The following is a 72,089-nucleotide window of genomic DNA, read 5'->3' as shown; positions in this document are numbered from 1 at the left end:
TCAAAAGACGTTGCATTCGAGTCGTTGAGTTCATCAAGATTATTATTAAGTCAATTATAGTTGGATATATTATGAAATGGTATGCATGCCGTCAACTTTCGATGTAATGAAAGTTTATCTTTTAAAAACGAATGCAATGTTTGTAAAATGTATCATATAGATGTCAAGTACCTTGCAATGAAATCAACTATTGTGAATCGTTTATAATCGGTATGATTTTTATAACACACAACTATGTTCCTAAACCTAGAGGTCATTTCAATATCGGCAGTCATTATGATTTTTATAACACACAACTATGTTCCTAAACCTAGCGCTAGTTAATTGATTAACGAAGCATATTAACCAAGGTCAAGTTTAGAACCATCATTGTGCATTTTTAAAACCATTTGGACTAGACCCTTTTCGTTCTCTTCCCAAACGTAAATCAACCCCTTTTAACTTTAAATCACAAGCCAACATCTAGCTATTAAGATATAGTTATACCATAATCGTTCTATGTCACTATTCTATCACTAAAACTTCAACTTTTAGACAAAACATGTACATACTTTAAATACAATTATAATTTTCAACTCTGACCTACACAATCATCATCATATATGTCGAATGGAAAAATCAGACGAAAGTAGGGCTCATTCCCCTTAATATTTCGTCAAAAATCAAAATCACAAATATCAACCAAATCAATTCACAATTGCTACCTGCCGTCCGTTCACCATTACGTCTCTGTTGTCTGCACTATCTTCATCTTCTAAATTTTAACTAAATCCGCTTTAACAAGCCCATATTTAACACCATTATTAGCGATGATGTGTAAATACTTCAATAAGGTTTTTAACATTGGGATGAATTTGGGAGGTATTTATACTGCTTACGACTTGTATGTATAAGTTCGTTGATGATTGTGTAAATCTGAGTTTAAAAACTAGTTGCAAATCAAAGAGTTTTTAATAACCTTTATCGGGGAATTTACATAGGCATGATAATTTAGGATTTTGTAATAGTGTTTTCGTGAAATATGTGGGTCAACATATTGATGAAATCATCAATCATCAATAATAATAATGGGTGGATATTGTACTAGAAATATATTTGGCGGGATATTAATTTTAAAGTTAATTACATCCATTGATCCCCGTAGTTTACAGTTTTTCTAAAATTATATCGATAGTTTTTTTTTTGTTTTATTTATTTATTTATTTATTTATTTATTTTTTTAAAACTGCGTTGACAATCTTCTTAAAATGGATAGTGGTGGTCACAAACCTAACGCTAATTACTTGATTAACCGAACAAGTTAACTGGCGTTAGGTTTAACACCAACACTATGAATTTTAAAAACTATAGGAACTATCCGTATAATTTTATATAAGAAAAGAAATACCAATGTATTTTTAGATAAAACAAAGGGACCAACAATTTAATCTTAATAAAAATAAAATATAACGAGCCAATATTCAACATCCGTGTGCGGTTTTAGCGGTTGTTGCAAGTAGGAAAAGTCGAAGAAATAATCATAATCAAATAAAAAATAAATAATTACGACTAATTATCGAATTAAATCTGGTCAGCTAGCAGTAGTAGGTGTTCTAAATTCTGATTACTCAGAGACTTTTTTTCATCTCCAGTGAGAACGAGCTTCAGGTATTTTGATTGGATTTCCCCTCAAATTGTGAGTTTAATTTCAGTTAAATTTCATCAGTTTGATTATATAATTTATTATTATTATATCTCGTAAATCGTAACTTTGGGGCGCCTATTGCTAAATCAAGTTTGTTGCGGTTGAATACATTTAGTGTTTATAATTTTTTGTTGATTTTGGTTCTGATTAACTAGTCAAAACTAAGAAATCGCTTCTCTGTTAGAATATTAGGTATGATATAGTGTTTAAGCTTGTATATATAGCTTAATTAATCATTAAATTAGCTTATCTTATGAATACATGATCAAATATATTGCTAGATAGAAAATGATACTTAAATTAGCTTATGTTTTGATACTTCATAACCAATATAGTTTGACAGTGTATCGATTTGCATATGTTAGTATCATGATTTATAGTGAAACATGTGTTTATTAAACTCCTATAGAACAAGAGAGTAACAATAGAGTTTTTTTAGCTGGTTGAGGTTTGAAATATGATAATATATTTGTTTGCAGGGTTTGAGAGCTGAAATTTGGGGATGTTATGAAGGAGCATAGTGTAATGCTATATATGATATTATAAGATTTTAATAATTTATAAAGCGTTTATGTTAAAATGTACTTTAGGGCTTGGAACACTGCTTTAGGTGATATGGGATATGCTTTGAGTAGATTGGAGATAGACCCCGATTATTCCGATAGTGAATCATCTCCTGTTGGAGATGATAACGATAGTCCTCGACCTTCATCACAGAACGAACTCGATCATGAAGTTGCTAAGCTTACAAAACTTGGATCGACTCCACATGATAAGTTAAAACGGGTTCTTCCACGGAGGAACGAGTTTATCGTTTCGCCAGTTAAGATGTTGGCGGGTCGAGAAGGGAATTATTCGGGTAAAGGGAGGTTTTCTGCAGCCGACCGTTGTCATATTTTGAACAAATATTTGCCCGTTAAAGGTCCTACTGTTGTAGATCAATTAACTACCCGTGCTTACGTTTCACAGTTTTCAAATGATGGTGCCCTCTTTGTTGCCGCATTCCAGGTACTTGTTTTTTGCCCTATCATTTAATTTAGGATAATCTAAAAATGTAAATGCAAATTTTAGTGATTTTCGTTTCTACAATCTTACCTCATAATAATTTATTGATGTACATCCTTTTCGGGTTAACAATTATCCTGGCCATAGCAAATAGTAGCTTTTAGTTTTTTCCCTACGTCCAAAAGCTTTAAGCTCCTTCAACCAAACGAAGCTTTTTACTACGTATTAGATACCAACTTTTTTATACAAGCTAGAAGCTCCTAAACACTCCAAAAAGCTCTCATCCAAACATACCCAAAGTATATTCTAGTTTAAGGGCATTATGGTCTTCACAATTAGGATTGTTGTATATTATTTCACCTAACAAGTGTAAATTATCTTGTGTAACAGGGAAGCCACATCAAAATCTATAATGCTGAATTGGGGTGGAAACTTCAGAAGAATATTGTTGCCAGAAGCTTGCGTTGGACGGTTACCGACACCTCTCTTTCACCCGATAAACGTTTCCTAGTGAGTAACGCTTTAGATTCTTGTTTTCTTTTTCTCCCGATCCTCAAAAACTACTCGAAATAGATTGAGTGATTACATTCCTTTACAACATTTATGCATGCAGGTTTATGCGACTATGTCTCCTGTAGTCAACATTGTGAATATTGGATCTGCTGCTACAGAGTCTCATGCTAATGTCACGGTATGAAACTATGAACTATCTTTATCTTGTGAGTTAGTAGTCCTATGTGTGCCTTGAACTTATGACAGTATTATCAACTTTTTCATGCTTTCTTTAAATCAAGATCTTTATGTTTTCAGGAGATTCATGAAGGTCTAGAGTTTGCTGGTGATGATTTAGGGGGATATTCATTTGGAATTTTTTCGGTGAAATTTTCGAATGATGGTAAAGAACTTGTAGCTGGAAGTAGTGATGATTCAATCTATGTTTATGATATTGAAGCAAACAAACTTTCTCTTCGGATTCAAGCACATACGGTAATGCCACTGTTACTAGCCTTATATAGCCTTCATTCTACATATAGGTTCATGTTTTTGGATGCTTATAATTTTAGTTAGTTATGTGAATGTTCCTTTCCTTATAAACATCTATACATGTTCTACTCGATCCATTTTGACAAAATGCGTCAGGGTGACTCTCGTAGAAATTTTTGACCACAAGTTTTAATTTCTCTTACATATATTAGAATTAATCTTTCAAATCTAATTACTATTACTATAATTATACTAATATATATTATTCGATATAGATATAACATAACCTATATTAACCTCGTGTTTTAGCTCATGTGGACTGTGGTAGTGGCTTGCCTCTCTTAGCGAGAGGTCAGGAGTTCGACTTCCATAGGGTGCAGCATTGCACACAAGGTTGCCCCTTAACCCTTGAATTCCACCCAAGGGTGCCTTCCGCACATCGCGTTGCGGGGCAGTGGGGGAGGGGGTTTAACCGCCCATGCCTTCGGATTGGGCCAGGTTTCCTCCTGGGCAGCAGTTGGGGGCGGGTTATGCAACTGCAGGAGATGAACACGTAGGTGGTTTAGTCCCCCTGGGTGATCCCGAACTGCTGTTAAAAAAAAACATAACCTATATTGACTCATTAAGTTAATTGGTTCTAATGGAAGTCCATTTCTATTCACAACTAATTATGATTCTTTACTAGGTTGCTATCAGTTAAGCTACTTATTTAGTATGTTGTTAATTAATGCAGTCAGACGTTAACACTGTGTGCTTTGCTGATGAAGCGAGTCATCTAATTTATTCTGGGAGTGATGATAATCTCTGTAAGGTAATAAGTCCTTATATGAAAACTAACATTGACTTCTGTTATCTAATTCGTATGTCAACTTCACGATAACGGCATCATTTTTTTCATTTAGAAACCCGTCACTCAGATTTGTCATTTTGAATACCAAATGGCATCAGGATCTTTAGGCATATGTATCATTAATCATTTCTCAATTTATTTCTTTTCCATTTTTTTGTTTTTTTTGTTTTTCTTTTGATGTTTTAGGTTTGGGACAGACGCTGCTTCGGATCAAAAGGAAAGCCAGCTGGAGTCCTAATGGGGCATCTAGAAGGAATTACATTTATAGACAGCCGTAATGATGGTCGTTATTTCATTTCGAATGGAAAAGATCAGACAATTAAGCTTTGGGATATCCGAAAAATGTCCTCTAATGTCACTCGGTATTTTGATCTTTCCATTTCGGAACACATAGATACCAATGTCGATCATCATTACAATCAATGATTTATTTATGTTGTATCGTAATCGCATTATATATCTTCTTTAAAGTTTAAAGGGCTACAAAAAATAAATTTATGTAAACAGAAAATTTAATATTCAAAGACCAACAATGGTTTATTTAAGTTACCTTTTTTGACAGAAAATAAATTAACTCTACTATTCTTAATTAACAGTGGTTAATATTTAATGACTAACAAAATTTGATTTTTAATTTTCAGGACTCCTGGGTTTAGGAACTATGAATGGGATTATAGATGGATGGATTACCCACTTCGGGCCCGAGGTGTAAAACATCCAAATGATCAATCTGTTTCTACTTATAAAGGTCATTCAGTATTGCGCACACTCATACGATGCTACTTTTCACCTGAATTTAGGCAAGTACAGATGTCACGTTAATCACGATCTTACCATTTGTTTGCGTTTGTTTGTTTGTTGTGTTTTGCAATATTGATTGATGATGAAGGATAACTGATTCCTTGTTTATGATGTTGCAGCACTGGGCAGAGGTATATTTATACTGGATCTCATGATTCATGTGTTTACATATATGATTTGGTACGCATCACATCATACATTACCTTGCGGTTATTATAAATCTCACATCAACATGACATGGTTGATTTTTAAATAAATTTATTATAACGATTTCAGGTGACTGGAGCGATAGTTGCAAGACTTGCTCACCATAAGTCAACGGTACGTGATTGTAGTTGGCACCCTCATTATCCAATGCTCGTTAGTTCGTCATTTGATGGAGATATCGCGAAATGGGAATTCCCTGGTAACGAAGGGACCCGCATTCCCGTTAATACGGCTAGGCCCCGAAGATAAGGTAAAGATAAACAAATTAAATACAAAAATAACTTTTTGTTGTTGTGCAGTAGTATACATTATACACCCAACCCCTGTTATTTGTCATTGTAATTCCACATAAATAGATTTGTATATTAAATTAAATTTATTACTATATGAAAATTCTTTTCATAGGCATATTTGAATATTTTTATACGTATGTGCACCAAATATGCTCTAAATGCATGTATGGTGTGTGACTTGCAACATTTTTTTGGTAAGCAAGGAAACCCTCCTATGAACGAACACATTGGCTCCCCATAGAAGGTAAAAACCTCGGGTAATCAAGCCTCCCGAGCACGAGACCTGGTACCGGGTGATTTGCGCATTATGCGAACCCTCTAGTCACACTCCCTTTTTGAAAAATTTGGCATAACCAAGGATTGAACCCGGGTGACGTGCTTCATTGGTCAACTCGGTGGCCACGTGGTTGACTTGCAACATATGTAATATGTATACATACGATGTATGTATTTGTGAGTATACGTATGTGTATGCGTATGGCAGGTCTGCATGTTTAGGAAATGTATAAAGTATTTAACTTATTCACTTACCTTATGTTGACAATAGTTCACTAGATTGATCATTAGTATAAAAGTATAAATGGCCATGTAACCTGTTTAGGGTTAATAAATATACATATCCAGTAGCTGAAAAAATACGTAATGTTTTTTCACATCAATCGCATTTATATTGTATTTGGTTTAAAGTAGATGCAAGTAGATGGAATGCAAATAAATATGAACAATTGTATACTATGAGTAGATTATCAACCAAACAAAATGTACCAATGTTAATTACATACATATGGATAACGTAACAGTGAATAATAATGGATTGACCAAAAAGGTTAATGAAGAATAAACAAATTAATAGACCATTTAATACTTACTCTAAAAATAGAAATAATGGTAACAGAAACAAACAAAATGTACCAAAACAAAATAAAAACAACAAAAACAAACGTCAGAGACTGAACCAACCTCCTGCCTCATGCCACCAACTCTCCGGGCAAACCCCACACATGGTTTTATTTTAGGTAGCTACACTTTGAGTTGGTACCACATTTATTCCATTGCTACATTGTTACATCTATAACAAGTAATTACCTTATAATTACATGTTAAAAAGTGTTTGTTATGTGGATAATCTGTTCACTCAGATTGATTACTTTTGTTGCGAGATTCGGGACCGATTGTTGCAAGATTCGTGATTGAGTACTTTTTTTTTAGGATATTAGATGATGTTGTTTTTGCTGGATAAAACTTTCATCAAGAGTTGCACATCTATTCTAATATAGTTACGTACATTTTCAAAAACATTGTGATTTGTTATGTATAAAACAAACTTTGTTATGTAAATATTATCTTCCTTAGTTGCTATGGTTCCTATAAGTTTTAAGTTTTTTACAACTCTACCTAACAATCAAACATATAATTCCAATTCTGATCACTACCAATACGTCGTGACGTTTACAAGGAGTTGAAAACCGAATTCCGAATCAAAATATTTATGTAGTATGTATTTATTAATGATAAGCAAATGGCCAACCAAAATGCTATTGCAAGATATTGGGAATGAAGAAAACAACAACATTGATACATTGGACAATAAACAAAATGTTTCAAAACCATCATTTTATTTATTTTTTATTATTACAAAACCATAATATGTGATTCTATGAAATACCAAACGAATTTTAACTGTATAACACACACTACAACAGAAAATGCATATTCTCCTATACATCTTCTAAAAAATAAAAGTGTGGTGATTCAAGTATACCATTAAAATATTTACGTAAGTTACTAAACTTGTTTTAAAGTGTTAACTATGTATAACATCATAAAACATACTGGTAACTCACTCCAGTTTTAAAAATTTTGTTATTCAACATTTTTTTTATCAAATGTCTACTGACACTTTTTTTTTTTAAAAAAGTGTTCAAAAAAAAAATATCACATTACTCATAAATACACCATTACTAAAGTACTAAACTCATGTTTCAAAGATCACAACCATACGTCACTTTTTACACAAAAAATAAATTAAATTTTTAAAGAATTAATTAAACAAAAAAGATGGTAGTAAATTTCCTGTTTTACCCTTTCCATTGCATACACTGTGTAGTGGGTCGGGTCTTCTGGGTACCAGCTTCAATCGGGCACGGAGTCTGAACCGGTGGGACCATACAATTGTATTGCAAACACAACGAACTGCTCACTGGAATCTCAGCCGTTGGATTAATCTCCACCCCCGTCAAATAGTTATGTTGTAAATACAACAATTGCACATTTCCATCCATCAGCCGGTCTACCAAAGTATTCGGAACTGAACCAGTGAACCGGTTATTATTTAGATACAGATTTTGTACGGTCGAGAACAATGGAGATACTTGACCGTACAACATGTTGTGACTAAGATCAACTGTCGGGATTGCAACTTCATTAAACGGCTGAACCGGACCTGAAAATAAGTTTCTTTCGAGCTGGAGGTTAGTTATTGGGAATGTGAAAATGCAACTCGGGATTGGACCAGTGAACCGGTTTAGGCTAAGATCAAGATAATTTAACTGGTTTAGTTGAGGTAGTAGATAATCAACCGGACCAGTAAACTGGTTCCATGACAATGAAAGGTACTGTAACGAAGAAGGAAGTGAACCGGGTGAGATTGAGCCGGATAAGTTGTTGTGTTTCACATCGAGCCGGGTCAAGGTTTGGGAACTGAATACCGGTAGTGAACCGGATAAATGGTTGTGACATAAAACGACGTTAGTTAACGCCGGTAGACTTCCGATCACCGGAGATAAATTTCCGGTGAGTTGATTGTAACTGAGATCAAGTGTTCGTAATCCTGTGAGTTCACCTAACGTTGCCGGAATCTCACCGGAGATAAAATTTCTGCTGATCCCGAGAAACCGGAGATTTTTGAGTTCCGACAAAGTCGCCGGAAGTTTGCCCATGACACGGCCGGGGACGATGGTCAGCTCCGCGAGTTCGGTTAATTTTCCAATGGCGGGATCAAGGCGCCCGGCGAGACCAGGTGCGCCGGCGCGTGGATCACCGAGGTTTAATGCGATAACTTTTTCGCCGGAGCAAAAAACTCCGGCGAAGTTGCATGGGTCGGATGTGAAATCCCATGATGAAAAGTAATTTGATCCGGGCATGTCTTCAAGTGATTTTTTTATTGACTGTAATGCTAAAAAATCTATAGGATCCAATATTGCAAAAGAAAATTTCATTTGATGAATAAAAATAAATATATTTATTGTAACTAATACCAACATTTTTTTCATCATTACTACAAATCACCTTTGAATAAACAGATATATAAATAACAGTAAAAAAAAGTAACAACTATAGATAATAGATAAATTTATTTAAATCACAAAACATACAATTTTATTTTATCAGCTATTCAAACAGGGTAAAAAGCACAAACTTTTTTCAACTAATTTAACAAAAATAAACTTATCAGCTATAACTCCTATAAGTAAACAAAGTACAAAATTTTTTCTTAACTATCAGTTATTTTTTCTTAAATAACAGGAAAAAATAATAATTACAAGCTTAAAAATCAAGTCAAATGGATAAGTAAGGAAACACTTTTTAGAATCTTAAAAGGGGAGAATAAAAGAATATACAATAAATAAGAAATATATAAAATAAAAATGGATTTGTAAAAAAGGATGATGATGTTTGAAGTGTATTGTGGGAGTTGAAGGATTTAGAAAGAAGAAGAAGATGATGATAGTGATGAAGTAAAGTACTTGTTATGTAACATCTAATGTAAATGAACTCACAAAGCTGGTTTGTTGGGTATAGGCGTATGTATTTGTTCGATGGTGAAATTAATTATTATTATTACTGTATTTTTTTGTTTTTTGTTTTTTGTTTTTGTGTAGGTTCGGATAAATCCAACGGTTGTCCAAGCCTACGTGGGTGGTTCGGGTGGCAGGTCAGATTCAGTAGATGTTTTTTTACAACGTCAGATTTTATTTTATTTATTTTATTTATTACTATTACGGAGTGTTATTGTACCTAAACGGTATATATTTCGATGTATTGTTTTCTAGTATAATTTAAGTATTTGTTACATAATTTAATTATATATTACGGAGTATATATTTTAATTTTCAATATTATATTCATATTCTGTATTTATATTTTAAAGTTAGAAGTTGAAAAGTTACGATATTGATGTAAAAGTAGAAAAGATAAAGCACTCGGAGTGGTGACTGAGGTCACTTGGCATGTCAGGCGTGATTTGCTGAGTCAGAAAAAGTGGGGAGTGGTGACCTATGTCAGTTAGTGTGTTAAAATAATATTTTATTATATTTAATAATGTATTCCTTTGAAAAAAAAAGCAAAAAAAAAAAAAAAAAAAAAAAGTGGTAACATCCGTCGCCTGGGGGACTGACCGAAGTGAAACTGGCTTCTGCAAGGAGGGTGGGGAGTGGGTGACTGAGTCACCTTGAGTGCAACGAGGTAGAGACGGGGTACCACTCCCCTTGCTCTAATACTCCGTATAATTAAAAACTAGGTAAAGGTTATTATGAGAAAGAACATTTTTATAATACTTGCATAGGTGCATTGACTGAACAGGAGCCAGTAAGTATGAAGTAATTAATGTTATTTTTTATTCAACAAAAATTAAAAATAATATTAAGACATGAATCTTTTTTGGTCGCTACCTTTTTAGCAGTTCAGTCAACTAACACATGGATACCCTTTAAAGAATGGACCAATAGTTTAGTGGTGAATGATTCACTCTCCCGTAGGGGAGGTGAAGGTTCGATTCCCACTAGGTGAGGATTTTTCAAATAATTGGATCAAAAACCATTCTTACCGGGCCCAAATGATCCCTTAGTCCCACGCATGCGAAGATTGAAACAATGACAATGCATGTTCATTTATCGGGCCTGACATGCTGTGGGTAAATGGGTGATGGTGTTTCGCCAGGCTCCAGTGGGCTGCCGATACACATGTTTTGAAACAACATGGATACCCTTTGTTTTTATTTATATTTATATATTTAAATTTAATATAAATTTAAAAGTTACGAAGAAAATGAATGATTTAATAGTGAATTGTTGATAATCCAAATGATTCATAATCTCTAAATAAATTTGATTCCGAATAAAAATAAGTTGTTTGATAATAATCATTTGAATTAATGATATGAATTTGAGAAAACTACTTTATTAACAAGGGCGGATCTATATGGGATCCAGTGGTAGCACGAGCTACCACTGGAATACGCGATGTAGTGAAAATTTTTCAGGGTTTTTAACTAATGATACCACTGGATTGTAACATCCCGCGTTTTTCCGTTAAATTTATTTTTAACACCGTCTTTTTCTTTTAAATAATACCTTTCGTTATTTAAATTCGTAGTTTCCGTTGACTAACGTTCATAATAATTCCGTCATTTAATTATAACATCTCTCGTTAACTTGCGTTTTAAAAATATTCGATCGGTTAAATCCCGCACCCGCTTTGAAACTCGAGGGACCGGAGTTGCCAAATGGGCAAACTAGTTGACTAGGTCAACTAGTCAACCCATTTCATCCATTCCATCATCTCCCTCATCCCTTTTCTCTCCATCTCAAGAACACACACACAAACCCATTCCATTCATTCATCATCTAAATTCAATCTTGGAAGCTCACAACAAATCCGATTACATATTTGGAATCCTCTCTTCATCCTCTACAATTTGATACCAACTTCATCTCGTTTGGGTAACATTTCTAAAACTCTAGATTTCTCTAAATTCGTGTTTTTGATTTGAAATGGTGTTAGTTAGTGTCTATGGCTCGAGTCTAACATGAATATATGTTTGGTTTGCTCGATTTGTTGTTTTTGGAGTAACTAGCATGAACTTGAAATGGGTGTGCTTAATCCTTGATTTTGGATGAGTTAATGTTGTTAGATTGTTAAAGTGCATGTTTTAATTGTGTTACTAGTATCACTAGCTTCGTTTTGATGCGTAGGTTGATTAAGAAAACTTCAAAAACATGAATATTGATTTTGTGATGTTTGACTAGGGTTTGATAGTTCTTGACATGAACTTTTGATGCTTGAATGCCATGAAATGTTATTAGTAAGTGTTTAGTTGTAATGTATGCTTCATTACCTTCAAAACGGCATATCGTATGTGTAAATTGGATTCCCGAATCATAAAATACGTTTTACGAACTTGAAACTTTGAAAATAAACCTTTCTTGATCAATTGACGAGTCTTCGGTTATTGTAAATGATGTTTTTGATTAATGATATGTGGTTAGTTGTATTCCTTGTCGAAATAGCTTTCCGATGATATAAAATACATGTTCTAATTGTTTGCGGATCATAAAATGTGAATGTTTGTGTTTTGGTTCGTGCATACTTTGAAAACTGACCAGAATTCTCTGGCCAGGTAGTGGCGCGGCGCGCCACATCCCCGCGCGGCGCGCAGAATCGCCTGGCCAGATTCTGCTCACTTTGGCGCATTTCACGCGAAATGTTTGACTAGCTATCGACCTCCGATTCACATGAAACTTGTTCTAATATGCTTATATATGAATAAAAACCTCAGAAAAATAGTTCGGGACCGAACCCGAACGTGTTGACTTTTTCGTTGACTTTGACCAAGTTTGACTTTTAGTCAAACTTAACCAAACTTTTATACAATCATTCTAACATGCTTTTATACTTGTTTCTTGTATGAAACTTGACAACGTGATTCACATGCTATACTTAATCGAGTCGTAACGAGCCATAGGACTAATTGAACACATTTCACCCGACCTTGTGTCGTAACCGGTTAATTGATACAACTTATTTGTTTAGGTTAAGGCTAAGCAACATTCATGCACACGTTTACTTTGTGAAGTACATTTATACTCGTGCAATCAAAGGTGAGATCATAGTCCCACTTTTACTCTTTTTGAACTTATATTTGGGATGAGAAAACATAAACGATTCTTTTGAACTAAGTGAACACAAGAACGGGAAAACAAACATTCTACATACGAGTTTAGAACAAAAATCCTCAATTCGATTATCATTAGTTACACTTGCCGGGTGTAAGCGAGAACTTATGTTATATGGCCATATGGGTTGACAACCCTCATCTTTGACGGTTCGCTACCGTCTACGGATGAAATATATTTTCGAGAATCAGTGTTTGTTCTAGCACTAAGTGATGGGGTATACAATGGAAGGAATGTTAAGCTTTGATAATTGGGTGCTCGTGAAACAAACTTTTGGAATGTATTACTATTATTTCATTGATGCAAATCTTGTGGTTCACTTGTACTTACTTACTTAAACCTATGATTTCACCAACGTTTTCGTTGACAGATTTCTATGTTTTTCTCAGGTCTTGCACGATATGTGAAACATGCTTCCGCTTACTATTTGATACTTGCATCCGATGTCGAGTATACATGCATTTCATGGAGCGTCTTTTGACTTTACTTTAAACCGTGTCGCCTAGATTTCAATCGTACTTATAACGTTGTAACTTAACTTTTGGTTGAACAATTCTTGTAAACTTTGAACAATCTTTATTTTGAAATGAAGGCGACATATTTTGGTCAAACGTCATCTTAAAGACTTATAATCAGGTAATGGGACCCACGTAGCCGACGCCGTCACTTGACGATTTGTCGGGGTCGCTACAGGTGGTATCAGAGCCTTGGTTGTAGGGATTTAGAGTTCATTTGTGTTCACCCCGAGTCATAGGGTACATAGGTGAATCTAGACTACAACCGGCATATAGACTGAAGTAGGAATTATTTGACTAATTGTGCATTTATACTCGAACTCTTCTATCATATCTAACTCGTATTCGATCTTGATCTTACGTTGATAAATTTTGTTGGTGCGCCACCTTGACTTTATGAAGTAATGTTAAATGCACATGAGAATCAGGGTAATATAATTTCCGGGATTATATTACGGTGATTCACATGGACATTCCGACATTATGACATAGAGAATTTAAGGCGAGTCAAGGAAAAATTTTCTCTCTATCCTTATTCCATGCCACGGTTAGTATTGTTGAAAATACTAACCAACGATATTCTTGTCTCATGAAGGAACAATGGCTCACCAAGGTCAACACAATACTCCTCTCGAAACTCTAGAACAAGCTCTTCAACGAATGATAACCACCGCCGTGGGTACGGCCGTGGCCGATCACTTTTCTAACAACAACAATCATGGAGCCGGTAATTCAATCGAAAGTTGCTCCTACAAGAACTTCATGAAGTACAATCCTCCCACTTTCGATGGAACCGGGGGACCGGTTACTCTCACCCGATGGTTTGAACAAATGGAGACCGTTTTTAACACAAGCGGTTGTCGAGACCAAGATAAGGTCAAGTTTTCCACCCTCACTTTCACCGGTATTGCTCTCTCATGGTGGAACACGTATGTACAATTAGTGGGAAGCGATGAAGCCCACACACTCTCTTGGACCGAATTAAGAGAAAGAATGATCACCGAATACTTCCCGCGCGACGAGACTCGAAGGCTCGAACAGGGTCTAAGGAATTTAAAAACGGCCGGAAATGACCTCAAGGCTTATAATCAACGGTTTACCGAACTAGTCTCGATGTGTCCAATTCTCATGACTCCCGAATCCCTAAGAGTCGAACTTTACATGGATGGCCTCCCTAAGAGCATTCAACACAAGGTAATGACATCTCAACCCACTAACCTACAAGAGGCTTTAACAATGGCCCGCCAAGCCTTAGAAACGGTGAATGAAATGGAAGCACCGGCACCAATGGTCGAGGACCACCCGAGTAACAACAAAAGAACATGGGAAGCCTCTCAATCAAGCAACCACAACAATAACAACAACCCCGCCAAGAAGCCTTTTACCTCCAACGACAAGAAAGGTTATGCCGGAAAGCTGCCTTTTTGTGACGAATGCCACAAGCATCACTTTGAAGGATGTGGCAGGTTTCGCCACCGGCGCCAAGGACCCGTCGCTCGAAAGATGCCCAACGCACACAGAACGGGTGCTTGCTTCGAATGTGGCCAACTGGGTCATTTTAGGAATGTGTGCCCAAATAAGAAAATTCAACCCCAACGCACGCCGTTGAACCTTCGACATCGACACCAAGGATGCCCGGAACGACGATGGACTAGTAACGGGTACGTTTCTTCACAACAAACCGTATATTTCATACTTGTTCGATTCGATTACCGCTAGACGTTTTATAACCAAGGATTTGACTCATGCTCTTTATATTCCACCTCTTTCCCCCAGATACTACTTAGACGATTTAAGTGACCGACGGAAAAAATATTGTGTGCCTATAAATTTTATTGGAGGAAATACGTTAAGACTTTTGACTTGACACCTATAGAACTAGGGAGCTCGGAACCTATTCGTAAAAAAAAAAAAAAAAAAAAAAAAAAAAAAAAATGTTTCCCCATCATCTTGTATAGATTGTTGTGAACTGAGTAATTTTCGGTTGGAAACCGATACCCTCTCCCTCGCATCCATGACCTCATGATTATTTGCACGAATCCCGTATGTTCCAAATCGACCTCCGTTCCGGTTATCATCAATTGGGGGTTAAGTGAGACGATGTCTCCTAAGCCACTTTCCGAACTCGCAACGTTAGTTGTAAATCTCTCTTAGTACCGCTTGATTTATTTAGGGCTCGCCCGTATCCATAAACCTCTTGAACCGCGTATGCAAATTCATATAGACTAATCTGTTATCGTATTTATAGATGACATCTTAACTTATTTAAGTAAAGAAGGAAAACGAACAACATCACCATCTTACGCTCGAACTTTTGAGAAAAGAGCAACTTTATACCAAATTCTCCGAGTGAGAATTTCTGTTGAACGAAGTACAATTTTCTAGACCATGATGTTAATGGTCAAGGCATTACAATCAATCTCGAAATCAAGCCACATGTAATCAGGAAACTCTCCCAACTCAGACTTGTATTCGTAAAAATCTTAGATCTCACCGGTTGTTACCGAAGATTCATTTTTGACTTTTCTCGTATTACACGACTTTAATCTCTCCGCGATCGAACCTTGAGCGTGATTCTTCACACCAACATTTCTAGCTAAATTCGTACAACACCAGATGGGACTCAAATATGGAAATATTTCTACTTGGACGCCGAAAGGCATACTCCCTCGACTCGAAATCAACGGGACGGAAATTCGTTATTTTGCACGAAGAATTCGAATACTAAATTGTGGATCCGATCAATATTCTTGTCATCACGTACCACACTACATACCTCTGTTATTTCACCGTTACCGTCTGATATTACTGGAAATTAAGATAACACACAATCCAACGATACTTCACTCTTCCTTGACTTAACGCCCTTGTGTTTCTGATAATCGGTCAACTATTATTCAACCCCGAACTATACAACTACGTGTACTACCTCGTTTCTCTTTCAGACTTCAACTTTTGACAACTAGAGGCACGTTATAGCAACCTCGAGATGTAAACTCATCCTATTCTAAGTCCTCATTTCACTACTATCTTTACCGTTCGCATTTCCGTTTAAAGAAACTCCTTGTAACATTTCTCCATGGATAGAGAAACTCCTCATATTACATAAGTATTCGCCACGAGGGTGAATAGTCCTAACGAACATTTTTCGAACCCTAACTAACTTGTTCAAACGTATCTTAAGAGATTCTTTTCCAACACGGTGTATCTTTGTCAATTATTCTGTATCGAAATACTCGTTTCACTTCTAGTTTTACAAGAAACCTTGGGAACCTGCTTAGACATGAGTACCGCGTACCACCCACAAACTGACGAACCGAGCAAACGAACGATTTACGTCTTGGAAAGACATCTCACAAACTCGTATTGTCACCTTTAGTAGATCACTCTTACAACAGTAGTTACCACTCGTGTGTTCACGCGCACTTTTCGAAACCTTATATGACCGCTAATGTCATACCCCTGTTCATTTAACCAAAGCATCAACCACCGAAATCTGAACTCCATCAAGAAACAACAATTGAGATCGTTCAAGTCCGAGAAAGGCTCGAGACAACCCATTGTCGCCAGAAGAGTTATACCAAACTTAGAGGAGAACCTCACAAATCCCAGTGTGTAACCGCGTAATATTGAGAACCCGCACCTTGGAAGGGTGTAATCCGTTTCGGGAATCAGGGAAAGTTAAACCCGCGACATGTTAACCCTTTTGAAACCTTGGGGCGTATTGGAACCGCTCCCTACCGTTTAGAACTTCCAACTCAATTAAGTTTCCGTTTACCCTACATTTCGTGTAACAAACTTAGAAACGTGTCCTGCGGAACAGGAACGTGCAATCCTGCTGGATACATCAACTATCGATGACAAACTTCTCTTCGTAGGAAAACCAGTTGAAACTGGGGATCGTAAAAACCGAACCTTAATGCAACGTAAAACCCTGACTATCCAAATTCATGAGAACCCTCAAGGACGTACTTTCACTTATTCATAGCATTGACAACGTAAAGTCTCGAGTAAGAGATATCGACTACTACTTCCAACTAAATTTCGGGACGAAATTTCTTTTGAGTTGTGGATAATGTAACATCCCGCGTTTTTCCGTTAAATTTATTTTTAACACCGTCTTTTTCTTTTAAATAATACCTTTCGTTATTTAAATTCGTAGTTTCCGTTGACTAACGTTCATAATAATTCCGTCATTTAATTATAACATCTCTCGTTAACTTGCGTTTTAAAAATATTCGATCGGTTAAATCCCGCACCCGCTTTGAAACTCGAGGGACCGGAGTTGCCAAATGGGCAAACTAGTTGACTAGGTCAACTAGTCAACCCATTTCATCCATTCCATCATCTCCCTCATCCCTTTTCTCTCCATCTCAAGAACACACACACAAACCCATTCCATTCATTCATCATCTAAATTCAATCTTGGAAGCTCACAACAAATCCGATTACATATTTGGAATCCTCTCTTCATCCTCTACAATTTGATACCAACTTCATCTCGTTTGGGTAACATTTCTAAAACTCTAGATTTCTCTAAATTCGTGTTTTTGATTTGAAATGGTGTTAGTTAGTGTCTATGGCTCGAGTCTAACATGAATATATGTTTGGTTTGCTCGATTTGTTGTTTTTGGAGTAACTAGCATGAACTTGAAATGGGTGTGCTTAATCCTTGATTTTGGATGAGTTAATGTTGTTAGATTGTTAAAGTGCATGTTTTAATTGTGTTACTAGTATCACTAGCTTCGTTTTGATGCGTAGGTTGATTAAGAAAACTTCAAAAACATGAATATTGATTTTGTGATGTTTGACTAGGGTTTGATAGTTCTTGACATGAACTTTTGATGCTTGAATGCCATGAAATGTTATTAGTAAGTGTTTAGTTGTAATGTATGCTTCATTACCTTCAAAACGGCATATCGTATGTGTAAATTGGATTCCCGAATCATAAAATACGTTTTACGAACTTGAAACTTTGAAAATAAACCTTTCTTGATCAATTGACGAGTCTTCGGTTATTGTAAATGATGTTTTTGATTAATGATATGTGGTTAGTTGTATTCCTTGTCGAAATAGCTTTCCGATGATATAAAATACATGTTCTAATTGTTTGCGGATCATAAAATGTGAATGTTTGTGTTTTGGTTCGTGCATACTTTGAAAACTGACCAGAATTCTCTGGCCAGGTAGTGGCGCGGCGCGCCACATCCCCGCGCGGCGCGCAGAATCGCCTGGCCAGATTCTGCTCACTTTGGCGCATTTCACGCGAAATGTTTGACTAGCTATCGACCTCCGATTCACATGAAACTTGTTCTAATATGCTTATATATGAATAAAAACCTCAGAAAAATAGTTCGGGACCGAACCCGAACGTGTTGACTTTTTCGTTGACTTTGACCAAGTTTGACTTTTAGTCAAACTTAACCAAACTTTTATACAATCATTCTAACATGCTTTTATACTTGTTTCTTGTATGAAACTTGACAACGTGATTCACATGCTATACTTAATCGAGTCGTAACGAGCCATAGGACTAATTGAACACATTTCACCCGACCTTGTGTCGTAACCGGTTAATTGATACAACTTATTTGTTTAGGTTAAGGCTAAGCAACATTCATGCACACGTTTACTTTGTGAAGTACATTTATACTCGTGCAATCAAAGGTGAGATCATAGTCCCACTTTTACTCTTTTTGAACTTATATTTGGGATGAGAAAACATAAACGATTCTTTTGAACTAAGTGAACACAAGAACGGGAAAACAAACATTCTACATACGAGTTTAGAACAAAAATCCTCAATTCGATTATCATTAGTTACACTTGCCGGGTGTAAGCGAGAACTTATGTTATATGGCCATATGGGTTGACAACCCTCATCTTTGACGGTTCGCTACCGTCTACGGATGAAATATATTTTCGAGAATCAGTGTTTGTTCTAGCACTAAGTGATGGGGTATACAATGGAAGGAATGTTAAGCTTTGATAATTGGGTGCTCGTGAAACAAACTTTTGGAATGTATTACTATTATTTCATTGATGCAAATCTTGTGGTTCACTTGTACTTACTTACTTAAACCTATGATTTCACCAACGTTTTCGTTGACAGATTTCTATGTTTTTCTCAGGTCTTGCACGATATGTGAAACATGCTTCCGCTTACTATTTGATACTTGCATCCGATGTCGAGTATACATGCATTTCATGGAGCGTCTTTTGACTTTACTTTAAACCGTGTCGCCTAGATTTCAATCGTACTTATAACGTTGTAACTTAACTTTTGGTTGAACAATTCTTGTAAACTTTGAACAATCTTTATTTTGAAATGAAGGCGACATATTTTGGTCAAACGTCATCTTAAAGACTTATAATCAGGTAATGGGACCCACGTAGCCGACGCCGTCACTTGACGATTTGTCGGGGTCGCTACATGGATCGTGTAATTTTTGTGTGTTACACCACTGGATCGTGTAATTTTTTTGATTTTTTTAACTAGTAACACCAGTAACTTCGAAACCTAGATCTGCCACTGTTTATTAACGTCTTACATGAATAAAAAATTCGATATACTCGTTTGTTAAGTCAACTGAATATTACTCCGTATTTGAGTAGGATATTACAAAAAATATGTGTTTAATAGTTAATAGAGTGTTTCAACTATAAATAATTCAGCACTTAATGATGAACCTTTTAACATCATATAACATTCATATGTCAAAAACAAACGCATTGAATGTTGGATGGTTTAACATCAACGCTGAACTATTCAATTAAGATGTAAACAAACATACCCAAATGCCTGCATGTTTATCATTCAAATCCATCCATCCGTAACCCCCAATTACTTGCTCAATTTTTTTTGTTGATTTGACCTCAAAAGTCAACATACAGGCTCACAGACACTACTACAAGTCGTGCCTTTTCTAAAGGAAATATTGGATCTTTAATCTTTATTGCCCCATATTATTTTAGTTGGCTTCAGTTTAATATAAATCTGAGAGACACCACCAAACCATTTTATTTTAAACATTCATCAAAATCAAATACAACTAAACCATTTTATGTGAAGTACTCATTGAACACCATAGCATAAGGAAAAAAATAATAATAATAAACACGTCCATGGCACTTAATCATCATCATGATGAGTAATAAGTAGAATACTAGAAGCAAGCAAGCAAGCAATCAACATTAAAGTAGAATATTTGATCTTTTTCAATCGATGACCAACTCTTTTAATTGTTTTTTGAGCTTTATAACCTTCGCTTCCTGCAACAAGCACGAAAGATAATTCAGAGTATTTCCAATCAATTGTCACTTCATACATATAAGACTCGAACGATGAAAATGCAAAATGTTGTAATAAAGCTTATCATACCTTAAACTGTACTCCAGCATTACATGCCTGATCCTTTTCAGTTATTTCCTCGATTTGGTGGCCATCCACCAAGGACTGCCATTAAACACAATCAAACCATCAGAGAAAACCTACATATTTTATGAATAAAATTCTTTAAATAAACAAGTTATAAGTTTTATAGCTTTAAAGAATAAGCAGTCATATCCAACTTAATGCCTCACAAATCACGCAACACATCATGAGTCATGATCCCCGACATAGCTAGTTTTTACATTCAGCGCGAATATCTAAAGGTACAAATTCATATAAGACAAAATACATGAAGACTGAAACGTAAAAAAACGGCAACGATAAAAAAATTATGCCTCTTTTTGCCGCACCCAATGCTTCAAGCTCTTCTATTTTTTGTCTTGCAGCAGCCATCTCCCTATCTCTTTCAAGTTTCACTTCTTCTTCTTCTTTACACTCCTCGTCGAAGAAGCGTATACCAGGGAACTCCAACCGAAACTTATGCTTTTCTTCCTCGGTTGGTATACGATAATCTTGAATTGAACTGGCAACAAAACTACAATGAAATGGCCACGGTCATCAATAAACAAAAAAATTAGTATGTTTGGGAATATATAAGAAAAAGTAGAATTGCATAAAGATAAAAACTGATAAGTAGAAAGACAAAAAGAATACTCACGGTTGTCTTAAAAGGAAATGTGCTATCAGCCATTGTTGTCTACAATACATTAAATTAAGAAGAATAACACAATTAGGCAAGCAGGGGTCATTGTAAATGTAAATGTAATTTAAATAGTAACGGTATAAAAAAGTACCAAAAGAGTAGAGTAATATTATACGGTAGTAAATCACCTTTGTTCGTAGGGTAGGGTTTTGTACTGATAGAATGACACCTTTAATAACTCAGGATCCCAATTAATGTTCTCTTTGGCTACAATCCATCAATCAGGTTGTTATTGTTATTAATAGGAAAACATTAACAATTGGGATTAACTTAATTATTAACTGAAGAAGGGAGAAAAATAAGTATGTATGCAAGTACCTTTCAAGGGTGGTTTATGTGAATCAGCATCAAAAGCCCAGGTGTATATCTGGAGTTTGTGTTTCATGAATTCAAATTTACCACGTGGATAATCCCCTCTCAAATTCACAAATAAGATTTTGTAAGCCTCATCGTCACTAGTCATTTTGGTGAACATGTCATCAAATTCTTCAATCATGAGGTCGAGAAGGCATTTTATCTGCAATTGGAGAGCAGCCTGAAATCAAAACAGAAAATTATAAAGCAAATTATCAACTTGTAAATGGTTCAACAGGCTGTGTTTTTTCACCCCTTTTACAATCGGTCTCGTTTTGTTTTCACTTGTAATAAGCAAGGTTGAAAAGACATGACACGGGGTCGAGATGGTCGGTACCTTGGAACCATCGCAACGGTCAAGACGGGGGCGAGACGGATGTTGACCGTTTTTTATCGTTGTTGACCATTGTTTAATCATTGACCATTTTGTACCCGATTTTTGATCCATTGTGAGGGCGTCTCGACAGTTTTTTGCAACACGGGTAATAAGAGGTAAATTTGCCTGTTTTATTCCAAAGAAGGATAGTGTTTTTTTATTTATTGCTTAGATTCAGAAAAATAATAATTTGTTGAAAAAAATATATATTTATATATTTTTTTAAATTTCCTTACTCAAACAGTTATCATACATTCGGTGTGCGATGACCAAATTGATGTTAAACGTCTGTATAAAAAACATCATTTTTGGTTATCATACATTTGATGTATGATAACTGAGGAAAAAAATGAAATTAAAAAAAATATAAAATAATAATATATTGTTTTTTCAAAAAATAACTTTTCTTGGATATTGGGATATAAACAATAAAATCTAACCCTTAAAACCTAAACTATAAATTAGATTTAATTTAGAAATACATATTTATTATCCCCTAAAAGAGTGCTAATCTCTTGATCCTGACCCTATATATATATATTATATATATGGCAAGCAGGCAGACACCTGTGTTAATTTAACGTCAAATTATTAATTAATTACCCCTAACTAGGTGTTAAGGTTGTTAAGGCATATGAGAAGAAAATGAAAGAAAGTCCAAATTCAACAAGCTTCTTATTTTAATGTGACATAAAAACTAATTTCGAACCTTATAATAAATCAAACAGCAAAATTGCACGTATTACTAGAAAAGAAGAAAAAAGAGGCGTACAATCATAAGATCGAGAGCATAGATCTGATTCTCTTGGCGAAATTTGGAATTCAAATCATTCAACTTGTGTTGGAGGAGGTCATCATTATCATTATTGACATAATCATCTTGAATCAACGCACGTTCCGCACATAACAATTCAACCTTCTTAATGATTTCGCTATTGCTTTTGACTTTTATGACGTCAGTGTCGAACTCGTAATTTAATTGGACAATTTCTGACTCCCTCCTAAAAACCTTGGCGTCAATGCATATCTTGTCCGAACAAACAATAACCATGATTTCGCTACCGTTCTCAACTTCAGCTGCTATAATCAACCAATTAATGAAATCAATCAGTCAAGTTGTTAATGATAGAAGAATAATAAACTCTTAAACCTCCTCCATCCAATGGAGATTAATTAATTAAAGAAGAACAAAAAGAGAATAATATTCATTTACTTATACTTAATCCACACTATTTATATATATAGGGTCATAATCAAGAGGGAAAACACTTTTTTGGGGGAGTAAATTTTTTTCTTTTTTTTCGATTTTTTTTTTTTTCAGGCATCAAGTTTAGGTGAAAATATGAACATTTAAAAAAGACACTTTGTGATGAATGTTATTATTTTGGCGGTAAAACGCTCGAAGAAAAAAATGAAAACATTCAATGCATTCAATGTTTTGATTCTGAGTTTATTTGCATTGTTTTGTTTTCATCTTGTGTGACGTGTTTTTTTCAAAATTTAGCCCGATTTAGAGTTTAGGGTTTAGGGTTTAGTGTTTTGGGTTTAGTCCCTAAACCCAAAACCCTAAACCCAAAACCCAAAACCCTAAACTCTAAACCGTCCGTGTTAAAATATTCAATCTAAACCCTAATTTCTAAACCCTAAACCCTAATTTCTAAACCCAAAACCCTAATAGCTAAACCCTAATTTTTAACCCCTAATTTCTAAACCCTAATTTCTAAGCCCCAATTTCTAACCCCTTAAAAAAACTCAGAATCAAAACATTCAATGCATTGAATTTTTTCATTTTTTTTCTTCGAGCGTTTTACCGCCAAAATAATAACATTCATCACAAAGTGTCTTTTTTAAATGTTCATATTTTCAGGTGATCTTGATGCCTGAAAAAAAAATAAACGAAAAAAAAATTACTTCCCCCCAAAAAAGTGCTTCCCTCTTGATTAAATCTATATATATATATATATATATATATATATATATATATATATATATATATATAGTGGTAGGATCAAGAGGGAAGTAACCAATCGGGGGGAAGCAAAAACTTTTTTTTTTTTCGTTTTTTGAAAAAACTTTGTTCACGAACATTATAGATGAGATGAAAATATGAACATTTAGTAGAGACACTTTGTGATAAATGTTTTTATTTTGGCGGGAAAACGCTTGAAGAAGTAATATATAACAATTATCATGTTTTTCGAGCGTATGTTGAGGTTTTAGCTATTGGGGTTTAGATATTAGGGTTTAGATATTAGGTTTATAGGGTTTAGATATTAGGGTTTAGAAATTTAGGGTTTAGGGTTTAGATTTAGGATTTAGATTGAGTTTTTAACACGAACGGTTTAGAGTTTAGGGTTTAGGGTTTAGGGTTTGGTGTTTTGGGTTTATGGAATAAACCCAAAACACCAAACCCTAAACCCTAAACCCTAAACTCTAAATCGGGCTAAATTTTACTTCACAAAACATGAAAAAAAAACGTTCATATTCTTCACGAACAATATTATCTTGAATGTTATTTTTGTCGATCGTTTTCCCGCCTAAATAATAACATTCATCACGAAGTGTCTCTTCTAAACGTTCATATTTTCGTGTGATCTTGATGACGGAAAAAAAAAAATCCAAAAAAACGATTTTTTTTTTTTTTTTGCTTCCCCCCGCTTCCCCCCGATTGGTTACTTCCCCATTGATCCTGCCCCTATATATATATATATATATATATATATATATATATATATATATATATATATATATATATACATATAAATACAACGACAAAACCCAATCCCACATATGTGGGGTATGGGGAAGGTAAAATGTAGACAATCCTTCCCCTATTCTAGAAGAAAGAGAAGTCATTTCTCTGCCTAGAGTGAAACACCCCAAAAGTTGAGAAATTAATCCCTCTCAATTTTCTATGGATAGAGAGATTGCTTCCGAATGGACCTCCGACCAATAACCAGGTTAAAATAAAGTGTGAGACGCCATTAAAATGATGCAATCAAATTTTCATGGGTTTTAAACCTGCATGGAGTTCCTTTTAGGCTCTAAGCGGTAGTCAAGTCGCCAATAAATCGACGCTCGTTGTTGACTCAATTAATAGAGCCCAAAAGCCACAATATAATAAATTAATTTAATAATTAGTATAAATCAAAAGGCAAAAACGAATACGACGATAAATTATTTTTACAATTATAACAGGTGTTGCGTATATTAAAACGAATTATTGTCTCTTAGGTTATGTTACTCATAAAAGATACTACAAAAAAAAAACCCGTAAACAAAGGTTGACCATTGCAACGAGCGGCTGACCACCCTGTTTACGAGTTAACAAACGGTGAAAATGTCATCGTCCAAACATATAATTAGACATGAAATTAAACTGATTAGTGCCAAAATGTTATATTTTATATATCAACTACAAACAAACAGTGTTAACGATATGACTCTCGATCCAAACATATAATTTAACAGATTAGTGCCAAAAGAAAATCGAAGAACCTGTTTCTGAGTTTGGAGAACTCATCTCGGTGAGGGTTTCACTACAATGAATATGTCACCGTTGTTGATAAAGAAAAAAGTAAGTATAGAATATATACGAAAAAAGCAGAATTGGATAAAACTCGAAAACACAATAAAACATGGAAAAAAAGAATACTCACAGTTTTTTTAAAATATAATGTGCTGTTAGCCATTGTCGTCTACAATTAATTCGAAATAATAACAAAATTAGGCAAGGAGTGATGCAAGCAGGGTTTATATGTACATATGTAATGTATGTAATGTAATTAAATTAAAATCAAAATAATAACCATAACACATTACCAAAAGAGTACAATAATAATAATAGTATAGTAAACTCACCGTTTTTCATCGGATAGAGTTTTAAACTGAGAGAATGCCAAATTTAAAAATGGGAGATACCAATTATTGCCTACAATCAATCAATTAAGTTGTTATGAACATGAAAAAACAAATCGACACTGAAGTTAATTTATTAAGTATTGAAGGAGAGAGAGAAATAAGTATGCAAGTACGTACCTCTCAAGACTGGTTTATTTGAATCATCATCAGTCTCAAGTTTGAAAAATCCCGTGGTGGCAAGTGAAGGGTTGGAAACAACCATAGAGTAACCCCGTTGAGTTACGTACATGAGAGTATAAGGTTTGATTACTCTCCCTCTCGGGTAACCCGAACAGGAAAAAACCTTGCAACTTTTTAGCATCATGAAGTTTTCTGTTACAATCAATCAATCAATCAAGTGTTAATAATACAAAAGTAATGAATTCTTAAACCTTGAAGAATTTGATTCATTGAAGAACAAAAAGAGAAAATAGTAATAGTATAATAATGATTTATAATAATTAATAATATAATAATAATATAATAATAATAATCTACTTACATTAAATTAAAGGGAGATGATACTTACACACCAAATTTTGATCCATACACACCTAAGTTACTATTATACCCTTACTTACAATAATGAAAGTTCAACTCCTTAGATAAACTTAGGGATATAAATGTAAGTTTTATGATCAAAAGTGTGTATTGATCAAAACTGGTGTGTGAGTATCACCTCCCTAAATTAAATTATATATTATGTTATCATTCATATTATATTATATATGATTATAATATAATTATATTATAATATTATTATTATAATTATACATTATAATTAGAATACAATATAAATGTAATTATTATTATTATTATTATTATTATTATTTATTAAATTTATTATATAATACAATATAAGGAGGTCATAATTACATTTTACAGTGTGTGCTCAACCTCATTTCCTCGAACACAATTTCACATGCAATTTGTGGAGAAAGATAACACAAATAATAATCAAGTAATTCTATTAATCTTTCTCAATTATACAAATGATACATACAACCTATTTATAGGCACAATACCAACTACTACAATAAGTACATACCTCTACCACCTAACACAATAAATGCTTTCTATCAACTACCTATCATAAATGCATATCTACATTCTAACACTCCCCCTCAAGTTGGAGCATAGATTTTGATCCAACTTGCCACAAAACAAAAGGACATAAAACCAAATTCGTCTCGCCGGGAACGAACAAAAACCGAACTTGCTTCACCAGGAGCAACAATACTCATCTCGCCAGGGACAAACAACCGAACTTGCTTCACCAGGAACAACGAAATTCATCTCAACAGGGATCTTCAAATATCGAAACTTGCTTCACCAGGAGCAACAATACTCGTCTCACCAGGGACAAACAACCGAACTTTTCTTGCCTACCAGGGGCATTCTTGACACACATGGACCGACATCTTCCAAACATCTTCATGGTACTTGAAAAATTATAAACATATATTTTTTTTTCCTTCTTTTATCATCTCAAAAAACCCACCAACAATTTCTTTTTATTATGTACTTGCAATACTAATGTCAATTTGATCAATGATGGGTCCAAACTCTCTTTTCCTTTGTTTTATTTTTCTTCCTTATGTCGACATTCTACCACTAAACCTTTTTTTTTTCTTTCTTTTCTTATAAGTGGCAGACACCACTTTCCATCCCATTCTAGACAAGATTCCTTTCCTCAATTAAGTACTGTACCAATTTCTTCACCAACTCCAAACCATAACCCAGATACTCAGTAGCAATAGCAAATTCACAAATTAGACTCGAAAATTGACACACCGGAACAGACCAATACACACCGGGGTTTTGGTCGTAATCTTCAGAAGAGTTACCGGAAAGAAAAATACAGTAACGACCGGTGGGGTGGTGGGATCCAAATTCACTCTCGGAGGTGATTTCAAGATCAGTGGTACGCTATTATTTTTTTCAGAACAGAAACATCAACGGAGAGTACTCACGGGGTACTCAAGAAACTTGAATTTCTCAGAGTACTCAGAGGGTACTCTCGAAATTTGGATTACACTCTCTAGGGTGCCAGAAACTCACTTACACATTCTCTGTTACACTCTCCTGGGTGTAACTTCTAATATGGCAGCGGTGGTGATGACGGTTTGTACTCACAGGGTACAATATCACACTCAATAATCACTCTCCAGGGTGATTTGAAGATCAGTTACTCGCTGGGTAACTCTAACAAGTTGTACTCACTGGGCACGAATCTCACATGTTACGACTCTCTAGCCTAGCTCTGATACCATGTAAACTAAGATAAACGAAAGATACTATGTGAACGGAAATAAGAATCGTAAACTAAATGAATGAAGAACGGAAGAGAAAAGAAAAGAACACTGGAAAACTCAAACGACTACATTGTTATCACTTCTATATTTCCTCTAATGTGCTTACAAGAGTGCATATATAGATACAAAGCCAACTACTCACATCAATGCCAACTAACCACACTAAATGCATAACATCTACCAACAATATATTAAATGCACCGACTAACATTAAATGCGTATCTACCGACTGTATTCTAATACATCTGCTGACGTATCTTAACACTCCCCCTCAAGCTGGAGCATAGATTTTGATCATGCCCAGCTTGACAAGAAATCGACAGAGATAACTTCATGGTAATGCTATGACAGCTCCGCTTGACACGAAACCGACAGAGATAACTTCAGGATAATGATATGATAGCTCCTCAACACTCCCCTCAAGCTCCAGCTTGTTACAAAACTAAACAACCAAGAAATAATCCACCTCTTTCATAATCTTCTTTGAATCCCTAATCCAGGACTTCAATAATCGCAAAGATAATCGATCTCACTTGGGATAAAAAAAAAAAAAAAAAAATACGAAGCAACCAAATCATGTCTCAATAGATCTCACTTGGGATCTAATCAAAGTAACCGAAATGGACAATATAATTGATGACTGTGGCCGGGAGAATACGACGACGGTGTAAATGGAGGATATGACAACGGTGGCATACGTGGAGGCCATGACAACGATGAAGGACGCGAGTAACCAACTTCGTCTCACATGGACGAATAAATAGCTGAATCGATCTCACCAGGGACCGACCTCATAATTGATCTCGCAAGGGATCAAGTAAACTCAAACGGCAGCGGTGGTGGCTTCAAAGGACTGCAGCAGTGATGACCTCAAATGACATCTCAAGAACCGAATTAGCTCACAAAGGGCTACCAAATAACCAAACTAGCCAATCCAGAGACGAACAATTAACCCAATCGATCTCACCAGGGATCGAACTAAATATGCCTCACCGGGGGGCAATCAAACTCGTCTCACAGGGATGAACAAACATCATCTCGCCAAGGATGACTAATAACCATGGATGACTAGGAAGGCGGCGCGTGAGTAGTTTTCCTGTAGTCGGAAAAATTCAATAGATGACTAATAACCATGGATGACAAAGATTCATCTCACCAGGGATGAACAAATAACCGAACTCGTCTCACTAGGGACAATCAAATAACCAAACTTGCCTCACCTGGGGCAACCAAACTCGTGTGATCAGGGACGAACAAATAATCTTGGATGACTAATTAACATACTCGCCTCATCAGGGAGGATCGAATAACCAATGGAAGATAACCAAACTTGATGACTAAATAACCAAATGTGTCTCACAACGGGCAACCAAACTCGCATGACCAGGGACAAACAAATATCATCTCACTAGGGATGAACAAATAACCAAACTTGCCTCACCATGGGCAACTCAACTCGTCTCACTGGGACGGCCAAATAACTGACATTGGTCGTAATCTGCAGAAGAGTTACAGGAAACAAAAATACAGCGACGACCGGTGGGGTGGTGGGATCCAAATTCACTCTCGGAGGTGATTTCAAGATCAGTGGTACGCTATTATTTTTTTCAGAACAGAAACATCAACGGAGAGTACTCACGGGGTACTCAAGAAACTTGAATTTCTCAGAGTACTCAGAGGGTACTCTCGAAATTTGGATTACACTCTCTAGGGTGCCAGAAACTCACTCACACATTCTCTGTTACACTCTCCTGGGTGTAACTTCTAATATGGCAGCGGTGGTGATGACGGTTTGTACTCACAGGGTACAATATCACACTCAATAATCACTCTCCAGGGTGATTTGAAGATCAGTTACTCGCTGGGTAACTCTAACAAGTTGTACTCACTGGGTACGAATCTCACATGTTACGACTCTCTAGCCTAGCTCTGATACCATGTGGAGAAAGATAACACAAATAATAATCAAGTAATTCTATTAATCTTTCTCAATTATACAAATGATACATACAACCTATTTATAGGCACAATACCAACTACTACAATAAGTACATACCTCTACCACCTAACACAATAAATGCTTTCTATCAACTACCTATCATAAATGCATATCTACATTCTAACACAATTCAAGAATCATTATGATGAATCAATCATGTATCATCCTAACTGCTTTTCATCTTCTTAAATTGAAAGATTTGGGGTTTTGTATAAACCCTATAACTAGAACTTAAGGTATGTGAGATATGCGTTGATTGTTAGACTCATGTGTTGATTTTTAGATTTTATGTGAGTGGTGGATTAGTTGTAAAAATGAATTTGTTAACTTCATTCGAGCCCTAATTCGTGTTTTTGGTACCAAGCATTCCCGAAGATTTTGGTAACGGTCCGAACCGAAGTCAAGCATTCATGAAGGTTTTTGGTACGGTCCATGGTCCATACGTTAACAAGTTTTCGGGATTTGGTAATAATGATATATTATAAAGCTGAGAATAAATACAGAGCTCCCCAATAAGGGTGTGCATGGTATGGGAAAAACCAATAAAAAAAAAGAAAAAAAAAAAGCGAAGACCATACCGGACCGAACCCGAGTGGTACGATCCATGGTCCATACTTTAACAAATTTTCAGGATTTGGTAAGGGACAGAACCGAACACCATGAAAAGGAAAAATGGACCGACCAAAATGCATAAAAGAAAAATTAGTTGTGCTTTTTCCGCAGTAGACAGCAAATTAAAATCAAGTGTGCTTTTTCCCTATCATGCTACAAAATTTGTTTAACATCCTAACAGACTTTCATTAGATTAAGAACCCCTAATCATAGGTTTTATACTTATCTTTGTGAAAATAAAAATAAAATTATTATTATCAGATGTTATCCAACTTTTGTGTATGCACTTTTATAATTTTATATTTTTATGAAACGGATTGGTACTTTTACCCACCAAACCATTATGAAACTGAACAGAGGCGGATTTAGTGTATTAGAGAGAGAGAGAGAGAGAGAGAGAGGGGGGGGGGGGGGGCGCCCGCCCTTGGTGGATTTCAAAATTTTAGTGCAAATTTTTTCGGTTTTTCGATTTTGCTCCCGGTGGAATTTTTTTTTGCCCCAAACCCTTCATATTTTGCCCCAAAATCTCCATATTTTGCCCCAAAACCTTCGTATTTTGCTCAAAAACCTCTAAATTTTGCTCAAAAAACTTTATATTTTGCCCCAAAACCTCTATATTTTGTCAAAAAAAAATCCTCACGTTTTAAAAAAAAATTCGCCCCCGGTGAAAAAATTTCCTGGATCCGCCACTGAAACTGAACCAAACAGCTAATATTTGGTCCGGTTCTACAATTTACTAAACACTGGGACACCGAAAGAACTGAACCGAGCTTTTTGGTCTGGTTCCTGAGTGGCCAAATGATTAACTGAAATTGAAAAACCAAACCTGGATAAATATAAGCTTGAAAAGCTGTGAGTGAGGACTAAAATGAAATCAAATTAGATAAATGAAATTGAATTAATAGCGGTTGGATGAGATGTAAGTAAGTTTGTGCGTGAGACCAATTAAAGTGGGTCAAAGGTGTGCCTGCCGTAGAACTGAGAAAGAGTTTAATTAAAGCTGAAATTGAAAAGAAATCAAACCTTGAGAAGAAGCTTTGCTTGCTTGAGATGACAAGTTGATGGCGTCATACTTACTGTGATAGATATAAGAAGCCATAGATAGCATTTGCATAATCAGATTTTAGCACTCGTAATCAGATTATAAATAACACACTAGTCATTTACATACAAGTTCATCATCACTACCCAACATTTATCCATAAACCCTAACTTTTCAAAAATCGAATTACAAATTCGTATTTAAAACACAAAAATCGCATACCTTGGGCCTAGGGTTACAAAATCCCTAAAATCCCCAAAATTGATGATGAACAACAGAAAATCTAAGGCTCCAATGATTCTAGCTAGTGATAGTAAGGTTAATTACTTCCAAATATCCACTTTCAGGAAAGAAATTTAAGAGTTTGTGTTTGATCTCCAGAAATCGCCTCCCTACTCTCACTCACGCAGTCACGCTCTTTTTTTTTTCCCCAGCATTTAGAAATAAGATAGCTGCTGTCCAGGTTTACTAAAAATGATTTTAACATATTTTACACTTTCTATCCCATTTACTTTAATATCTTTCACCCTAGGTCCTTTTTCTTACAAACTTGATCCAATTTCTTACAATTGTTAAATTAACTAACAACCTTTTTTTAACGGCGATAGCGACATCGAATGCTCTCATTTTTCACTCACACGCGTGTTAGGAGGAAACCAATTCACGACGATGTTGGCAGTACCATCGAATGTTGGGAAAACCCTAGAGACCTTCCCAAATCGCATTGATGTTGGTGATACCATCAAAGGTTGGAAACTCCTTGCTTGGAGTGATAATCGAACCTGGATTGACAGTACCTCAAGTTGGATCACACCCCCATACCACTCGAGCCAAGCTTCGGTAGAAACTAACAACCTTATATAATAAAATACTAATACTTTTATAAAATGGGGTGTTACACTCTGACTTCCCTTGTGACTTTTTATATGAGTGTTACAAGTACGAAGTTTTCTTATGAAGTATTGATTTAGGGTGTCACTCTCAACCGCTTTACTTATGAATGGGTCAACTTTTTTTTCTTTTCTAAACGACGATATGAATGGGTCAATTTAGTTAAAGATGACTAGTAAAACGAGTTGATAGTGGGCCAACATTCGTTCCAATGCATACATTTGTGAACTGTCTAAGTTAGACAATAAGTTATTTTATTCAAGGATTTTGATTTTAATAATTTTGTTTTTGCAATCATCATCATATACCCTACATGCGAAAATTTGTTCTAGTGCATACATTTGTGAACTATCTAAGGGCCTGTTTCCCTTTGACTTATTGGGCTGAGTTGACTGGGCCTCTTATTCGGTCACCATCTATGCCGCTTACTTTTGACTTAAATCAAAATGGCAAGCTGAGTTAAAGGATTCTTGGTAAGACAAAAAAACTATGCGATCCCATTCACCCACAATAGTTACCATTAGACCCTCTCATTTCTCTTTCATCCCCAAACAACCATCCAAGACAATCATTACTAGTAAAAGGAAGTTCTAAGATAACGTGAACGAGATGTCGGCCTACATCGACTCGTTTAATATAAAGTTTGAAGATGATTATGGGCACATGATGATCTTGATGAAATCATGAACGAAATTCAAGCTGCGAAAATTCGTTTGAAACAAACAAAAAAGAAGATTCGAAAAAAAGTCGGATATGAAGGTGAGAGTAAAGTATTGACGAAGTCATCGTAGGACATGAAAATAGGAATACATAAAAAGATGAAAATATTAAAGAACTCGAAATAGAAATTTTAATTTGGAAATTTGAGTTTGTAACTTGGAAATTTTGAGTTTGTTCAAATTATTAACGATGATATGGTATAGGTTATATATGATTTTTTTTAAAATAGTATTTTTAGGATTTCACTGTACAAAACTAGGAATTTCGAAATCAGTTTTAAAAAACTACTAGACTTTTTTGTACCGTTGGTCCCCCCATTATACACCAAAAAGCTAACAGTGTCCCTCCGATTTTTTTTTTTTTTGCTAACATTATCCTATTTATACATACTGAGTCCCTCAGTCTAAATTCTATTAAAAAGGCTCGTTAACTCTAGACATGTGTCTTGCATGTGAGGGTAAATTCGTCATTTTACTCTTAATCTGAATCTAATCTAAAGTTATTTGTTCTTCCCCAAAATTATAATCCTTAATTGAAAATTGAAAAAAATATCTAAAATCAAACCCTTAAAAAAACTAAATCCATTGCATTCAATTTGTTTCTTTCAGAAGTGCTACATAAAATGCAATCGCAATAGATTCTCACCAGAAAGAAGTAACATTGGAATGTACATAAACAATGACACCGGTCTAGGGATTAGCAATTGTAACCTCAATTTCAACACCAGGCTCAATGGTAAGCTTATCCCATGTGTTAGTTCCTAAAATCGAGGAATTTTATCAAGCATCAATGTAGAATTCAAAAATCGTATTGTTGTCAAACAAATATATATGTATAAACCTAAAAAGATTTGGAGGTTAATACCTTCACCACATGAAAACTTCCTGGTAGTGATGTTATGAACTTTTGGTTGGCATTCATACAGGTCCCGTTACCCTCAATTTCTTGTCTTTGGATCCACGGATCAGACCCGCACACACTATATATTTAATTATTATGTTCACAAATAACCTTAAATCGACTCAATCTATGCACTTGACAGAATAGCTATGAAATGGACGAAATACACATTAACACACTGATTCAAGTAAATTAGCTTGTAGTGAATTCATAATTTAAGTTCAACATTACATTAGCAAAATTATTATGTTGGTATATATACAACGTGACAACCAATTACAGAACCTTTTGGAAAAAACTCTTTATTAACCACTTCAAGAAAGACCAACCTTTATCAATTTCTGACTTTTAGCACTCTGAAAACATAAGAATCGATTGAACCCATGGGTGTAGGAAGTCGCTGCTGCTGCTGCTGCTCGGTCAATGTTTGCGACGACGATGATACATTATTCAGAACGCAAGAAATAAACCTTGCATAAAAGGTGGAAAATTAAATCAGAGAAGATGAAAGCAACTCTGTTTGAGGTGAGAGCAGGGTTTTTTATGAATGGGTTATACACATATATTAATATGTTTAGATTAAAGTTAGGTTTTAGTTTGGAGATGGAGATGAATATGGGGAAAATTAATTGAAAATTGCATGGAACTTTTATCAAATTCTTATTGCATGCATTCAACTTTCAAATCTTCTATTGTATGCGTTTAACTTTCTAAATTGTTCTATTGTATGTAGTTAACCTGTTATAATAGGTAAACTTTCAGGTCACCTCCATTTCATTTTTAAATATTTACATTATTGATACCTCATGTTTGTAAATCCTCATTTCATTAGTCTCTTCATCATCATCCATCATCTTCATCATTTTCAAATACCAAGTATGTTTTCAGATACACCATTTGTAATTATTTTTCAGATCTAAAACTTAAAATCAAAATTGAACAAATTTAGATAAACAAATCCATTAATTTGATTTTCCTTTTTGACGATCTGTTATTAGGAGACATAGCTAAAATCACCAGTGAAATTGTGTAATAAACGAAGAATCGAGTAATAGAATGAAGAATCACTACGTATTTACAGATTAATTGGAAGAATACGCTGAAAAAAATGGATTGATCGAAGAAATTAGGGCAAAATTGGCGTAACCGCTACTCCCGCCAAAATCGCCATCAAGGAGAGAGCGTTGATATTTATACTGTTTTTGTAATATCAAAAAAAAAAAAAAAAAAAAAAATAATTAATAAAAAAATAACTCAAACTAACTTGCTTTTGTCATATACTCAACAAACTTAATTTTGTATCATGCTATAGATTAATTATGATTAATAACTAGTAGCCACTTACTTTGTATTAATATTTTCAAAAAGATGATGATTAAATTTTATATTAAACAAGAAAGATACAGTGCAACATTCATTAAAAGGAATGAGATAGTCTCATTTAAGTTATATATTCCACAAGTACTCTCCATTTAGTAAATTCTTTACTAAACCAAATAAAATGAAATATTCATCAACTTGATACCCATACTACTCACTACAATCTACCATAATATTAAGAGGAAGACAATAGAGAATTCAAAGAAGATACAAAGTAATTGCGGGTCTAGTTTCGGTTCTAACACGAACACGTTTTAAAGGTAACTACTAATCACCATCTTTGTTATTGAAGTATAATTTGTTTATTATTATTATTATTATTATTATTATTATTATTATTATCAACTTACTAGTTTAGATTTACTACATATCACATGAATTATTATAAGGATGAGATGTTAAGATTTTGAGTACAAAACGAGCACCTTTTGTGAAGAATAATTTTAATGAAATGATAGTCATATATTTAGTAATGGAGTATTAAAAATCTTTATGTAACTAGTATATACAATTACAACATGATTAAATCAAAGTGTACTAATTTTATAGTACTGTCCATGCTTTATAAAATAATAATATGAGTAAGTAATAAAGTAATAACTAATGGGAATGGGGATTTAGCCATGCAAATGACCAGTCGTCTGATCAATTTAATTACACATGCACCATGTGTTATTTGATTGGCTAAAAAAGGGGCATGTGGCCACTAACAGTACCAATCTAGTAGGTTCTTATAAAGTGTAAATTACTAAACGGGAAATTAAAATATGAAACGGTAATACAACTTGGGTGCATATATATTTGTGTGGAAAGGAAATAGAAATTGATGTTAGAGTCCATGTTTTCATTTATGATAGTGGGGAATTTTTAGTCTTAAAATACTTAAGTCACTAGTAATTTGGAATATGAAAGCCATAGTAACATATACTAACATAATTATATCTTTAATATAAAAATTCATGGAACTAGTTAGATGGAAGTAAACGCATAAGAATCATATGGTAACACTAATTAAATAAAGGATATTACATACTCCCTATTTGAATGCGTTTTGTGCTCATACGTGTGTGTTCCTTAGATTTGGCTCGGTGATCGCATTCTTGGTGGTATTTTGTTGTCATTGGAATTTCATCATTCAACATAAGGTACGGATATTCTAGGTGGTTTAGGATCGCTTCGGTAAATCTTTCCTCTCAAAACTTTGTTTCGAATTGTATATAAAAATTATTGGTATGACATGCTTATTTGGAAATTCGTTATATTTATTAGTCTATATATTGTGTTATGTTTTCCTCATTTTGGATGTACTAACGAGGTTGCTAATTATGTTTGTTAATTGAGGAAATCATAATATTTTGGCCTTTGGAAATTGTATCAAAACTTTGCCTCGAAACAGCCCCGAAAAATGTCGTAAACCTTTCGGTAAAGAACATGTGTGAGTGTGGTGAGTGGTACGGTGATTCGTATCGAGTGTCCCTCATTCCATGTGGCTTTACATGTCCCGTTAAGTCTCGTTTAAACATTGTAAGTATTTGGTCAAACGTAAAATATTTAAGTCATTTCATTAATTCTTTTTAAATATATTTTAAAGTCTATAAATCATATTAAAGGATATTTGAAAATTTATAATTAATAAATCGGTTAAAACGTTTTCTTAAAATGTGTGCCTAAGAGTAACCTATTCATGGAGGTCCCATGAGCGCATTATTGTGACACCGATAATGTGGCATCGACCGTAGCGGTGTATTTTGTTATATCTACGGCGTCTCCTTTTGATTGCCCGGTGGTGGTACGAGCTCATTATTATTATATATATTTGTAATAGGAGGCGTATGGATCGATCCTAGGATTTTGTTTTGACGGTGTACGTTCATCGTAGTGTCATACGAAACGTCACCGATATGGATGATTAGTGGAGTTGCTACCCTATGATTTCATTTTGGATAATTTGATATATATATATTTGTTTAACTCTTAGTATGTGACTTTGATATTTTGACATATTCGTTATTAAGGATCTATACATATTTACACCTTGATTTTAAAATAAGTTAAATTGTAAATAAGTTGTTTTGAAATTTGTCATGCATGTCATACTACTCTGTTCTTTGTTTTATCCGTTCACTGGGCTTTGGCTCAGTCGTATTCTTTGTTTTCCTTCTTATACGACAGGTAATCAAGGGGGCGTTGGGAACGAGGGAAGAGTGTAGAGTGGAGTGAACTTAGCACCTTGCCTTAGAGATTTCCATCAAGATTTAGTAGTTTATTTTGGTTTAGTAGTACTTTTGAATAAATTTGTCAACTTTGGTGTTTTGACTATGGTTTAAATTCGAATAAGAATAACGCTCATTTACCTTTTAAGTTATCTTTATTTATACATTTTGATTGGCGTAAGATTAGGGTTGTTACAGATGGTATCAGAGCGTAGGTTCCCTCTTGTAGAAACTTACGTCCTAAGTTATGGCCTGTGAGATTTGGGTAGACTTTGGGTTAGGATTTTCTTTCCGCATTAATAATGTGTTTCCACTTCTCATATTCTCTTGTTATCCTTCTTACTAATCGTAACCGTTATATCCTCATCTCGTTCATAGATGGCACCGAAAAGAAAAGGGATGTCTGAGGAGGAGGTAGAAAACAAGATTAACCAAACAATCACGAATTTGTTACCCAACATTGTAGCTCAAGCTATTGACGCTTTGCGTAGGCAAGGTGGCGAGACTTTTAAGCATGAAGATGAAGAGGAGGATGAGTATGTGGAGATGAAAGCTGTAACGGGGGATGCTATTCATGTTTGGCTAGGACGGTTTCAAAAACAGCGTCCTTTGTCATTCAGCACTGCTAGTACTCCTGTTGAAGCTGAGAATTGGATCACTCACATTGAGAAGATATATCGCGTGCTTGGTTGTGAAGAGAGATTTTGGGTTCCTTTGGCTGTTTATAAACTAGAAGGGGATGCTCAGCGTTGGTGGATCGCTTTGAGACAAGCGAAAGGAGGTATCGATTTTGAGGATTCGTTAGATTGGGTTGATTTCAAGGAGTTATTTTTCCGTCAGTACTTTTCTGAGGCAGAGAAGGAGGCTGTGATTCGGGAATATGCTAATATTAAGCAAGGGGGTGATGAGTCTATCAATGATTTCACTAAGAGATTTTTGAGGCTCGTGGGATTGATTGGGGCTGCTGCTGGGTCTTCCGAGGACCAAGCCCGTAAGTACAAATGGGCTGTTCATGGGCGTTACCGCTCTAAAATGATTAATCTAAAATGTTTTGATGTCGCTGAGGCAGCCGATTATGCTCGGAATTTGGAGATGGAGCGAGATGAGTATTTGACTACTAAAAATGACGATGGTAAAAATAAGAGGGTTAAGAATGTACAGCCACTACGATCTGTACTGCCACCGACTACCAAACAGGGTCAACAATCTGGGAACCAAGGGTATCGTGGTAATAATTGGAATAATAGAGGAAATCAGCTAAGGATTGAAAACGGGTCAAATAATAATAACCGTGGTCAATTACAAGTGTACCATCCCCAAGGGCAACAAAGGGGTAACGGAAATGGCGGTGTTAATGCCAATGCACCTTGTGGGACTTGTGGAAAGAATCATCCCGGAAGAGTTTGTTATCGTAGTGCGGGTTCATGTTTTGCTTGTGGAGAGATTGGTCACTTAGCTAAGGATTGCAAGAATCCTAGACCTGGGTTTGTTCCGAGGGTTCCTCCTCCAGCTCCTGGTGGACGCGTCTTTGCCATGACTACTGCTCAGGCTGCTGACGCAACAGGTATATTCCGATCCCTTTTCATTTTAAAAAAATATTTCCTTTGAGTTATTTGTTCATACATTCTTGATATGATTAGGTACTATTACTGGTCATGTATTTGTACACCATCGTGCCCTCTTCGTTCTGTTTGATTCTGGCTCTACGCACTCGATTGTGTCTGTTAAGAGCTCGAAATATTTGAAAGTGTCTCCAACTTGGTTGTCTACTCCGTTTACAATCTCTACCCCAATGGGTAGTATTGAAATTATAGATCGTGTGTATCAAAACTGCCGTTTGGAATTCAATGACTGCATGTTTCCCGCAAATCTCTTTCCTATGACCATGCATGACTTTGACATTATTCTTGGCATGGATTGGTTATATCATCATCACGCGACTATCGATTGTTATTCTAAGAGAATTTTGTTTGGAAATCATTCTATACCCGATTGTGTCTTTAATGGTGATCTTCCTGAAAAATCTATTAAGGTTATCTCAGCGCTTAAGGCGCAAAAGCTCATTTCACATGGTTGTGTTGGTTATTTGGCTTCGATTCAGAATTTGTCTATCGAGAGTCCTTCACTTGAAAATATTGACGTTGTTCGAGAGTTCCCTGATGTATTTCCTGACGAATTGCAAGGTTTGCCTCCAGTTCGTGAAGTTGAATTTTCGATTGATTTGGTTCCTGGTTCTCAACCGATATCAAAAGCTCCTTATCGTATGGCACCACTCGAGTTGCAAGAACTTAAGGAGCAATTGCAAGAATTGATAGATTGTGGATTTATTCGACCAAGTGTGTCCCCTTGGGGTGCGCCGGTTTTGTTTGTCAAGAAGAAGGATGGTAGCATGAGACTTTGCATTGACTATCGTGATTTAAATCGTATTACTATCAGAAACCGTTATCCGCTTCCTCGTATTGATGATTTGTTTGATCAACTTCAAGGTTCGAAGTATTTTTCTAAAATTGATCTTAGGTCTGGGTATCATCAGCTGCGTGTTAAAGAAGAAGATATCCCTAAGACTGCTTTCCGCACTCGTTATGGGCACTATGAGTTTTTAGTGATGCCGTTTGGATTAACTAATGCTCCTGCGGTATTCATGGATTTAATGAACCGTGTGTTCCATGAGTATTTGGATAAGTTTGTGATCGTATTCATTGACGATATCTTGGTATTCTCAAAGAGTAAAGAAGAGCATGAGAATCATCTTCGTGTTGTACTTGAAACCCTCCGAAGTAAGAAATTGTTTGCAAAGTTCTCTAAATGTGAATTCTGGTTGCAACGAGTTGCCTTTCTGGGTCATGTTGTATCAGCTGAGGGTATAATGATGGATCCAGCGAAAATTGAGGCTATTACAAATTGGTCAAGACCTACTTCTGTTGTTGAGATTCGAAGTTTTCTTGGTTTAGCTGGGTATTATCGAAGATTTGTTGAAGGTTTTTCAACGATTGCTTTGCCGCTTACCAAGTTGTTAAGAAAAGGGGAAAATTTGTGTGGACCGAGGAACGACAAAAGAGTTTCGATGAGTTAAAGAAAAGACTTGTATCAGCTCCTATCCTTGCATTACCATCAGGAAGTGGAGGTTTTCAAATCTATAGTGACGCTTCTAAGCATGGTTTGGGTTGTGTTTTGATGCAACATGGTAAGGTAATTGCTTATGCCTCGAGGCAGTTGAAACCTTATGAGGTTAATTACCCTACTCATGATTTGGAATTAGCTGCTGTGATTTTTGCGTTGAAAATATGGAGGCATTATCTTTATGGAGAAACTTGTGATATTTTCACTGATCACAAGAGTCTTAAATACATATTCACGCAAAAAGAGATAAATATGAGACAACGAAGGTGGCTTGAGTTATTGAAGGATTATGATGCCAACATTCAATACCATCCGGGTAAAGCGAATGTGGTAGCCGACGCTTTGAGTAGAAAAACATTTGGTAGTATCTCATGTTTGGTTACTCACATTCGAGAATTTGAAAGACTTGATATGGGATTGAGTAAAAGAGGAGCATCGGGGATGTTGGCAAATCTAAAATTTGAGTCTGATTTAATTACTAGAATAAAAGAGGCTCAATTGGATGACGGGGATTTATGGACAGTGTTTCAAAATTTGGAAGAGGGTAAAATGAAAGAGTTCAGAGAAGATGATGATGGGGTTATTTGGTGTGGGAATCGATTGTGTGTTCCTAATGATGATGCTATTCGTGAGGCTCTGTTGTCTGAGGCTCACAGCTCACCTTTTTCTGTACATCCTGGTTCGACCAAAATGTATCAGGATTTAAAGCAGCACTTTTGGTGGAGTGGCATGAAGAAAGACGTTGCTAGATACGTTGGGAAGTGCCTTACTTGTCAACAAGTAAAGATCGAGCACCAACGTGCTAGTGGTTTGTTGCAGCCGTTGGACATTCCGGTGTGGAAGTGGGATGATATCTCAATGGATTTCGTTTGTGGGTTACCAAAGACTGTTAAAAGACATGATGCTACTTGGGTGGTGATTGATAGATTAACCAAGTCGGCTCATTTCTTGCCTATTCGTATGGATTATTCGGTAAGTAAGCTATCGGAGATCTTTCAGCAGGAAATTGTGAGATTGCATGGGGTTCCTTCGTCCATCGTGTCTGATCGTGATCCTCGGTTTACATCTAGATTTTGGAAGGGGTTACACAAAGCTTGGGGTACGCGATTGAAGCTTAGTACTGCTTTTCATCCACAAACTGATGGACAGTCTGAGCGTACGATACAAATCTTAGAAGATATGCTTCGAGCTTGTGCCCTAGATTGGAAGGGAAACTGGGATGAGTACTTATGTTTGGTGGAATTTGCTTATAATAATAGTTGGCAGGCAAGTATCTGTATGGCACCATTTGAGATGCTTTATGGTCGAAAGTGTAGAGCGCCAGTTTGTTGGAATGAAACGGGAGAGAAATTGATTGAAGGACCTGAGCTGGTTAGAGTGACTAATGAAAAGGTCGCTATAGCTACGAATCGACTGAAGGAGGCCCAATTGAGACAGAAAGTGTATGCCGATAAACACCGACGTTCGTTAGAGTTTGTGGTGGGTGATAATGTATTTTTAAAGGTGTCACCTTGGAAGGGTATACGTCGTTTTGGTTTGAAAGGAAAGCTCAGTCCTCGATATATTGGACCGTTTGAGATATTGGATCAAGTTGGTGAAGTGTCTTATCGTTTAGCATTACCGCCACAGTTATCTCATGTTCATAATGTTTTTCACGTATCTCAGTTGCGGGGTTACAACTATCATCCATTGCACGTGGTGCAATATCCTTTTTCTGAAATTCGAGCTGATCTTTCTTATGTTGAAGAACCCGAGGCTATTATAGAACGCGAGGAGCGAGTAACTCGTAAAAGCTCCACCCCTTTCGTTAAAGTTCAATGGAAGAATCATCCTGCTAGCGAGGCCACTTGGGAACTCGAGGAAACCATGCGGGCCGAACACCCTCATTTGTTTGCTAATTGGTGCGTTTCAATTCTATAACTTCTTTCAATTTCGAGGACGAAATTTTTTTTTAGTAGTTGGAGTTGTAATATCAAAAAAAAAAAAAAAAAAAAAATAATTAATAAAAAAATAACTCAAACTAACTTGCTTTTGTCATATACTCAACAAACTTAATTTTGTATCATGCTATAGATTAATTATGATTAATAACTAGTAGCCACTTACTTTGTATTAATATTTTCAAAAAGATGATGATTAAATTTTATATTAAACAAGAAAGATACAGTGCAACATTCATTAAAAGGAATGAGATAGTCTCATTTAAGTTATATATTCCACAAGTACTCTCCATTTAGTAAATTCTTTACTAAACCAAATAAAATGAAATATTCATCAACTTGATACCCATACTACTCACTACAATCTACCATAATATTAAGAGGAAGACAATAGAGAATTCAAAGAAGATACAAAGTAATTGCGGGTCTAGTTTCGGTTCTAACACGAACACGTTTTAAAGGTAACTACTAATCACCATCTTTGTTATTGAAGTATAATTTGTTTATTATTATTATTATTATTATTATTATTATTATTATTATTATCAACTTACTAGTTTAGATTTACTACATATCACATGAATTATTATAAGGATGAGATGTTAAGATTTTGAGTACAAAACGAGCACCTTTTGTGAAGAATAATTTTAATGAAATGATAGTCATATATTTAGTAATGGAGTATTAAAAATCTTTATGTAACTAGTATATACAATTACAACATGATTAAATCAAAGTGTACTAATTTTATAGTACTGTCCATGCTTTATAAAATAATAATATGAGTAAGTAATAAAGTAATAACTAATGGGAATGGGGATTTAGCCATGCAAATGACCAGTCGTCTGATCAATTTAATTACACATGCACCATGTGTTATTTGATTGGCTAAAAAAGGGGCATGTGGCCACTAACAGTACCAATCTAGTAGGTTCTTATAAAGTGTAAATTACTAAACGGGAAATTAAAATATGAAACGGTAATACAACTTGGGTGCATATATATTTGTGTGGAAAGGAAATAGAAATTGATGTTAGAGTCCATGTTTTCATTTATGATAGTGGGGAATTTTTAGTCTTAAAATACTTAAGTCACTAGTAATTTGGAATATGAAAGCCATAGTAACATATACTAACATAATTATATCTTTAATATAAAAATTCATGGAACTAGTTAGATGGAAGTAAACGCATAAGAATCATATGGTAACACTAATTAAATAAAGGATATTACATACTCCCTATTTGAATGCGTTTTGTGCTCATACGTGTGTGTTCCTTAGATTTGGCTCGGTGATCGCATTCTTGGTGGTATTTTGTTGTCATTGGAATTTCATCATTCAACATAAGGTACGGATATTCTAGGTGGTTTAGGATCGCTTCGGTAAATCTTTCCTCTCAAAACTTTGTTTCGAATTGTATATAAAAATTATTGGTATGACATGCTTATTTGGAAATTCGTTATATTTATTAGTCTATATATTGTGTTATGTTTTCCTCATTTTGGATGTACTAACGAGGTTGCTAATTATGTTTGTTAATTGAGGAAATCATAATATTTTGGCCTTTGGAAATTGTATCAAAACTTTGCCTCGAAACAGCCCCGAAAAATGTCGTAAACCTTTCGGTAAAGAACATGTGTGAGTGTGGTGAGTGGTACGGTGATTCGTATCGAGTGTCCCTCATTCCATGTGGCTTTACATGTCCCGTTAAGTCTCGTTTAAACATTGTAAGTATTTGGTCAAACGTAAAATATTTAAGTCATTTCATTAATTCTTTTTAAATATATTTTAAAGTCTATAAATCATATTAAAGGATATTTGAAAATTTATAATTAATAAATCGGTTAAAACGTTTTCTTAAAATGTGTGCCTAAGAGTAACCTATTCATGGAGGTCCCATGAGCGCATTATTGTGACACCGATAATGTGGCATCGACCGTAGCGGTGTATTTTGTTATATCTACGGCGTCTCCTTTTGATTGCCCGGTGGTGGTACGAGCTCATTATTATTATATATATTTGTAATAGGAGGCGTATGGATCGATCCTAGGATTTTGTTTTGACGGTGTACGTTCATCGTAGTGTCATACGAAACGTCACCGATATGGATGATTAGTGGAGTTGCTACCCTATGATTTCATTTTGGATAATTTGATATATATATATTTGTTTAACTCTTAGTATGTGACTTTGATATTTTGACATATTCGTTATTAAGGATCTATACATATTTACACCTTGATTTTAAAATAAGTTAAATTGTAAATAAGTTGTTTTGAAATTTGTCATGCATGTCATACTACTCTGTTCTTTGTTTTATCCGTTCACTGGGCTTTGGCTCAGTCGTATTCTTTGTTTTCCTTCTTATACGACAGGTAATCAAGGGGGCGTTGGGAACGAGGGAAGAGTGTAGAGTGGAGTGAACTTAGCACCTTGCCTTAGAGATTTCCATCAAGATTTAGTAGTTTATTTTGGTTTAGTAGTACTTTTGAATAAATTTGTCAACTTTGGTGTTTTGACTATGGTTTAAATTCGAATAAGAATAACGCTCATTTACCTTTTAAGTTATCTTTATTTATACATTTTGATTGGCGTAAGATTAGGGTTGTTACAGTTTTTGTTATTATATATCCATTAATTAAATGACACAATCAAAATTAAACCACGTGTACAACTTACAGTTTTGTTTCTTCCCAAAAACCCATTTCATATTTCATAAAAACCCATTTCATATTTCATAAAAACCCATTTCATAAACAAAAACCCATTTCATATCATAAAATTTAATACATCGACACTATCCCTACATTCACCCACACAACTTAGAATTTTGTTTCATCCTAAATTTCTTCATCTTAATCTCACCAGACTTCATAAATCAAATAAAATTATATTCTTTATTTTCTTATGCTAAAAGTAAAGATCATTCCATCAAAATTCAAGCTAAATCAATAAATTACTAAATTATTAAAACGAACAACAATCAGTATATGAATCCAGATCTAATTACCGTTTTGATTCTGATCTCCATCGTAAGAAACCACCGTAACACGAATCAGTAGAGGTTGACCTGCGTTGCGAAACCACCGCATCACGATGAAGGTTGACCTAGTGGGTTTTAGAACATCGTTTCAGATCCATCGCTCCGGAAACTCGACTCAGAGTCATAGTTCAGATCCATCTCGATGAAGGCGTTGCAGAAGGTATTTACCCAGATCTTGTTACGGTGGTTGAGTTGCAGGCCGTCGCCGGTGATGGTGGTGATGTTGAGCTTTGATTTTGAGCATTGTTGAAGATGAAGATCTTGTCTGATTTCTCATGGGGTTTTTTTTTTTTCTAAGTTAGATTTTTTTTACGTGAATGTAATTTATGTTTCTGCCTGATCCCATTGGCCATTGATTTGTTTATTCAAATTTTTTTAATTTTGATATTTAGTTTTAGATCTGAAAAATAATTAAAGATAGTGTATCTGAAAACATACTTACACATGGTGTATTTGAAAAAAAGGATGAAGATGATGGATGATGATGGACTAATGAAATGAGGATTTACAAACATGAGGGATCAATAATGTAAATACCTAAAAATTAAATGGAGGTGACCTGAAAGGTTACTTATTATAACAGGTTAACTACGTACAATAGAACAATTTAAAAAGTTAAATGCATACAATAGGAGATTTGAAAGTTGAATGCATACAATAGGAATTTGATGAAAGTTTAATGCATTTTCAATTAATTTTTCCATGAATATGCGATGATGATGAAGATAAGGGGAGGAAAGATTATTAAATAAATGAAAAAGAAAAGAAAAATACAAATAGATTAAAAGGATGAAAATACCCGTCACGTTTCATATATGTGATGGCACTTAACGTTCAATTTAAATGGAGGGTTGATGAAGGGACTATGTATGTTTAAATGAGATAATAAAATGATGCTGTTAGCAAAAAAAAATTGAAAGGACGCTGTTAGTTTTTTTGTGTATAATGGTGGGACCAACGACCAGGGTCGGGCCTGGTGCTGGGCAACCAGGGCGACGGCATAGGGCATCGGAAATCATGGGGCATCAAAATTTTAGGTCTACTAGTTTTCTATAGCTTCAAAATCGAAAAAACTCCAATAAGCCGGTCTAAGATACGTAAATACAATTAAACAAAATAAAATTTGTAGATGAGTAGCAGGAGCTTTAAGTTGGAAAAAACGAAGGTCGAATTTACTGTTTTAATGGAGGAAATGTAGGTGAGATTTCGCTATCGGAGAAGACAACATTTTATATCATCTATTCTTCTATACTACTCCAACCATTATATAAAAACTTGTGCTTAACCCTCCAATTTGTTATTGGCAAGTTCAGTCCTTAGTTTATGGCCCCACATATATGGATGTAAATTAAATTAAATTTCAAAATAATGATAAAAACACATTTAATTCATAATTCATACTTTTTTTTTATCCCGATACTTTATACTCGTAGCAAATGTTTTGATTATTACATGAATATATGAAATTGTAAGACACGTTCAAAACTAGTAATATTCTAGTTTTCAAGAATTTATATAAAATCTTAAAAACCCAAATCTTTTGCTTTTACAAGGAATAAATGGTATATAAAGAATTTATATAAGCTCTTGTTATCTCAAATATTTTCTTGTAAAGAATAGACAATTCGTCAAATTTTATTTGAAATACAAACAAGAATATACTATATACTGTGAATCTATAAATAAACATAAACATACCCAATTAAAGGAGAAACTTCGTGTTTATTTTTTCGATACAACTGTTAAATGAACATCTACCATATATTTACTTGAAATTTAACTTTGCTAATTTGAAATGTATCTTTTCAACCTATGTAATTTTATCAATTTAATCATTGGGGTGGCAGTAGCTATATGCCTATATGTGACTCCAAGGGGTGTTGGAACTTATTTGAGTTCCTTATTGTTTATAGTTTAAAGTTTTAAGCAAATAAGTTATACAGTACATATTAACGTATTTTGAGCCACCTTAGAAATAAGCAATGTAACTTCAGAAATAAGATAAAAATAAGCAATTAAAAGCACACACTTCCAATTTCTAAACCTCTAAAAACTACTTCATTTTTGTGTATAAAGTTTAGGAAGAGTAACTTTTTTATTATCTTTCACGGGGGCATCAAACTAGTAAGTTCGCCCAGGGCATCAAGTTACTCAGGACCGGCCCTGCCAACGACACAAAAAGCCAAACTAGTAAAACCGGAGTTTAAAAACGCCGGTTTGCTACTTTTCACTCCAAGTCGGCTTTTCAAACTTCAGGTTGCGCCCACGTCGGGTTGCCTCCCTACTCTCACTCACGCTCTTTTTTTTTCCAGCATTTAGAAATAAGATAGATGCTGTCTAGGTTTAATAAAAATGATTTTAACATATTTTACACTTACTATTCTACCTACTTATAATATCTTGCACTCTAGGTCCTTTTTCTTAGAAACGTAGTCCTATTTATAACAAATGTTAAATTAACTAACAACCTTATATAATAAAATACTACAGTAATACTTTTATAAAATGGGGGTGTTACACTCTGACTTCCCTTGTGACTTTTTATACGAGTGTTACAGGTACGAAGCTTTCTTACGAAGTATTGATCTAGGGTGCACTTTCAACCGTTTTACTTATGAATGGGACAACTACTTTTATTAACGGCGATATGAATGGGTCAATATAGTTAATGATGACTAGTAAAACGAGTTGATAAAGGGCCAACATTTGTTTCGGTGCATACATTTGTGAACTGTCTAAGTTAGACAATAAGTTATCTTATTCTAGCATTTTCATTTTAATAATCTTGTTTTTGCAATCATCATCTCATACCCTACATGCGTGAGATTTGGTATTGTTGTTGTTGTGTGTTTTGCAATCATCGTATAAATACTTATGTTTCACATATTTAAAAATGGAGAAAAACTTGTTTGAGGTTCGACCAATACCTTATTGACCTCGTGTCAACCTACTAAAGAGATGTTTTCGTTTCAACCTGAACTCATCAATGACAAGTTGGCTGTTACCCATCGTGCCAAATTATATGGTTCTCAAATGGCATCCCTCGTCACGCTTTTGTTCTTTGGTTACTTATAGGGCAAAAGCTTAAAACTCAAGACAATATTAAGTCTTGGGAAGTTCGACAAGATCAAAGTATGGTATGCTCTTTATGCTCCACTTGTGAAGATTCTTATAGCCACCTATTTTTTGACTGCGTTTATTCTCAAAATGTTTGGTCGATGACTCAACCTTATATGCCATCTAGTTCCAGTTTTGATTGGTCGGATATGGTGTCATTGATCACTAGTATGCCTGCACAAAGGAGTGCTAAGTGTCTTGTGGCCAAACTAATGTTTGCGGCTATGCATATTTCATTTGGCAGGAGAGGAACAACAGGTTATTTAAAAAGAAAGGTCGAACATCAGAGAATTTGTTTGAAGTCATTTATGCTACAGTAAGGCTAAAACGGATGTCTGTTCGGTTCAAGGAGTCACGTCAAATCAAGCTGTTTCGAATTGCATGGAACTTGGATTAGTTTGTTTTTTGTAGCTTGTTTGTTTTTAATCGGGGTTGTTTGTTTGGTCGTTTGATGGGCTTTAATACTCTCTTAAAGCAGCCGCGCTTGTAGTAATCCATTATTTTATTCTTTAATAAAAGTTCATCGGGGTAACCCTTTACCCCCCAAAAAAGTTATTATTATGTTACACTGGGGTTAAAGCTATGTGGTTGAAAAAACATTCCTCTACAACAATGACACTGTTGCATTGAAAAAGTCAACACCTGTTTGTTTAAGAGAAAATTGCGCGGTTGGTCCCTGTGGTTTACATGAAATGGGGTGTTTGGTCCCTGAACTTCATTTTCGGGATTGTTGGTCCCTGTGATTTTCAAAACACGCGTGGTTGGTCCCTGTCAGGGACCAATAACCCCGAAAATGAAAGTTCAAAACTGGTGTAGTTGGTCCCTGTTAGGGACCAACCACACGTGTTTTGAAAATCACAGGGACCAACAACCCCGAAAATGAAGTTCAGGGACCAAACACCCCATTTCATGTAAACCACAGGGACCAACCGCGCAATTTTCTCTTTGTTTAACCATGGTAGTATGACAACAAACTAATATCACAAATTTCAATGCTGATTTGACTGAGCTTTCTATAATCCTGATTTCAGGGTGCCAATAGTTTCTCATCTAACCATTCACGTTATCAAAATTATGAAAGTAAGAATCATGTAGCAACTATTACCAAGCCATTTTGCTGTAAAAGTTGAGGATTGTGTTGGTTGGTTTGTTGTGGTAGTTATGGTAGTTGAAGAGGCATCAGTGGATTTTGGTGCGGTTAATGAAGGAAGATGAGGGACTTGAGAGAGTAAAAAGGACGTTTAAGTGTGCGTAAAATTCTTTCGGTTTTTTTGACAATGTACGCATGCTTGTATTCTTTGTCAGCGCCATGTCTGAATTATCACCCAAATGGCCTACATGTTTATCATTCAAATCCATCCATCTGTAACCCATAATTAATTGCTCAATATTTTGTTGATTTGACTTCAAAAGTCAACATACAGGTTCACAGACACTACTACAAGTCATACCTTTTCTAATCTCTAACCCAATTCTAAAGGAAATATTTGATCTTTATCGTCCAGACTATCTTAGTTTGCTGCAGTTTAAAAGTTAATGACACCATGCAAGTCAGCAAACAAGGTTTTAAAAGACCAATTCAAACTGAGTGAAAACCCGGGTTTCTTAACGTTAGCTGTGTATTCTGTTTCATTCTGCATGATTACCAACTCAGATGAAGCAATTGATATCTTGATGATACACCACCATTGTTACTGTGAATGATGTTGTTTGATGCTTGTGGTGGACTGGTGGGCTTCAAGTATATATTTATGTGTTCACAAGCCTTAATTTGCCCTTAATTCCTCTACTAGTTAGTTTTCTTACAAGATTTGTAACTGTACGTCGTAAGAAACTTGATGGATAACCACATAATTCCCGGAATGCACACATCAAGAAAGACAGGTTAGAAAAAGTCACTGTTCTTGAAATCATTATCCGAAAGTAGGGGTTGTAAGCCATCGAGCAGGGTCAACTTATGATGCTAACGACACCCAAAACTATTATTGCAAATTTCTAACTAATCAGACAGAAAAAGCATATCAAAATTCCAAAAGTCCTCATAGCTTCATAGATCTACTGGAAGAAGCTAAAGATCTGTTGTTTCTTGAAATGTATCTAGCTAATCTAAACACCATGATAATGATGATGATGATGATGTAGACATGTTTTTATAAAAAGAAATAGATAGAAAAGCTTACTAAAGTAGAGGAAGGTAACCATGTATAAATGCCTTTCAAAAAAAAAAAAGGTAAGCATGTATAAATATGAGACACCACCAAACCATTTTATTTTAAACATTCATCGAAATCATATACAACTACACCATTTTATTTTAAACATTCATCACACCATAGCATAAGAAAGGAAGAAAAAGAAAGTTAACACATCCATGGCACATAATCATCGTAATGATAAGTAAAATACTAGTAGCAAGCAAGTAACTGGTTTACTTCTTTAGTCATCGTCGAAGAACCGCACGCCAGGGCACCTCAATCGAAACTTACGTTTTTCTTCCTCGGTACGCGTACGATGCCATTGAATTGAACGGACAACAGAGCTACAATGAAATGGCAGCGGTCATCAAAAAACAAAAAAGTAAGCATGATCGGTAATATATGAGAAATAGTAGAATAAAATAAAGATAAAAACTGATAGAAAGAAAGAAAGAAAGAATACTCACGATTTTCTTAAAATGAGATGTGCTATTAGCCATTGTCGTCTACAATATATGTATAATGTAATGTAAATGTAATTTAAATAGTAACACTCACTATACAGTAAAAAAGTACCAAAAGAGTAGAGTAATGTTATACAGTAGTAAATCACCTTTGTTCATAGGGTAGGGTTTTATACTGATAGAATGACACTTTTAATAACTCGGGATCCCAATTAATGTTTTCTTTGGCTACAATCAACAAGTTGTTATTGTTATTAATAGGAAAAAAACATTTAATAATTGGGATTAACTGAAGGAGGGAGAAAAATAAGTATGCAAGTACGTACTTCTCAAGCCTTGTTTATGTGAATCAGCATCAAAAGCCCAACCGTAAAACTCGAGTCTGCGTTTCATAAATTCAAAATTACCACGTGGATAATCCCCTCTCAAATTCACAGATAAGATTTTGTAAGCCTCGTCATCACTGGCCATTTTTGTGAACATGTCATCAATGTCTTCAATCACCAGGTCAAGCAGGCATTTTATCCGCAATTCGAGAGCAGCCTGAAATCAAAACAGAAAATTATAAAGTAAATTATCAAGCTGTAAACGATTCAGCAGGTTGTGTTTTTTCTTTTATTCTTTAATAACAATATTATTTTTGGACAAAACATAGTTTATATCTTTAACGATTTAGGTATCCTTAGATGTGCAGATATTAATTGATTTATATAGATTTTGTTTTTACAATTTTTACTTGTAGACTTTGTATTTTCACCCCTTTGACAGTCGGTTTCGTTTTGTTTTCACTTGTAACAAGCAAGGTTGAAACAACGGGAGCAGGGTCGAGACGGTCTGGACCTTGGAGCGTCGCAACGATCAATACGTTGTCGAGACGAATGTTGACCAACGTTAAAGTTTCATATGTATTTTAAACATAAACATTTCAAACAAGTATATTCCCATTAATTTGAAATATTTATGTTTGAAATGTTTATATGTTTAAAATATATATGAGAAGTCAACATTGGTCAACATCCGTCTCGACCCCGCCTCAACCGTTTTTAGGGTTTGACCCTTTTTTTTTTTACCGTTGTTGACCGTTTTTTACTCATTTTTTGATCCATTGCCACGGTACAGTAGTAAATACGTTGCAACAGTCGTCTTGTCCGTTTCTGGATTTAATATATTTTTTTCAAAAAATAACCTTTTTTGAATATAAACAATAAAAACTAACCCTTAAAACCTAAACCCTAAACTATAAATTGGATTTAATTTAAATATAAAATTTCAAATTTAATTTATTATCCCCTAAAAGGGTGCTAATCTCTTGATCGTAATTAGGTGTTAAGGTTAAGATTGTTAAGGCATATGAGAAGAAGATGAAAAAAGGTCCAAATTCGGAATACGCTTCTTAATTTAATGTGATTATTATAATGACAACTTTCGAACCTTATAATAAATCAAACAATAAAATTGCACGAATTAATAAAGAAGAAGAATAAAGAAGCGTACAATCACGAGATCCATAGCATAGATCCGATTTTCTTTGCGAAATTTGGAATTCACTTCATTCAACTTGTGCTGGAGGTCATCATTATCATTATTGACATGATCATCCTTGATCAACGCACGTTCCGCACATAACAATTTAACCTTGTTAATGATTTCGCTATTGCTTTCAACTTTAAAGTACTCACCGTCGATCTTGTAAGCAACTTGGACAGGTTCAGACTCCCTCAAAAAAGGCTTGGCGTCAACGCGTATCTTGTCAGAACAAACAATATATACGATGATTTCGCTACTGTTTTCAACTTCAGCTGCTACAGTCAACCAATCAATGAAATCAATCAGTCAGGTTGTTAATAATAGAAGAATAATAAACTCTTAAACCTACTTCAATCATATGTATATATATAGTGGTTTAATCCATGGCTAAGGAACTTTAAACCGAAAAAAAAACTTAGAAGCTAAACATTCATTACAATGAATGTTATCATTTATTTCTACGAGCGTTTTCCCGCCAAAATAATAACATTCATCACAAAGTGTTTTTTGTTAAATGTTCATATTTTCATGTGATCTTAATGCGTGAAAAAAAATTCAAAAAAACAAAAAACAAATACTTCCCCATTTCCCCCAAAAAAGTGCTCCCCCTCTTGATTAAACGTTGAAGTAATTTTTTTTTTCGTTTCTTAAAATTAAAATCTGTTTTTTACAAACATTAAGATTAGCTGCGAGATCCATGGATAAGTTTAAAAAGGGTACAAACGGGATAAGCAAAAATTTCAAAATTTTCTATTTAGATCTAATATGCAAATAGAAGAAACTACAAAACATTTTTTAATAAAAATTAACAAAATCGTTAAAAATCGGTGATGAATGATAATAATCGTGATGAACGATTAATTTATCATTCATCAAACGACTCATTTTGATGAATGATAAAATTAATCATTCATCACGAATCATGATTATTATCATTCATCACCGATTTTGAACGATTTTCAATGTTTTTTACTTATAAAAATAAAGATTAGAAGTGTATTTTGATGCAGATTTATGAATCTAAAGAAGGAAAAAAATTAAAAAGCAAAAAAATATGTGATTTTACTTATCCAGTTTGTACCCCAAAAGTTGCTTATCCCTGGATCTGTTCCCTATATATATATATATATATATATATATATATATATATATATATATATATATATATATATATATATATATATAAGGCAAAAACGTATACGCCATTATTTTTACAATTACAATAGGTGTTTCATATAGTAAAACGAATTATTGTCTCTTAAGTTATGTTAAGCTCATTAACGATACTACAAAAAAAAAAAAAAAAAAAAAAAATCCGTAAACAAGGGTTGGCCGCCGCAACGTGCTTACCACCCTGCTTGTTATTCTTCATAATGAGGAGTTTCTTTTGTCATAAATATCACAAATGGTTTACATATCAATTTCAATTACTACAAACAAACAGTGTTACCAATATGAATCACGATTCACGCATGTAATTAAACTGATTTATGCCAAAAGAAAATCGAAGAACCTGTTTTTGAGTTTGGAGAAAGCAACTCGATGACGTTTAGGCTACAATGAAAATGTCACCATTGTTGATAAAGAAAAAAGTAAGTATAGAATATATATGAAAAAGCGGAATTAGATAAAATTAGAAACATAATACAACTGGGGAAAAAAGAATACTCACGGTTTTCTTAAAATAAAATGTGATGCTAGCCATAGTCGTCTACAATATTTTAATTCGAAAGGATAACAAAATTAGACGGGAAGTGAGACAAGCAGGGTTTACATGTACATATGTAATGTAATTACATTAAAATTAAAATAGTAACCATAACAAAGTACCAAAAGAGTACATTAATAATAATAGTATAGTAAACTCACTGTTTTTCCTTTTCATCGGATAGAGTTTTAAACTGAGAGAACTCATCTTTTAAAAATGGGAGATCCCAATTATTACCTAAAATCAATCACTCAAGTTGTTATGAACAGGGAAAAAAAACAAGATCAACAACTGAAGTTAACTGAAGTTAATTTACTAATTATTGAAGAAGAGGGAAATTTAAGTATGCAAGTGCATACCTCTCAAGACTGGTTTCTCAAGTTTGAAGAACCCTGTGGTGGCAAGTGAAGGGTTGGAACAACCATGGAGTAATCTCGCTTAGCTACGTACATGAGAGTATAAGGTTTGATTACTCTCCCTTTTGGGGAACTCAAACGGGGAAAAACCTTGCAACTATTTAGCATCATGAAGTTTTCTGTTACAATCAATCAATCAATCAAGTGTTAATAATACAAAAGTAATGAATTCTTAAACCTCCTTCAATCAATATATATTGATTAATGATTAATTGAAGAACAAAAAGAGAAAATAATAATAGTAATAATAAAATAATTTAGAATTAATATAATAAATTACTTAAATAATTAATTTAATTAATAATAATGAATAGTAAAATGAAAGTAATCTACTTCCATTAAATTAAATTAAATTATATATTATGTTTTCATATTTTATGTGATATGATGATTATATTATATTATTACATTATCTTATTATTATTTGTATAATTATAATTATAATTATAATTATAACACAATATAATTATTATTATTATTAATATCAATATTATTATTATTAAATTATTAATATATATAAATATATATATATATATATATATATATATATATATATATATATATATATTATGCTTATATTAATATATTATAAATTATAATACAAAATACAATATAAGGAGGCCAAAATTACATTGTACACAGTATGCTCAACCTCAATTCCTCAAACACAATTTCACATGAAATTGAAGTATCGTTACTATGAATGAATCATCTATCATCCTAACTACTTTTCATCTTCTTCTTAGATTGAAAGATGGGGTTTGTTTAAGCCCTAGAACTTAAGGTATGTGAGATCTGTGTTGATTGTTAGATTCATGTGTTGATTTTTGGATTTTATGCGTTATGGGTAATGGGTTAGTGGTAAAAATGAATTTCTTAACTTCATTCAAGCCCTAATTCGTGTTTTTAGTAGCAAACATTCCCGAAGATTTTAGGTACGGTCCGACTCGAAGCCGGGCAATCCCGAAGGTTTTTGGTACGGTCCATGGTCAATACATTAACAAATTTTCGGGATTTTGTAATGATATATTCCGTATTATATTATAAAGCTGAGGATAAATACACATGTAGCCAATAAGGGTGTGCATGGTACGGGAAAAAACCAAAAAAACCCAAAGAACATACTGGACAGAACTGAAACTGAGTGGTATGGTCCATGGTCCATGCTTTAACAAATTTTCATGATCTGGTACCGGACAGAACCGAACACCAACAAAACAGGAAAAATGGACCGACCTAAATGTATATAGGATACCTGATAAAAAAAATTGAGCAACTGTTAGTTCATATTCAATATTTGTTCCATGTTTGTTCAAGTTCATAATTTGTTGTTGGAAAGATATTGATTCTGACTTTAGGATATAACAGACTACATTTATTCATTTATTAGAATTGAAATGGGTTAGGAAATAACATATACTCCGTAACATATTACATTTATTTTTCAGCTGTGCTTTTTTCCTAATAGACTACAAATTAAAATCAGTGCTTTCTCCCTAACATGCTACAAAATTTGTTTAACATCCTAACAGACTTTCAATAGGTTAAGAACCCTTAATAGTGTAAAAATAAAATTATTATTATCAGATGTTATCCAACTTTTGTGTATGCACTTTTATAATTTTATACTTTCATGAAACGGATCAGTTCTAGTTCTATTACGAAACCGAACCAAACCATTACAAAACCGAACCAAACAGTTAACATTTGGTCCGGGCCTCGGTCCAAGATTGGGACACCAGAAAGAACCGAACAGAGCTTTTCGGTCCAGTTCCGTACCACGCATAGCCCTGAGTGTCGAAAAGATTAACTGAAATTCAAAAACAAACCTGGATAAATAGAAGCTTGAGAAGCTGTGAGTGAGGACTGAAATGAAATCGAATTAGATAATTGAAATCAAATTAATTATTGGCGGCTGTAAATGAAATATAAAGGAAACCCTAATTATTACCATCCACCACCAATAATAAATTTTTGGATCCTTTTACGAGTATCTTATTTCTCATATCACACACCCTTAATTCGGTCTGAATTAGAATGAATTATTTTCGTTTCCACCTACAATTATAACCCTTCCTTCACCGAACTTCGATCAATGAAATTGTGGATGTTCCGTTAGTCGATTAACTGCTTTCGGATTGCTTATCCTCTGAGTTTACACTTTCATCTAATGAACCGGTTTTTGTCGGGTTTTGATTTGGAGCTGATATTCAAGCTTTGGAAGTTGGTCTGTTCGAACTGTAGAATCGGGTTCGTTTTCAGGTGATCTAATGCTAATGAAATTCAAGTTGGGTAATTGTTCAAAATACATATTTTTTTTTATTTTTTTTTTTTAGGCTTTAAACAAAATACATTTTTTTAAAAAAAATTGTCTTTTTACACTATTCGGTAGACGGATTTCCGTCTACCACCTTTATCTGTCGTCTACTACCATTTTTACAAAGTAGTCGACGGTGAGATAAAGGTGGTAGACGAATTCCCGTCTCCTGACAGGGTTGGTAGACAGCGAGAACAAAGCAGTAGACAGACATTTACAAAGTAGTCGACCGTCTACTGCCTTGTTGTTGCTGTCTACTGCCTTGTTGTTGCTGTAGACAGACACTAACAAGGCAGTAGACAGCAACAACAAGGCAGTAGACAGTAACAACAAGGCAGTAGACAGTCGACTACTTTGTAAATGTCTGTCTACTGCTTTGTTCTCACTGTCTACTAACCTTGCCAGTAGACGGGAATTCGTCTACCACCTTTATCTCACCGTCGACTACTTTGTAAAAATGGTAGTAGACGACAGATAAAGGTGGTAGACGGAAGACACTAACAAGGCAGTAGACAGCAAGAACAAGGCAGTAGACAGCAACAACAAGGCAGTAGACGGTCGACTACTTTGTAAATGTCTGTCTACTGCTTTGTTCTCGCTGTCTACTAACCCTGCCAGTAGACGGGAATTCGTCTACCACCTTTATCTCACCGTCGACTACTTTGTAAAAATGGTAGTAGACGACAGATAAAAGTGGTAGACGAAAATCCGTCTACCGAATGGTGTAAAAAGACAATTTTTTTTAAAAAAGTGTATTTTGTTTGAAGCCTTAAAAAAAGTGTATTTTGAACAATTTCCCATTCAAGTTTGCATTTGATGGACCCTTTATTCGTAGAGTTAGTTGATGGTTCTAGTTCCCTTGATGGGCCGATTGCTAGCTTGACCCAAGTTGCCTCTCAGACCCAATATTGCTACTGTTTCCACTCCTTTGGTAAAAGATGGGCCGGTTGCTAGCTTGACCCAAGTTGTCTCCCAGACCCAGTATTGCTACTGTTTCCAATCCTTTGGTAAAAGATGGACCGATTGTTAGCTTGGCCCAAGTTGTCTCCCAGACCAAATTTTGCTACTGTTTCCACTCCTTTGGTAAGAAATGTTGTAGCTGGATCAAATGTTAGTAAGAGATTATACGTTGCATGATGTGATACTTCAAATGAGTGATCTTGTGTTATTGTGTTAATATCAACATCGATCGACAACAGGCAACATCTTGCTTTCATACCATCATCGGCCGATAACATAACCTTAAAAGATTGCCGATATGTTCCAGCATCAAGCAACATCTATCATCTTTTAACACAAATCCAATTCGCACGACAAAATTATTCATTTTGACCCGCTACCTAAATTGTCTAACCCAGACCAAAGGGTCATTGATCTAGCATTTTAATACTACTATTAACCCTGACTATGACGTCACAAGCAAATGATGCATTTATTTGGTGAAAAAGTGAGTTTTTTACTATGACTGGATTGACATTCATTAACCCAAAACGTCAAATTTTTGTGTCAAATATTTGTAGAGTGATGTGGTCAAATCTGCTTGGAAATTGAGTGGGAAAAATAAATTAGTATCAAAAATATGATAATATCAATTATAATTGGTTGGAATTTGCCGTCACCCTTCCGTTACAAATCCAAGTAACACATCCATTCGTCCAATCTCACGTTGCATTAACTCGCGTCAGTGTCCGTCATTTTTGGCACACAAGCAAATCAAGCTGTCAGTGACGCTCCAGTAAGACCAGTCTAACGGTATCATGAACCCCTCCGCCAAGAGGTTGTGAATTCAAACTAAGAGGTGGACACTTGTAAATATTTAGAAAAACTTGGCTTGGAATGCGTAAATTTGCCTTTCAATTTTTCAATTTTTTTTCTTCATCCTCTTTTATAACCTATAATAATAATAAGTCAAAGACCAAGACAATAACAAAATACTCCACAGGTCAATAGTATTCTTAGCAAGAACTTGATTAAAATATAGTATACAACTTTATTATATTATTATTATTATTATTTATTATTATAATTATAATTATAATTATAAATACAATTATAATAATTACTCCGTATAATTGTAATTGTAATTGTAACTATATACTAATTATAGCGAGATTTTATTGTTCTATACCATTTACATAATGAACCTATATTAATTTAGAAAGAAAACTTCATATAACTACTTTTTATATGCTTCATAGGTAATACGGAGTATGTATTTGTATGATTATATATGACTTTGAAAACTATAAAATTAACCAAGAAAAGTCATGTTTTTTTATATTTGTAACTATGGTTAAAAATTTACGAACCGTTAACCATTTTTATTAAACGTTCAGTTAACCGACGATTTCTAAATAAATCCACCCCACAACGAAACACATATTTTATGCTCGTTATATACATTATGTAGACAACTTTCACAATGTTCATATCATTCACAAACCAACTAATAATGACTCATTCTCCAAACCAACTAATTAAGACACTCCTTTGAACAAATACTAGAAACACCATAGCTAGAAATTCTGTCCTTTATTCACAGATATACAGGAGCAAGCTAATCAGATACACAGATACAATCATCAACAATTCAACATCATGATGTAATTTTGAATGAATAATCTAAGGACTAATTATGCAGTCATAAGTTAGGACTTGGGAGTTAGGAGGGATGAAGCGAGCAAAATAATAATAAAACAGGGATTTTTCTAGCAATTTAGAAAAAAAAAAAAAAAAAAAAAAAAAAAAAAACTAATCAAATCCTGAATCCACATAATTGATTTCTTTGAGATTTGGAACCAGGGTTTTGCCACCGAAATCAACGCATGAGCAATTTGAGGACAATTTGTAGGCTTGATCATGCTGTATACTCATCTTTAACGTGCTGTTACAATCGAACTAGATGTCGACCTCGATTGATTGTTAGCCTTTCGAATCCGATACAAAATCCTAATTCTTTAAAGTCTCGATTGATTGATTCATCAAATGTTAAAAAGATGGAAACTTTATCATGGGGCGCAGCTAGAAATCATCAAAGGAGGATGTTATGTAGGGCTGCTAATTCGACCGATGTAAAATCTCTATATGATACTCTTGGTATATACATTACTTTTTTCTGTAATTTTATTATTATTATTATTTTTTATTTGTTACTTTTCTATTAATGAACAACTTGATTGATTGATTGTAGCAGAAAACAAACAGCAGGATAAACAAATAGCAGAGAGTGAGAGTGTGAGTGAGAGTGATGATGGTGATTCATATAAACCAGTAGTAGTCTTGACAGGTATGTTCTTGTTCTTCTTCTTCTTCTTCAATTACATAATAATCCCAACTGGTTGCTTTATTAGTTGAAAGTTTAGAATTAGACAAATAAGCAAATGTGACATAAGCATGTCATTCACCCCCTTTTCGATAGGAAGTTGGAATAATATCAAATAATTCATCGAATTCATTTAACTTACTACTTGACAAAAGAGTATGAAACCTCATACGATAAGATTTTAATTCATCTTCAAAAACATTATATATATAAGCCAAGGGAAAGAAAGTTGAAAAATTATGCAATACAAGTAAAATTGGTGAAGCAGTCGTAGCGAGTGTTGGGCCTTGGAAGTCTCGATAACACACCTCTGTCTCTTGCTGACTTTGATCGTGCTGTAGCATACCAACATTTTATTATATTCACAAGAAAGTAAAGTGGCACCATTTGGTTTGCCCAAACATTTCCATTTCCCAATACCCTTTTATCCAAAACACACAACAACAACAACAACAACAACAACAACAACAACAATAAAACCCAATCTCGCTCATGCGAGGTAGGGGGAGGTGAGACGTAGACAATCCCTCCTCTACCCTAGAATAGAATAGAAGAGAAGTTGTTTCTCTAACCACGAGTCGAGAAAGAATTCTTAAATATTCTTTACCCACCATTTAAACGTATAAATAAATAAATCAGTAGTACCTTGATAACTTGCAACATCATCGGATCTCTCACTTGCTTGCATCTACCTTCATAAAAGTAGACATTCCATCCTTTTCATATAAACAGTAGTCTTAACAGGTATGTTTTTGTTCTTCTTCAATTAATAAATCCAACTAGATTGAATTGAAGGAGGTTTAAGAATTTATTACTTTTCTTCTATTATTAACAACTTGACTTGATTGATTGTAGCAGAAAACATGCAGCAAGACAAGCAAGTAGCAGCAGCAGAGACTGATGAAGAAGTCGAAAGCAATGATAGCAAAATCATTAAGATGAGGATTTTATGTTCGGACATGATACGTATTGACGGCGAGCCCTTTAAAAGGGAGTCTTTAGTGGTCCAAAACAATTGCAAGTATGGTTTTGACTACGTAAATAATCTCAATGGCAATAGTGAACTCCTTCTCAAAGTTCAATTCTACTGTGCGGAACGTGCCAAGATCCACGATGATTGTGCCAACGATGAAACCCTCCTCCGACAGAAGTTGAATGAGTTCAATTCTTATTTTCGCCAAGCCAATCAGAAACATGCTCTTGATCTTATGATTGTACGCCTCCCTCTTTTTTTAATTCGTGCCTCTTTCCTGTTACATGACATTTTGTTGTTTGATTTGTTATTATAATAAGGTGGTGGTTAGGAATCAGTCATAATACTCACTTTAAAAGAAGAAGCTTGTTCCGCATTTGGACTTTCTTTTTTTCTTTCTCACATGCCTTAACAACCTTAACCTTATAACCTAGTTAGTTAGCGATTTATTTATTACTAGTTAAAGGACCCGTGAATTCACGGGTTTGTTAAAAGAAAATATAGTAAACTATTGAAACATTTGTTGTGATCTTGAACCATTTAATTCCCAGAGAGAATGATTCATTCGATTCACTGTTCCTTCTTGCTAGCTCGTCTTTATCGTTCAACAACTTACCAATTCATCTTCAATATTTCTACCTACAAAAGGAAATGAAAGAGCATCTTACAACATATTTTAATACATTAACCAATAGATAAAACTAACACACAACTCTATTGCTTTTCCCCCCCCAAAAAAAAAAAAAAAAAAAAAAAAAAATGAAAAGGAAGAAGCTTGTTCCGCATTTGGACTTTCTTTTTTTCTTTCTCACATGCCTTAACAACCTTAACTTAGTTAGGGATTTATTTATTATTTATATATGGATAATTAATAATTAATTCATAGTTTGACGTTAATTATTTGATAATCACAACTGCCTACCTTTATATCTCAGACTCAGAGACCTGGACACAACACTTTACCCTTTTTTTTTCCTTCTATTATTTATGGATAATTAATAATTAGGTTCATAGTTTTCTGTTTTCATTTCAGGCGTCTTTTGAGTTGGAGATAAGAAGCCTCGTGGACGTGTTGATGGATGACGTTATTGACATTTTTCTCAAAATGACTGATGATGAGGCTTACAAAATCTTATACGTGAATATGAGAGATGAGTATAGTGATAGAGTATACAAGAAGTATTGTAAGCGTGTCATGTTTCACACGTGGGCTTTTGAATGAATAGGTAAGGCTTATTGGTGCTGTCGCTGCCGCTGCCGCTGCCTTTGTCTTTATTATAACTTATTACGTGCCAATGCCATGGATGTGTTTATTTGTTTCTTTTTCTTTTTTCTTGTACTGTGGTGGTATTTGATGAATGTTTAAATTAAAATGGTTTGGCTGTATCTGATTTGATAAATGTTTAAATTAAAATGGTTTCGTGGTGTGTCTCATATTTATATTTATTATTATACATTGCTTGAGTAAGCCTTTGCATCTATTTTTTTGTTGTAAAAACATGTCTACATCATCGTCGTTATCATCATCAAATCCATTAACAAATCTTTAGCTTCTTTTCTTCCAATAGACAGACATTCTTCCCGACACAAACCGACCACTCATCATCAGATTCCCGAAAGTTAACCTCCAATTGCTCCCAATCGATATTCCCCTTCAGATTGGATAGAGATTTCATTTTCGGAATCTTCTCCATCTGAACGAAATCTTTTGGCAGAAGCCTCAAGTTATTACACGTCCGATTAATAAAGAGCCCTTGCAATATATACCATGTTGACTTCCTGCGTTTGTTTGTTTGCACCCACATGGAGTTCTGGACTGGGCCTCTATAAGGAGGAGGATAGGATAGTGTCCACACACCACTAACTAACCACTACGTTTACAAGAAGTTAGCTTCCCGTCAATTAATTACCCTTTAAATCAGTCAGGTTGAACAAAATGAAAGAAATTGCTTCTTTTACTTGATGATTGCTGCTGCAAAGGAAGACTGGACCCTCTTGAGTGAATGAATGAATGAGTACATAAAAAGTCAATAATACATTTGTAACTTGGTCGGCCTTGTGGCTCGCCATCTCATCAAAGGCCATTACTAACCCGGCGTCACCCTTGCATCGTTATCCTAAATCTTGTGGTTCACTAGTCATTACTTATACATTTATGCAAACTTAAACATATGAACTCACCAACCTTGTATTAGTTTTGACATGTGGGTGTTTTGAATATTTAAAACTTTTGAAATGAATGCGCTTTTTGTTAAAACGTTGCATATAGAGGGCACTGACCAAATGTTTGATCTCTTATTTATGCGCTCCGTCGAGGGTAAGACATTTAACGTCGTGAACGTTTTCTGGTGGGTCAATATAGAAAGTTGCAACCAAAGAAGTATGGGCCATACAAGATCCTTCATAAAATCAATGACAATGCATATGTGATCGACCTCCTTGCTTCCATGAATATTTCATCTACTTTCAATGTTGCACACTTTGTTGTATATATGAGTTTCGATTTCGGATTTCTGAGAGTCGTGTAATCACTTTCAGATCAAAGTATTTCGATGGTACTATCGAAATCTTCAATCGGATAAAACTCAGAATTTTAAACAATGAATCTGTGTTTTTGTGTGTATAAATTTGAAAACGTACCAGGAAATTAAATAACCAAAATTGGGGTTTTTAACTGCCGAATGGCAGTTCAATCTATAACTGCCGAGGCAGTTTCATAACTGCTAAAAAAGGCTCAAAACCGGGCTTTCATTTTGGGTCAAAAAAGGCGCTGCCCCCGAACCTCCGTCATAATCAAGATAAGTTCAAACAAGTGTGCACTCCACACTTTCCCGAACTTATTCGATATTTATCAAGATTATATTGGTTAACAAATTAATCCCATTACATTTAAATCATATTGGTGACACAAATCACCAACAATCCTCCCCCATTTAAGTGTAATCTTGATTAACTTAAAGTAAATTCATAACAAACAAACTGATGCATAAATGAAATGTCGTGACGATTGAATTTCATATTAGTATAAATTCAATTCATATAATCGAATATCAAGGGTGTTACTAAGAATTGAACCCTTTCTATCCATAGTGAATATAATGAAGAAAATATACACAACAGTTTACACATTTGTAACACCCTGATTTATTTTTTTTTTAAATCACAGCGGAAGTCTTAATTCACATAAATACCCTTAGTTAATTACAAACATGATTATCACAAATCATTAGCTAGTTACTTATTACAAACCACCGGTGTTACGTTAAACAACTAGTTACATATTTATAAAAGTTAAGACATCAGAGTTCGTCTTGTCAAACATATCGTCAACCCGACTCTCGTCCCTACCAGCACTAAGATCCAAAACCTGCAAGGGAGGAGGTGAGGGGGGTTAGCACGAGGCTAAGTGAATGGAATCATCTAACAGATCTAGCATACAGTACCAACTTGTACAACTACAGCAACTACAACAATCAATAACAGGCAACCGACAACTAACAACTAGCAACTATCAACTAGCAACTATGCTCCAACTAGAGACTCGGCGGCTTGTACGAGCACACGACCACTAGCTGATCAGTCTAGCGTCTACCGAAAGTCCTTACTACTGAATCCCCAGTATAGTAAATCCACACGCAGGTGATGCGTCATTCCGCACTATACTAAACAAACAGTAGCCAACTGGACCCAACCACGACAAGGTTGACCTCTCTAAGCTGAACCTAACAACAATAGGTTCCAACAGGCAACTATAACTTGTGCACACAACCGTTAAGCAACTACCACTATGAACAACTGTCCCTACGACTAGCATGACAACTCTACAGTTATCATTATTACAACATATCTACTAAGCATAGCCACTAAAACAATATAACATAGTAGCACAACTTGCTACTCTATACTACACCCGGAGATAATCCCACTCACCGATTATCAGCAACAGAAGGCACTCAGAATTCTAATCTTACTGAGCCTTCTCTTCGTCCTTATCACCTGAGAATAGACATAACACAGTCAGTAATTATGTCTTCATAACAACCCGACAACAAGACAACAACACAACAATACCAAAACCAACACTTAATCACTTTAAAACTAGTCTGTCAACTATACGAGTAACACCATCACACGCACGTTTGAGAACACTCAACCGTGCGGTTGACAACTCACTCGTACGTTTGGTCTATGACCAAACATCCAACAATGACTCACCTGATCCGTACAGTTCACTACACGAGTGACCAGTGACTCGTACGAGTCACATCTCAACCGTACGTATCATCACAATCAAAACATAAGTTCCCATCACCACTCACTAGCACGGTTCACCACACGGTTGACTACCTCAACCGTACGAGTGAAGGCTCACTCGTGCGAGTGATGAAGAACAGTAGCAGCAACTATTTATATGGGTTTCAACCCAAAAGCACAACATAAAACATCAATACATACACTAAATCAACACATAAAAACATGTAATCACTATATGATAAGTCTACATTATAATTTCAACCCATAACGACACTCAAAAGCGTGCACAACAAGGCATATACCCTAAAATCCCTTTTTCTGACCAAAATAAAGTTTGATCCAGTTTCTTAAAAGTTTACCATTGGAAAGGATTTTTCATTACAATTCCAATGATACTTGATTCATCAAAAACGGTGCTACGGTTTGAAAGTTATGACCAAAAAAAGTTTCCACAAATCTGACCCTGTGCTCACACGTGTGACTGAGGCCTCACTCGTGCGAGTGAGTCCTCACACGTGTGGTTGAACCTCAAAAGTGTGGTCACTCGTACGAGTGACCTGTCAAAAGTGTGGGTGCTGATGAACACCTACAGCTCACTGTTTTCGCGTTTTTTGACCCAAAAACATGATTTTTGCTCAATCTGATCATGAAACTACTTCAAAAACATCATATAACAACTATAGAACATATATCTAACAACAATTAACACTAATAAACACAATTCAACAAGATTCAAGCATCAAAACTCACTTTTGCTCAAGAACACAAAAACCCAATTCTTAAGAAATCAAACAATGATTCAATCTTACAAACCTGGATAGATGATCACTAAGAAGTAATAAATCAATCCTTAAAGCTTCTTGATCCAATTCCACACTTGAATTAGATTAGGGTTTGAGAGTGATAAATGTTAGGTACGGGAGCAATTTTTAGGAGAGTTCTAGAAAATGAACTCAAGGATACATATTCATACACTTAAGGGGTTTAAAATGAAATGTCCCGTTCTTATTGATTAAAAACGTTCCATATTAATTGATTTCGTTGCGAGGTTTTGACCTCTATATGAGACGTTTTTCAAAGACTGCATTCATTTTTAAAACAAACCATAACCTTTATTTCATAAATAAAGGTTTAAAAAGCTTTACGTAGATTATCAAATAATGATAATCTAAAATATCCTGTTTACACACGACCATTACATAATGGTTTACAATACAAATATGTTACATCGAAATCAGTTTCTTGAATGCAGTTTTTACACAATATCATACAAACATGGACTCCAAATCTCGTCCTTATTTTAGTATGCAATAGCGGAAGCTCTTAATATTCACCTGAGAATAAACATGCTTTAAACGTCAACAAAAATATTGGTGAGTTATAGGTTTAACCTATATATATCAAATCGTAACAATAGACCACAAGATTTCATATTTCAATACACATCCCATACATAGAGATAAAAATCATTCATATGGTGAACACCTGGTAACCGACATTAACAAGATGCATATTTAAGAATATCCCCATCATTCCGGGACACCCTTCGGATATGATATAAATTTCGAAGTACTAAAGCATCCGGTACTTTGGATGGGGTTTGTTAGGCCCAATAGATCTATCTTTAGGATTCGCGTCAATTAGGGTGTCTGTTCCCTAATTCTTAGATTACCAGACTTAATAAAAAGGGGCATATTCGATTTCGATAATTCAACCATAGAATGTAGTTTCACGTACTTGTGTCTATTTTGTAAATCATTTATAAAACCTGCATGTATTCTCATCTCAAAAATATTAGATTTTAAAAGTGGGACTATAACTCACTTTCACAGATTTTTTTTTTTACTTCGTCGAGAAGTAAGACTTGGCCACTGTTGATTCACGAACCTATAACAATATATACATATATATTAAAGTATGTTCAAAATATATTTACAACACTTTTAATATATTTTGATGTTTTAAGTTTATTAAGTCAGCTGTCCTCGTTAGTAACCTACAACTAGTTGTCCACAGTTAGATGTACAGAAATAAATCGATAAATATTATCTTGAATCAATCCACGACCCAGTGTATACGTATCTCAGTATTGATCACAACTCAAACTATATATATTTTGGAATCAACCTCAACCCTGTATAGCTAACTCTAACATTCACATATAGAGTGTATATGGTTGTTCCGAAATATATATAGATGTGTCGACATGATAGGTCAAAACATTGTATACGTGTCTATGGTATCTCAAGATTACATAATATACAATACAAGTTGATTAAGTTATGGTTGGAATAGATTTGTTACCAATTTTCACGTAGCTAAAATGAGAAAAATTATCCAATCTTGTTTTACCCATAACTTCTTCATTTTAAATCCGTTTTGAGTGAATCAAATTGCTATGGTTTCATATTGAACTCTATTTTATGAATCTAAACAGAAAAAGTATAGGTTTATAGTCGGAAAAATAAGTTACAAGTCGTTTTTGTAAAGGTAGTCATTTCAGTCGAAAGAACGACGTCTAGATGACCATTTTAGAAAACATACTTCCACTTTGAGTTTAACCATAATTTTTGGATATAGTTTCATGTTCATAATAAAAATCATTTTCTCAGAATAACAACTTTTAAATCAAAGTTTATCATAGTTTTTAATTAACTAACCCAAAACAGCCCGCGGTGTTACTACGACGGCGTAAATCCGGTTTTACGGTGTTTTTCGTGTTTCCAGGTTTTAAATCATTACGTTAGCATATCATATAGATATAGAACATGTGTTTAGTTAATTTTAAAAGTCAAGTTAGAAGGATTAACTTTTGTTTGCGAACAAGTTTAGAATTAACTAAACTATGTTCTAGTGATTACGAGTTTAAACCTTCGAATAAGATAGTTTTATATATATGAATCGAATGATGTTATGAACATCATTACTACCTCAAGTTTAGTAGGTAAACCTACTGGAAGTGACAAGAAATGATCTAGCTTCAAAGGATCTTGGATGGCTTGAAAGTTCTTGAAGTAGGATCATGACACAAAAACAAGTTCAAGTAAGATTTTTACTCGAATTAAGATAGTTTATAGTTATAGAAATTGAATCAAAGTTTGAATATGAATATTACCTTGAATAAGAAAGATAACCTACTGTATATAACAAAGGTTTCTTGATCTTAGATGATTACTTGGAATGGATTAGAAAGCTTGGAAGTAAATTAGTAAACTTGAAGGGATTTTTGAAGTGTTCTTGAAGTGTTCTTCCTATGATGATTATAGCTTGATTCTTGAAGTGATTTTTGATGAAGATGATGATTAACTACTGGAAAAATACGTTCATAATAGTGTGTGTGTGTTGAGAGAGAATTAGAAAGAGAATTGGAAGTGAAATGGAGTGAATGATGAGTGGTAATTGGTGAGTGGTGAGTGGGGTTAAAAGGAGTTCTAGTTAGTTGACTAGCTCATGGTAGAAGTTAAAATTGATTAGTCATACATGACATAATCAAGAGTGGAATCCCATGCTAGTTCCTATTGGTATATACCCATAGTAAGTACCTTTTGAAGCTGTGTATAATACGGGTAAGAATACGACTAGAATTCTTGATGAAAGAAAAGAATGAGAAAGTAACTGTAACCATTTTCGTTAAGTATGAGTGTTTTGATATATGTCTTGAAGTCTTCCAAAAGTATTTTAATACATCTAAATACACTACATGTATAAACATTTTAACTGAGTCGTTAAGTCATCGTTAGTCGTTACATGTAAGTGTTGTTTTGAAACCTTTAAGTTAACGATCTCAATTAATGTTGTTAACCCATTGTTTATTATATCTAATGAGATGTTAAATTATTATATTATCATGATATTATGATATATTAATATATCTTAATATGATATATATACATTTAAATGTCGTTACAACGATAATCGTTACATATATGTCTCGTTTCGAAATCCTTAAGTTAGTAGTCTTGTTTATATGTATATAACTCATTGTTAATATACTTATGGAGATACTTACTTATCATAATCTCATGTTAACCATATGTATATCCATATATATATCGTCATGTCGTTTTTACAAGTTTTAACGTTCATGAATCGCCGGTCAACTTGGGTGGTCAATTGTCTATATGAAACATATTTCAATTACTCAAGTCTTAACAAGTTTGATTGCTTAACATGTTGGAAACATTTAATCATGTAAATATCAATCTCAATTAATATATATAAACATGGAAAAGTTCGGGTCACTACAGTACCTACCCGTTAAATAAATTTCGTCCCGAAATTTTAAGCTGTTGAAGGTGTTGACGAATCTTCTGGAAATAGATGCGGGTATTTCTTCTTCATCTGATCTTCACTCTCCTAGGTGAACTCGGGTCCTCTACGAGCATTCCATCGAACCTTAACAATTGGTATCTTGTTTTGCTTAAGTCTTTTAACCTCACGATCCATTATTTTGACGGGTTCTTCGATGAATTAGAGTTTTTCGTTGATTTGGATTTCATCTAACGGAATAGTGAGATCTTCTTTAGCAAAACATTTCTTCAAATTCGAGACGTGGAAAGTGTTATGTACAGCCGCGATTTGTTGAGGTAACTCAAGTCGGTAAGCTACTGGTCCGACACGATCAATAATCTTGAATGGTCCAATATACCTTGGATTTAATTTCCCTCGTTTACCAAATCGAACAACGCCTTTCCAAGGTGCAACTTTAAGCATGACCATCTCTCCAATTTCAAATTCTATATCTTTTCTTTTAATGTCAGCGTAGCTCTTTTGTCGACTTTGGGCGGTTTTCAACCGTTGTTGAATTTGGATGATCTTCTCGGTAGTTTCTTGTATAATCTCCGAACCCGTAATCTGTCTATCCCCCACTTCACTCCAACAAATCGGAGACCTGCACTTTCTACCATAAAGTGCTTCAAACGGCGCCATCTCAATGCTTGAATGGTAGCTGTTGTTGTAGGAAAATTCTGCTAACGGTAGATGTCGATCCCAACTGTTTCCGAAATCAATAACACATGCTCGTAGCATGTCTTCAAGCGTTTGTATCGTCCTTTCGCTCTGCCCATCAGTTTGTGGATGATAGGCAGTACTCATGTCTAGACGAGTTCCTAATGCTTGCTGTAATGTATGCCAGAATCTTGAAATAAATCTGCCATCCCTATCAGAGATAATAGAGATTGGTATTCCATGTCTGGAGACGACTTCCTTCAAATACAGTCGTGCTAACTTCTCCATCTTGTCATCTTCTCTTATTGGCAGAATGTGTGCTGATTTGGTGAGACGATCAACTATTACCCAAATAGTATCAAAACCACTTGCAGTCCTTGGCAATTTAGTGATGAAATCCATGGTAATGTTTTCCCATTTCCATTCTGGGATTTCGGGTTGTTGAAGTAGACCTGATGGTTTCTGATGCTCAGCTTTAACCTTAGAACACGTCAAACATTCTCCTACGTATTTAGCAACATCGGCTTTCATACCCGGCCACCAAAAATGTTTCTTGAGATCCTTGTACATCTTCCCCGTTCCAGGATGTATTAAGTATCTGGTTTTATGAGCTTCTCTAAGTACCATTTCTCTCATATCTCCAAATTTTGGTACC

General features: G+C 34.7%; 5 protein-coding genes and 1 long non-coding RNA gene across 7 annotated transcripts; 2 read left to right on the top strand and 4 right to left on the bottom strand.

Annotated features, from left to right (window-relative positions):
• Positions 1-1,490: 1,490 nt before the first annotated feature.
• On the top strand, positions 1,491-5,954 carry LOC139872112 (LEC14B protein-like). Of its 2 annotated transcripts, none has more exons than XM_071859927.1 (10): positions 1,491-1,647; positions 2,275-2,692; positions 3,080-3,199; positions 3,303-3,380; positions 3,500-3,676; positions 4,407-4,484; positions 4,710-4,885; positions 5,165-5,323; positions 5,444-5,504; positions 5,601-5,954. In XM_071859927.1, the coding sequence occupies exons 2-10, from the start codon at positions 2,300-2,302 to the stop codon at positions 5,778-5,780; spliced, it is 1,422 nt and encodes a 473-aa protein (XP_071716028.1). In that variant the 5' UTR covers positions 1,491-1,647; positions 2,275-2,299; the 3' UTR covers positions 5,781-5,954. The 2 variants fall into 2 exon arrangements, with proteins under 2 accessions (XP_071716028.1, XP_071716027.1); XM_071859926.1 differs by having other exon boundaries at positions 2,164-2,692.
• Positions 5,955-7,902: 1,948 nt separating this feature from the next.
• LOC139870078 (uncharacterized) lies at positions 7,903-9,042 on the bottom strand. Its single transcript, XM_071857928.1, has one exon. The coding sequence runs from the start codon at positions 9,040-9,042 to the stop codon at positions 7,903-7,905; it is 1,140 nt and encodes a 379-aa protein (XP_071714029.1).
• Positions 9,043-20,316: 11,274 nt separating this feature from the next.
• Positions 20,317-21,214, bottom strand: LOC139873655 (uncharacterized). The gene is made up of 3 exons (XR_011767397.1): positions 21,021-21,214; positions 20,674-20,748; positions 20,317-20,564 (listed from the first exon to the last, which is right to left on the bottom strand). It is a non-coding gene; the product is annotated as an uncharacterized lncRNA (long non-coding RNA).
• A 125-nt stretch (positions 21,215-21,339) lies between these two features.
• Positions 21,340-26,241, bottom strand: LOC139870076 (uncharacterized). The gene is made up of 7 exons (XM_071857927.1): positions 26,157-26,241; positions 25,980-26,049; positions 25,617-25,657; positions 22,891-23,198; positions 21,707-21,923; positions 21,517-21,595; positions 21,340-21,382 (listed from the first exon to the last, which is right to left on the bottom strand). Exons 1-7 carry the CDS (start codon positions 26,239-26,241, stop codon positions 21,340-21,342), a joined length of 843 nt encoding a protein of 280 aa, XP_071714028.1.
• A 12,227-nt stretch (positions 26,242-38,468) lies between these two features.
• Positions 38,469-40,553, top strand: LOC139870075 (uncharacterized). The gene is made up of 3 exons (XM_071857926.1): positions 38,469-39,654; positions 39,731-40,449; positions 40,527-40,553. Exons 1-3 carry the CDS (start codon positions 38,469-38,471, stop codon positions 40,551-40,553), a joined length of 1,932 nt encoding a protein of 643 aa, XP_071714027.1.
• An 11,005-nt stretch (positions 40,554-51,558) lies between these two features.
• On the bottom strand, positions 51,559-59,218 carry LOC139870074 (uncharacterized). The gene is made up of 11 exons (XM_071857925.1): positions 58,899-59,218; positions 57,251-57,411; positions 55,565-55,642; positions 55,367-55,442; positions 55,170-55,208; positions 55,011-55,051; positions 53,465-53,772; positions 52,297-52,513; positions 52,120-52,198; positions 51,974-52,012; positions 51,559-51,850 (listed from the first exon to the last, which is right to left on the bottom strand). Exons 1-11 carry the CDS (start codon positions 59,216-59,218, stop codon positions 51,748-51,750), a joined length of 1,461 nt encoding a protein of 486 aa, XP_071714026.1. The 3' UTR covers positions 51,559-51,747.
• Positions 59,219-72,089: the final 12,871 nt, after the last annotated feature.

Source organism: Rutidosis leptorrhynchoides, chromosome 10 (assembly GCF_046630445.1).
Source record: "Rutidosis leptorrhynchoides isolate AG116_Rl617_1_P2 chromosome 10, CSIRO_AGI_Rlap_v1, whole genome shotgun sequence".
NCBI classification, from domain to species: domain Eukaryota; kingdom Viridiplantae; phylum Streptophyta; class Magnoliopsida; order Asterales; family Asteraceae; genus Rutidosis; species Rutidosis leptorrhynchoides.
Note: the sequence above shows the minus strand (reverse complement) of the source record. Positions and strands in the feature narration are given on the sequence as shown.

What these genes read in the sequence shown, in the direction of transcription:
- LOC139870076 (XM_071857927.1), bottom strand. Translation starts at nt 26,241, where the DNA reads ATGGTTGTTTCCAACCCTTCACTTGCCACCACGGGATTTTTCAAACTT. An exon ending in AAATAAACCAGTCTTGAGAG is followed by an intron (nt 26,050 to 26,156) that starts GTACGTACTTGC and finishes GATTGATTGTAG; the next exon opens with GCAATAATTGGTATCTCCCA. An exon ending in ACATAAACCACCCTTGAAAG is followed by an intron (nt 21,596 to 21,706) that starts GTACTTGCATAC and finishes GATGGATTGTAG; the next exon opens with CCAAAGAGAACATTAATTGG.
- LOC139870075 (XM_071857926.1), top strand. Translation starts at nt 38,469, where the DNA reads ATGGCACCGAAAAGAAAAGGGATGTCTGAGGAGGAGGTAGAAAACAAG. An exon ending in TCAGGCTGCTGACGCAACAG is followed by an intron (nt 39,655 to 39,730) that starts GTATATTCCGAT and finishes TGATATGATTAG; the next exon opens with GTACTATTACTGGTCATGTA. An exon ending in TGTCCCCTTGGGGTGCGCCG is followed by an intron (nt 40,450 to 40,526) that starts GTTTTGTTTGTC and finishes TATTACTATCAG; the next exon opens with AAACCGTTATCCGCTTCCTC.
- LOC139870078 (XM_071857928.1), bottom strand. Translation starts at nt 9,042, where the DNA reads ATGAAATTTTCTTTTGCAATATTGGATCCTATAGATTTTTTAGCATTA.
- LOC139872112 (XM_071859926.1), top strand. Translation starts at nt 2,264, where the DNA reads ATGTACTTTAGGGCTTGGAACACTGCTTTAGGTGATATGGGATATGCT. An exon ending in TTCGGATTCAAGCACATACG is followed by an intron (nt 3,677 to 4,406) that starts GTAATGCCACTG and finishes TAATTAATGCAG; the next exon opens with TCAGACGTTAACACTGTGTG. An exon ending in GTGATGATAATCTCTGTAAG is followed by an intron (nt 4,485 to 4,709) that starts GTAATAAGTCCT and finishes TTGATGTTTTAG; the next exon opens with GTTTGGGACAGACGCTGCTT.
- LOC139870074 (XM_071857925.1), bottom strand. Translation starts at nt 59,218, where the DNA reads ATGTTGCTTGATGCTGGAACATATCGGCAATCTTTTAAGGTTATGTTA. An exon ending in AACTGATCCGTTTCATGAAA is followed by an intron (nt 55,643 to 57,250) that starts GTATAAAATTAT and finishes TACGTAGCTAAG; the next exon opens with CGAGATTACTCCATGGTTGT. An exon ending in TCCGATGAAAAGGAAAAACA is followed by an intron (nt 55,209 to 55,366) that starts GTGAGTTTACTA and finishes AAAATATTGTAG; the next exon opens with ACGACTATGGCTAGCATCAC.